This window comes from Sorex fumeus, unplaced genomic scaffold, assembly GCF_029834395.1.
Source record: "Sorex fumeus unplaced genomic scaffold, SorFum_2.1 ptg000081l, whole genome shotgun sequence".
Lineage (NCBI taxonomy): Eukaryota > Metazoa > Chordata > Mammalia > Eulipotyphla > Soricidae > Sorex > Sorex fumeus.
Genome location: NW_026606138.1, coordinates 11,153,925 through 11,226,013, shown reverse-complemented (window position 1 = coordinate 11,226,013; position 72,089 = coordinate 11,153,925). Strand labels below are relative to the sequence as shown.

General features: G+C 42.3%; 1 protein-coding gene across 1 annotated transcript; it reads left to right on the top strand.

Moving 5' to 3' along the window:
* Window positions 1-23,542: 23,542 nt before the first annotated feature.
* Window positions 23,543-41,338, top strand: RXYLT1 (ribitol xylosyltransferase 1). The gene is made up of 6 exons (XM_056130740.1): window positions 23,543-23,723; window positions 24,529-24,687; window positions 27,633-27,735; window positions 33,618-33,932; window positions 36,686-36,856; window positions 40,906-41,338. Exons 1-6 carry the CDS (start codon window positions 23,558-23,560, stop codon window positions 41,318-41,320), a joined length of 1,329 nt encoding a protein of 442 aa, XP_055986715.1. The 5' UTR covers window positions 23,543-23,557; the 3' UTR covers window positions 41,321-41,338.
* The last annotated feature ends 30,751 nt before the right edge of the window (window positions 41,339-72,089 follow it).

Below are 72,089 nucleotides of genomic sequence, written 5' to 3'. Positions count from 1 at the left end.
ACACAGTGGAATACTATGCAGCTGTCAGGAGAAATGAAGTCAAGAAATTTGCTTATAAGTGGATTGACATGGAGAGTATCATGCTAAGTGAAATGAGTCAGAAAGAGAGGGACAGACATAGAATGACTGCATTCATTTGTGGAATATAAAATAACATGAGACTAATACCAGGGCTCCAGCAGCCGAAGACCTCCAGAACCAGCCACCACCATGCTCAGACCACTCTCCGCACACCTGAAGGTACCGGCAGAGGAACAAAGGCAAGCGGGTCCCGGGGCTGAGATCTCCAAGCCTACTCGGATCGGGGCTGAGCATCCTCCACCCAGATCCTCCAAATTCCAGGCGCCGTGTAATCCCATCAATGGCCAAGACTCAGAGACTATAAAACCCAGCTCCCGGAAGTTTATTACATCTTATTATCTCATTCCTGCTTTGGACAAACTGGCAGGCTACCGAATGTAACCTGCCCAAACGGCAGAGTCTGGCAAACTCCCCGTGGCGTACCCAATATGCCAAATACCAGTAACAATGATGGGTCTCATTCTCCTAACTCTGAAAGAGCCTTGAATATGGCACTTTTTAAAAAATCTCAGGGCTAGGACGAAGGAGACGTTACTGGGGCCTGCTCGAGGCAATCAACGAATAACAGGATGGCTGTGATCGTCATCGGAATACCCAAGGACAGTAGAGACAAGTGCCAGGAAGATTGCTTCATGGTTGGAAGCCTGCCTCATGAGCTGGGGGAGAAGGCAGCTGGGATAGAGAGGGCATCACTAAGTCCATGATGGTTGAAGGGATCGCTCAGGATGGGAGATGTGTGCTGAAAGTAGATAAAGGACCAAAAATGATGGCCTCTCAGTATTTGTATTGCAAATCATAATACCCATAAGTATAGAGAGAGTATGGGGGAAATTGTCTGCCATAGAGGCAGAGTAGTGGACACTGGTGGTGGAAAATGTGCACTGGTGGAGGGATGGGTATTCGGTTGTTGTGTGACTGAAACTCAATCATAAAAGCTCTATAATTGTAGCTCATGGGTGAGTCAATAAAAAAAATTAAAAACAACAAAGATCGCCAAACAAAATAGTCTTTAAAAAAAAAAAAAAACAGTGCCGGAGCTGGAGTGATAGCACAGAGGGTAGGGCGTTTGCTTTGCACACAGCCAACATGACAGACCCGGGTTCGATTTCCAGCATCCCATATGGTCCCCCGAGCACCGCCAGGAGTAATTCCTGAGTGCATGAGCCAGGAGTAACCCCTGAGCATCGCCGGGTGTGACCCAAAAAGCAAAAAAAAAAAAAAACCCAAATAACCAGTGCCAAGACACACAGTAATTTTTTAAATCATGTATTACATTTTCCATTTTCCATTTTTTATTTTTATAAACTTGTTCATGATAAATAAACTTGTTACATTCAATATTCCAACACCAATTCCCCACCATTACACCTTCCCATCACCAATATTTAGAATTTTTCCATCACCACCCAAGCCTGCCACAAAAACAGGCCAAAATAATTTATTTTGTATTGCTTTTTATTAATAATCTGCTAAAATGATCCAAAAGAGTTTTCTTAGAGGAAAATGTGTGAATAAGACTTTTGTATCTCATCCTGGAGCCATTAAGTCTTTGTATAAAAGAATACTAACATGTTGTTACAGGTTGAGCCTTGTGTGCTAATATATTTTCTTTTTTGATTGAGATTGAATGCTTTCTACTTTACACTTATCAAATGTGGTATTCCACTCTTGGTACATCTGTGGCATAAAGTATGAGTATCTGAAATGAAACATTTGAGAGATTTAAAGGCATATTTGACATAGCAGAAAATAGTAAACTTAAAGATGGGTTAATAGAAATACAATCTGAAAAACAAAGTCTTCAAATATATGGACCCCCAAACATAATTGAGTACATCAATGTATGTAGACTAAGAGTTTCAGAGAGAAAACAGAAGAAATGTATTTGAAGAAAAAATGGTTGAAGTCTTACCAGAGATGAAATACTTGAATCTGTAAACTCAAAATTTGCACCTAGTAAAATAAAAATAAAGATAGACACTGTTAGATGTATTACATCAAACTGAAGGGGGGAAAATGGAGGATTCTGCTTCATGAAGAAGGGAACTACAATAGGATTAAACACTGAGTTCAAGTCAAAAACTTTGAACTGAAGGCAGTGGAATGACACATTCAAAGATTTAAAAGACTAAGTTCACCAACCAAGGCTTATATGTCTAGAAATCTGTCCAAAATGAAGGAGAATAATAGTATCTGATAAGACTAAATTAGCAGCTAGCAATAATCCTTTTTGAAAGAATAAAGGAAGACTTTCAATATGAAATACTGGACTCTTAGATGTGGAAACACTGAAGTGTGACATGAACACAGTGTTTTTGGTGGTTGAATATGTGTCTATTACAAAAGTTTTAAAAGATTTAAAGGTGCCAGAGCGATAGTATAGAGGGTAGGGCATTTGCCCTGCACGCAGCCTAGCCGGATTCAATCCCCCCTCATCCCATATGACCCCCCAAGCACTTCCAGGAGTAATTCCTGAGTGCAGAGCCAGGAGTAACCCCTGAGAATCTGGGTGTGACCCAAAAAGCAAAAAAAAAAAGTTTTAGCGATTTCGGGAACAAAATAAAAATTAGAAAAATCTATTCAAAATTTTTAGCAATTTCAATTTGCTTTATACTTATGATTTGTAAGTTTTAAATAATAATTTTATTTGCTTTTAATTTATTGAATCACCATGAGAAAAGTTACAAAGCTTTCAGCTTTAAGTCTCAGTCATACAATGATCAAACAACCATCCCTTCACCAGTGCATATTTTTCACCACTAAGAACCCCAATATACCCCCTTCCCACCTCTCCCGATACCTGTGAGGCAGATGATTTCTACTTAACTTTTGGTCACTGTTTTGAACTTTTGAAGTGCAGAAGCTTCCTAGTTTGATGTAGACCCCGTAATACCACTTCTGGGAATATATCCCGAGGACGCAAAAAAGCACAGTAAAAATGACATCTGTACCTATATGTTCATTGCAGCTCTGTTCACAATAGCCAAAATCTGGAAACAACCCAAGTGCCCTAGAACAGATGACTGGGTAAAAGAACTTTGGTACATCTACACAATGGAATCCTATGCAGCTGTCAGGAGAGATGGAAGTCATGAACTTTGCTTATAAATGGATAGACACGGAGAGTATCACGCTAAGTGAAATGAGTCAGAACGAGAGGGACAGACATAGAAGGACTGCACTCATTTGTGGAGTATAAAACAACATAACATGAGGCTGACACCTAAGGATAGTAGGTTAACGGGACAGGAAGATTGCTCCATAGCTGAAAGCTCATGAACAAAAGGGAAAAGGCAGCTGGAATAGAGAAGGGATCACTAAGAAAATGATGGCTTGAGGAACTGGTAAGACTGGGAGATGTGTGCTGAAAGTAGATAAAGGACCAAACATGGTAGCCTCTCAGTGTCTGAGTTGCAAACCATAATGCCCAAAAGTAGAAAGAGAGAGTATAGGGAATCATGTCTGCCATGGAGGCAGGGGGAGGGTGAGAAAAGGAGGGTATACCGGGGATATTGGTGGTAGGGAATGTGCACTGGTGGAGGGATGGGTGTTTGATCATTGTGTGATTATAACCCAAACATGAAAGCTTGTAACTATTTCACGGTGATTCAATAAAATTAAAAAAAAAAAAAGAAAAAAAGAAAGAGAATGAATGTGGAAGCAGTTGTTACTTGACAAGATACCCTCGTGATAAAAAGGCCAACACCAAGAGGTCATGTGGCCTTGGACACTGACACTGGGTCTCCAGAGTCAGATCCCACAAGTTCTCCCCTGCAGAGACATGTTAGGGGACGTCTTGGGAAGTCCCAGTCCTCCCTCCCCTCCTGTGACCCAGTCTCCGTATGTGCATTTTGCAGGGACTGTCTAAAAGAACTGGAAGAGGAAGAGGTTCGGGGCCTGCTTATTAACTCTGCAAAGGTAAAGAATCTTTCTCTGCAATCCTATGTGCTGTAAGAGTTTATGGGGAGGGGTTGGAAGGTCACAGGAACCCAGAGACAAGGGTGGCCTGCAGCTAACCTGAAGGGAGAGCCCTGGGGACAGGGTGGCTCAGAACTGGGGTGAGAACATCAGGTGCATTGTGAAGTTGTGAAGTGAGTGTGGGGCTTTAGAGGGCCGTGGGCTGCAGGTGCCTGCATAGCCTGCCCACACTCTGGAGTCCATGAGGCCCTGTCTGACACTGGTCCCTTCAATCTCCCACAGACACAGAAGGAAGCACGAAAAATGATAACTTCTCGGATCATGACCCGCCTGGCCAGACCCAGACTCTGACGGAGATGCTGCAACTATGGACTCTCCACTGTCTCCCCCTGCTCCTCCAGCCCAGTCTCACCACCTCTGACCTCCACCCTGTTCCCCAGCTCCACACCCTTCTCTACTTCAGTCCCTTTGCTCCAGAGCAACTCTAGGTCAACCTTTATCCAGAAATGCCTCTCGCCAACACTACCACCATCACCTCTTTCCTCTCCCTTCTCAGGACCCGGGGAATCGGACAGCCTCCCTTCTTCTCCCACAGCCTCCTCTGTCCACTTCATTCTCCACCATTTCCCAACGGAAATCTCAGCCCTCCTACTGACCAGCACCCCAGACTTCTCCTCCCATGGCTCATGTGTCCCCTGGCCAGCTTCTTCCATCAAAACCATCTCAGGCCTGGGCCAGTCAAACAGTCCTGGGCCAACTCTGTCCTGGAGGAAGATGAGGACCAAGACCATGAGTCTCCCATCTTCTTCACCATCTAAGTGCCAGGAGAAGCAGATTTCCTGTGTCTCACCAGGATTGCTGTTCTGCAGAGAGCCCATGAACCAACAAACTGAAGTTGCCCGCCTGTCTTTCATCAACCCTGACAATAGCTGGGAACACTCATCAACAAGAAAGTGGAGCTGAGAGTCTGAAAAGGGGAAGAAGTGGGGAGTTTTCCAATGGCCCCTTGAATTCTTTAGGAAAGGTGTTTGCATCACTGGGTGGAGAGCAGGACTCTACAGGTTTGTAGAATCCTGGAGCGTGAGATGCAGATCAGAGCATCTGTTGGATCCTGAGAAATCCCTACACCCTGATAACTGGAGAGTCCACTTAATGCAGAGAGTCAGGCAACTCTATGGAGGTCACCACATTCTGCACAGTGAATCCCTAGCGGCTCCTGTAAGATTTGCTGAGGCTATAGTAAGATATCCATCTACCATCTTTAGCCCACGCGTTCATGACACAGAAAAATGGATTCAAGAAGCAGAGCCTTCTCACTTGGCATTATCTCAGACCTTGCCGAGTGCTGCAGTCCCACCTCAGTCTATGACTGCAGTCAGATTCACATGGACACTAAAGTCCATCATATATTCACACCACCTTCCTCACCACTGGGTGAGTTACACAAGTCTTTCCCTAAATTTCCAACATCTCAACAGATTCTTCATCAAGATCCTCCTTACCTCCACAAGCACTCTAGCAACTCCAAGGCCCACTGGCCAATGTTTGTCCATCCTATGGTTTAGGTAAGTCAAGAGCTACAGGAGAAACCTGTTTAAGAAAAGACACATCACCAAAAATATAAGAATGGCCAACTAGTGCTAAAACTGATGCAACCTCGAAGTAAGGCACAGGACAGTCACAACTGAAGCAACCAACAAAAAAATATAGTGAGTTCAAGTAATCTTAGAAAATAAGCTGGGGCAGGATTTAGGGCACAAGGTGGGTCATATCCTAAGGGATGTCTTTACAGGCTCAGCCAATTTGCCAATAGAAAATGTGGATGCAAATAGGATCAATAGACCAACACAAGAAGGATCTAGAAAACTTTCTAACAGAAAACATGGGCAGGAAAAGCAAATAAAAAAAGGCAAGAGTGGTATCTCTAAAGATGTTCATAGCTCCAAACATGTTATCTGTCATCGTCAATCAAGCACTGGCAGAAAAACAGCAAATCTCCCTTGAAGGCTAGGTGCTCAACACAGACAAGACTCAGAGACTGTCAGAGCTCACCCCACACTTCCTGTAAAGCTTCAGGTGAGACACAGGTGGCTCTTATCACTCAAAGTCCTCAGGTCCATAAATATCTTGAAAATAAAAAAGCTTGACTGCTTGCCCAGGCCACAGTCTATCTGTGCCAGCCCACCCAGCCATTTAATGGGTCTGACTGGAAAGTGGAGTTAGCCAGAGTCTCTGAGAAACCTCTGGCCAGCTTGGGAGACAGGAAAGTAATGAAAGAGTCAGAGAATTCTCTCCCAACCCTGGCAGGGTCAAGATCTGGGTATACAAACATCCGGAATGTGAAGATATACCTCTGGAGATATGTCCAAGAGTTGGCAGAGCCTCAGAAGAAGCCCCAGAGCCTGGCAGTAACATCGTCCTTCAGGACTGCAAGACCGGGAAACTCTTCCAAGACTGTGTTACAGAGACACTTCCCCAAGACTGTCTGGCTAATGTGTATCTCGCTGCAGATGTTTTAGCATTAGAAGTATATAAGGCTGGCCTCCACAGTGTCCCCAGAGAGGATTTATCAGCTTCCCAGGTGCTGCATGACCTCACATCAAGCAGAGGGAGCAGCCAGGGACATCGGGAATCTCCCAAATAGGGGCAAGACCATATGTCTGTTCCCAAGCATGAGAAAAAGTATTGTAAGTGTCCCACAGCGGGACAACTAGAAAAGAGGTGTTCAGAAAGAGATTTCAGCAAGCCATCCAGATGAGCTTGAGTGACCTAGGTAAGAAAGTGGAGACCTCAGGGAAAGAGTCCTGTGATCTACAGGAGGAGAAACAGGAATATCCTGAAAATTACTTTAAAAATAAATGCAAGGTCCAGGTATTCAGGTGCCAGGACTAAATCTTCAGGCCTCATGGTGGCAGAGGATCCAGGCCACCCCTCCCCAGGTCATGGCCCACCCAGAAGACTGGCTGTCACACCCACAATTTGCCTCCAGGCAACATCTTAGCACACCAACAGCCCTGAGACAAGAGCCCCAAGACACAGCATCGAGTCCTGGAAGAAACCATAGCGCCAGAGATCTCTCTGGGCCCAATACCAGGCCAATATCACTGGAGCACCCCAGATGGAGCAGGTGCAGTCTCCTGCCTAATCCAGATGGAATCCTGGTGACCAAGAGCTTCCACAAGCAAGCCCCCTCCCCCATATGTGGGTTCCAGGACTAAATCTCCAGGCCACATGGCAGCAGATGACCCGGGCTGCCCCTCTCCGGGTCCCTGCCCACCCAACAGACTGGCTGTCATGCCCACAATTTGCCTCTGGGTGCCATCTTAGTGCACCAATAGCCCTGGCCTAAAGACTACCAATTGAATCCCAAAATGGATTTCTGCCATACAGAAATGTCTCTGGAACCCAACCACTTACAACCTAGAAATTCACATTTATGATCATGGCCATGCGAGCTCTCATGATATTCATACTGAGCAATGGAAAACAAACTAACGTCTTCCCCTGGCAGGTAGACTTGAATGGTGTTGGGAAATTTTGAGCAAAACATAATGCCCAAAATTAGAGAGAATTGGTGAAATTGTCTGCCATAGAGGCAGGGTGAGGACTGGGATGAGGGTGGTGGAAAATGTTCACTGGAGGGAATGGGTGTTCCATCATTCTATGGCTGAATCTCAAACAAGAAAGCTTTGTAACTATCTCACGGTGATACAATTTAAAAAAAAAAAAGTAATGTGGCATTCATGCCCAATCAGCTTAATCAATGGCTGAACAAATAGCAGTACTCCTACATTATTAAAAAAAATTAAAATAAAAAAAAAATGTAAAAAAAAATTGTGTAGTGGTTTTTCCCACAAAGGACTGTGAGGAACAGGCCCAAAATGGACCACCAGAATTAATTTAGCTTAGCTTAACAGGAACCCACATTGCAAAATAACTGGTTTTTCTGCCCCTGAGCAAGGAATTCAGATACAGGTGCCCCGAGTTGCAAGTCACGAGAAGAGGGGGGGAAGGGGTCAGACCAAATAACTAGATGTCTCTCACAAGACCCATGTCGCAAGACCCAGGACTGCCCTAAAAACCAGGACGTTCCTAAGCACTGACGCAAATGCTGATCTATAAACTATAGGCTAAGAAGTGATGTACCCTTAATTGGATTGGTTAGGAAAGTGTCTGTTGTTACAAATCGATTGGCTATGAAATGTGAGGTCTCTGCCATAACGGTCGGTGAAGGCCTATATAAGATCCCCTTTGGAGAAGCTCGGGGTCTTTACCCAACCTGCTGGACCTGCGTGTCTGTGTAGGCAGTTGGACCCTGGCTAGCCAGTCTTACGATAAACTACCTGCTTGCTGATTGCATTCCTGCATGGTCCTTGCTTGCAGTCGGAGATCCAGAGTCATGCCCTAACAAGAACAAAGGACTAGAACAGCCACAACATAAATGCAGCCCCACAACACCCCTTGCCCAGAAGCACAGGAGACAGATGAGAAGCAGGTCACTCGCAGCTGAAGTAGAGACAATTAAGGCTGCTAACACCATGCTGGAGGAGAAAACCCTGTTTCAGCAAGCACAGCCTGCCTATAAGTCAAGCTGGGGCACACATACACATAAAGATGGTAACCTCTGCTACAGGAGAATTGTCAATTGGCAAGAGCCAAAAGGAATGTTGTTGAACATCTACCCCAAAGACATCCATCATGTTGATAAAAACAAAAGTGAATGTTGCAGATACAGTCATTTGTCTCCCAGGATGGTGGGGACAGCAGCCAGACCCTCTTAGCACAATTCAATGAAGACAGGAGACTCCCGGACCACCACCCACATTCTGGAAGACACTCTCACCATAGAAGATCACCAGACTGCTGTCGGGCCCAGAAAAGCCCTCATTACGGAGAGTTCCACTGCTCACATCTCCTCCATCTACTAGAAGTTGACTTCTGCCACAGTGCTCATTACTGACCAAATAAACCTCATGGTGTCATGAGATATAGTGGCCTCTGTCTGTGCCACACATCTGGGGGAGCAGATGTGTGGGGTCCACACTTTCTCAGTGCCTGCAGTTACTCTGAAGGGATAAGGTCACAGGGAGATACTCTTAACCTCTGAAACTCTTAATTGCTTAAACCTCTGAACTGCTAATTGCACCTTAAAACTGTCCTTACAGAAACAGAGGAAGAAAGCAGCACTTGTCAAGGGAAGCAAAACCAAAAGGCCTCCCCACACTACCCAATCCCTCCCCTCCCCTCCTCCAATAACCCACCTCACATACACACATAAAGAAGCTGACTCCACTGTCCTCTTCTAAAACAGAACAGCTCTAGGGTTCGGCAACGGCTGAATTCCCTTTAGGCTCTGATACGCACATCACAGACTGGCGGTGGAGGGATGAAGTGACCTAAAGGTGTGAGAAATGTGAAGCCCACCCGTTCCGGGAATGGATGGCCGTAACTGAGAAGCTCCTTCTCACCCAGACAGAGGAATGGAGGACAACTATAATGGGGTGGGTAGATGCTGAGGGCCTTGTTTCTTAGAGGAAAGAGTGACCCTCTGGGGAATGGAGTTTGGGTAGGTCTGAGCTGTCCCCATCACGAGACATATGGGTCTGCATCAGAGGTGAATAAAGAAGGCAAAGTGAATCTGTTGTACTCAAAAATGGTGCAGCATCTAAGCAAGTGTCCTCAGCCCTCCTAACAGGCTTCCAGGCAGGGTGGCGACACTAGGGTCCCAGTGACCCAGTGTGTCCCACAAGGGTCTCCACTCTGTAGACACTGAATCCAACCCGAGAGGCTACTGACAGCAGCTCAGCGATGGTCAGATCCCCAGAGAAGGGACATCCTGGAAGAGGGGAGCGTGATGCCCATCACACACTTCTCTTAGATGTCCACATGGTACTGGAGTCCAAACAGGTGGCTCCCAGGAGGGAGGTGGGGTCTGGTAAGGGCTCAGGGAGCAAGCCTTCCCTGGCTTCCGATCTGTTACCCCTGAAGAGGAAGCCTCCTGCAAGCCAGGTGTGTCCCAGTGGGCCATAAGTGACCTATCCTGGTGAGCGTCAGGCCAACATGGCCCTCTGCATGTGACTGTCATACTTTTCTCCTACCTTACACAGTGCTGGGAGATGGGAGTGGCTTCAGGAGAGTTTCCAATCACACACACACACACACACATATATACACACACACACACACAGAGCAGCAGCAGCAGCAGTTGCCATCACTGCCTCCACAGGTCAAGTCCTGTTCCAGGAAGTGCCTAAGCCTAATGTCAGTGAAAGGTCTAGTCTTGGTGCCCCCCAGGCCAGTCTGTGGACTGAGACAGAGCAAAGTGGGCTGAGGTCAGGGCTGTCCCTGGGCCTTCCAGAGACCTCTGATGCTGAGGATAGCCAGGCTATGCCCCCTAGGAACCCTAAGTGTCTCTCAGTGCCTGACTCATGGAACCATCTCACTGGGGCAGAGCTCATGATTTTCCATCCTTCTGTCATACCTCGGCCCTTAAAACAGAGCCTATGTGTGAGCCAGAAAAGTTCTTTTCCACAGGTGTTCCTATCTTGAGCTCTGACCCACGGTCCAGAAAATCATAAATCTTAAACATGAGTAAACTGTCGCCAACCTCAGAGCAGAGAAAATATCTTATTCTAATTTCATTCGGTCATCTGGGGATGGTGGCATGTTTGTATTTCACTGGGGACAAGATCTGAATTGAGAAATAACATTTCACTCAAGCCTGACAGCACCTTTCCTTTTATTTCCAGGAAAGGGACCCTGGGGATGGAAGGCTGATGTCCTTGTCCGGGCTCTGTTTCGATCTTAATTAAAACAGGATAGCAATTATGTAAAGATTTTTACAAATGACTCATATCTGGCAATATTCCTACTTTATCCTCTGGCAACATTCAATTTCTTGATAACTTTAGTTCTTTAAAGTGTGGCAATGACCCCTAATAGTATGATATATGTTCCCAAGATATGAGAAAGTTAGTCTACTTAGCGACCTTTAAAAAATTTTTAGACCATTACAAAGCCATTTATGATTGAATTTCACTCATATAGTATTCCAACACCCATCCCTCCACCAGTGTACATTTCCCAGCACTAGTATCCCCAGGTTCCCTCCCATCACTCCCCACCACTTGCCTGCCTTTTTGGCAGGCGCTCTTCTTTCTTCTTGATTCCCAGAACCATATACGGCTCTTTGAGCACTGCCAGGAATGGCCCTGAGCACAGAACTAGGAATGAACTCTGAGCACAGCTGCATGTAGCTCTAAAAACTAAAGGTAAAACTAAAGGTAAAAGGTAAAGGCCCTCCCATTGACGGTCGATTTGCTCGAGCGGGCCCAGTAACGTCTCCATTGGAGACTTTGTTGTTACTGTGTCTGGCATATCGAATACTCTTGGTAGCTTGCCGGGCTCTCCGAGAGGGGCAGAGGAATCGAACTCGGGTCGGCCGCTTGTAAGGAAAACGCCCTACCCGCTGTGCTATCGCTCCAGCCCAAAAACTAACAACAACAACAAAAAGACATTAACTGTATAAATTCCCAGGGCAGACAGGGGGAGGGCCTGACGGCTCTTTCCCTAGCTGTCCATTCAGCTTGGGCCCCGGGCCGCTCCCCCAGCCAAGGCTGTCCGGGCCATGGGGCAGACGGTGGACGGTGGACGAAACGAGGGTCAGAGGGTCAAGTCGGTTGATTGATCAGGTGCTGTTTATTCCATTCTCCCCACTCGCCTGCCCCAGTCTCTTTGAGCCTCCCATTCTAGTCTCACACTCCCCTCATTCCCATCTCCTTCTGTCTCTCCCGCTCATCTCTCCGTGCTCCATATCGCAGCCTGGACTCTCTCTCCATGTGCCTGCTCCTGTATTAGGCTACATTCTTCTCCCTCTGTCCCCCTTGCTAGTTTCTCCGCACTCCATCTCACAGCCCTACTCTCTTTCTCTCCACTCCAACTCTCTCTTCTCTCCAACTCCCCAGCATGCTTGGCCCACTGCCCCCATCAGGTAGCAAAATCAACATAAGAAAGCCCTTCCTGAGAGCCCACTAGGTTCAAAGGGAAGACCACCTAAGAGGTATTCCAAAACCTTTCCTGACTGCCCAAGGGCAAAATACCTCCTAAGGTGTTTTTCTCCTTTCCTTAGTCCAGTAACTCTATCAACATCTTAATACTAGTTATTTTTATATGGACACAGAAGAGATACATTGAGGCTTGTACAGCAGCTCTCCTGGGAACATCTTGCCACAGACTCAGGCTACAGAGATCAGGCCAGATTAATCATTCCTAATTCTAGCAGGGTCCGAATCTAGTTATTCCTCTTCAGATCATGACAGCATTTGTCCATGATGAAGCTCTTAACTTATAGTTAAGCATTATGGCGCTTTTGCCAGGCCCATCTCGATGCCGAAGTAGCACATAGCTTGCCGCTTGCCCTGGCTCCATCCAGTCCCTCGTTGGGACCCTACTTTGGGGGGTGCTAGGAGTAAGGGCAGCTGAGACTTAGGTCTAGAGTACAGAGGCCCAGGAGGAAAATATTACTGAGAGTCACGTTACAAAAGTATACCATATAATGTCTTCTTGTGTCCATACAAAAAGGACATTACTCTGAATAAACTATGCAAAGGACTTAGGGAGAAGAGAAAAACAATATTTACAAGTCAACAGAACACAAAGAAAGAAGTTACAAATAAGCACAGAGGAATGGGAGTACTGTGATGGGAGCAACCCAAAAAACCTAAACTACCTGAGGTTATGCAGGAAGGACAAAACAGTTATCCAACAACTAACTACTTCTATCAAGCTAGAAAATTCCTGACAACCCCTTACATGTTTTCTGTCCGTATTTGATCTGTCCAAAATGTTTCATAGAGGTGAAAGAGAGGTCAGTAACAACACCAAAGGTGAGACATTTCTAGCAGGAATATCAACAAAGAAACAACTATCTCTTCAGAGTACATGGTAAGTAACAGGACCAGACTGGTGGAGAGCTACTGGTAAATTGGCGGTGGTTATGGTATGGTACCATTGTCACCCTAAAACAGACACACACTGAATATTGCCCAGGGAATCACATTCTGTACTGGGGATTGAACTTTGGGCCTTTTGCATCAAGGCAAATGCTCAAGCCTGGGCAAAAAAAAAAAAAAAAAAAAAAATCTCTTGGTCAATGAAAACAAAGCTTATAAGAATTATTGCAATAAGAGAACAAATTTAATAGGGTCTGAGTATCTCAGGAGAGAAAAATCAAATCTGGTTCTATCCGAAGTTGTATTATCTAGCCGAGGTTATTTAAAGATGAGACTTAGGGCTGGAGCAGTAGTACAGCGGTAGGTCATTTGCCTTGCTTGCGGCCCACCTGGGTTCAATCCCCAGCATCCGATATGGTCCCCTGAAAACCACCAGGGGTAATACCTGAGTGCAAAGCCAGGAGTAACCCCTGAGCATCCCTGGGTATGATGCAAATAAATAAATAAATATTTTTTTAAATAAAATAAAGATGAGTCTTAGAGGGCAGGGAACTCTGGTTTAGGGAGAATTTATGGTATAACTGTTTGGATAGATGAACATAACAAAAGAAAGTTGTAAATAAAAAAGTTGATTTGCAAACTTAACTCCAGGAGTATATCCTGAATCAAGCAGCTTTGCTAGATTTCATGTTCTATTATTGGTTAGATTAAAATAAGAAAGTATGAAATGAGTTAGTTCAGAAGTGATTAACACAAGGGAGAAAACCATGGTATTTGCAGTGATGTACACAGCTTTAAATCTAAAAGTGATATTTTCAAAATGGAAACGACAATAGTTAATACAGAAATATATGTTCAAAGTTAAAAATGACATGTATGTATTGCAAAATACAAAAGTATATTTTCAAAATTTAAAATCATAGCCTTAGATATTTTTAAATGATAGAATTCTTCAAAGCAATTTATAAATATAGTGGACAAATAAATTTTAATGTGTTGCTATTTATGTTAATTATTCACTTGATCATTTTAAGTAAAATGAAAAATTTTAAATAATATTCTATTTATTAAATAGGATATTTAATAAATATTAGGACAACTGTCCTCCCGTTGTTCATCAATTTGCTCGAGTGGGCATCTGTAACATCTCACAACCAATTGTGAGACTTGTTGTTACTATTTTTGGCATATCAAATATGTCAATGGGTAGCTTGCCAGGCTTTACTGTGAGGGCAATATACTCTAGGTAGCTTGTATATTAAATAAACTTAATTAAAATATTCAAGAACTGTATCATTTTATGGATACTAAACTATAATTTGTTTCTTTTCTGACTTACCTTTGCCTCCCTAATGTTTTATCCTAAAGAGATTAAAAGATTAGGATTCTAATTTGTTACTATAATCATTTCCAGTTCTGTCCTGTGAATAATTCCTTTTTTAGAGAGTCTTAGTACAGATTATTCTTGCAATATTTTGATCGATTATCTTTCATTCTTCCTTCTGAACAGGATTGTAGACAAGTAGAATTGTCTTTAATTGAGTATAAAACAGATTCCTCTCTTAAGAAATTCAACCCCTATGTTGAATTTCTGCCACACCTTGCTATTACAGAAAATGCAATAACAGAAAGTGCAGATTTTGATGAAGAAAATTATAGATCTTTGTTGAAAGACAATAACATAGGCCCACATGGTCTTTTAGTATCCATTTTCTCTGTGCTTCCTTTCTGTCACTAGGTATTATGGTTTTTTAAATCTTTCTGTTGAGACATAGATATCAGGAATTATGTTCTAGAGTACATGACACTCAGCCACATGATACTAGCACAAGGTTTTATACGACAGTGATCATAAGAAACTAAATTGGGAATGCTTACAAATGCCCACAAAAAAAAGTAAAAGGATTCAGTAAATAAAAAATCAATTATCATCAAATTCATATACAGATGCAATAATATTACAACCATAATTTAACTTTGTTTTTTGTTTTGAGGTAAAGACATTTTTGTTTGTTTTTCTTCTGGGGTACTATACCCAGGGTACTACAGTGCTCAGAGGCCACTCCCAGCTCTGTGCTTGGGGGTTACTCCTGGTAGTGCCTGGAGGACCATGAAAAGCTGGGGATTGAACCCGAGTCTCATGTATGCAAAGCATGTGTTCTAGCCTGTTGCATTCTTTCCAGTCAACAGGGGATTTTTAAAAAGTGAAGCCCTACAACCTAATTCTAAATGTGCAGAACAGAAAAACAAAGGGCCAAGAATTATCAAGACAGTTTTTGTTTATTGACTTGTGTGCTTGTCGTGCTAGGGACCAAACCTAGGGCCTCGCACAGGGGAGCCATATCCCCTGTCCTGCCAAAACTGTTTTTAAAAAGGAACTAAAAATTTTAAATGACAAGTTAAAGTAGGACTCTTCCTTATAAACATGAAGACTTTTAATAAAGCTATAGTATAGTTAGAAGAGGAAGAAGCATTTCAAGTAAGTTAATAAAAGATGATTCATGAGTAATTGTTACGGGGGTCCCAGGAGATAGCTCAGAACTAAAAAAAAAATCTTAGTTTTTTGCCAGTCTTACAAGTGTGAGTCCATGAGTTGTATCCCAAATGCCACCCACATACAACAAGCACAGCCCCCTGTAGTTTTAGGAAAAGATGTATAAGCACCAAAAGATGTATAAGCCAGATGTCCAGGTGTATCTGACCACAGTACACTTTTAACTAAGATTCCAACAGAGGGCCAGAGAGATAGTACAGGATGCAAGAAATATTTATTTCAAATATTTATTACTTGCCTTGCACCCTGTAGATGGTCAACCCTGGTTTTATCTCTGTCACCTCACTTACTCTCCAATGCATGGTCAGGAGTGGTCCCGGAGTGCAAAGCCAGGAGTATGTCCCTTTCACCACTGGATATGGCCATAAAAAGAAAACCCACCTTTCCAATAGAATTTTCCTGGGAAGTTTTTCTTAAAGAACACACCTGATCACTTGATCACTTGATATCCCGTTACTCATTGATTGTCTCGAGCGGGAGCCAGTAACATCTCCATTCATCCCTGTTTCGTGCTAGCGTAGCCCAACGGCATCTGCTCGTTCTAGGAACATGAAGAGCCTCAAACTGATCGTTCAGTATCTTGATGAAGAAGTCTGACCATCTTGTAGGTGCGCAGCCATGAGATCTTTTGACATTCCGTGGAATCCAGTCAGTAAAGCGGTCATCTCTAACTCACATTACGTGTCCAGCCCATCTGATTTTCGGTGCCTTGGCAAAAGAGACAGCGTCCCTGATTCTTGAGCGTTGATGGAGGTTGGAACTCCAGATTCTTTCTCTCATTTGAGTGAAGCGTGATACTCCAAGCATAGCTCTTTCGATTCCTCTTTGAGAGACCCGAATAGTGTTCTCATCCTGTTTTCGTAGGGTCCATGTCTCTGAGGCTTATGTTAATGCAGGAAGAACAGTGGAATCAAAGAGATGTGCTCAGAGCTGGAGGTTCTTCGTCCTCTTAGTTATTTCTTCGACGCTCTTGAAGGCGTTCCAAGCCGCTCTCTTCCTCCTGCACAACTCAGGTGCCAGGTCATTTGTCATGTTGAGTTCTCGACCTAGGTATACATAACTATTGCATTTGGAGATGGTTGTTGTGTTGAGAGTGAATGGAGCATCAGGAACAAGACTGTTTCTCATGAACATTGTCTTTGTGAGATTCAGCTGTAATCTGACCTTTCTACACTCACGGAAGTCGGTCAGCATTTGTGCCACTTGGCTGATGTTTGGTATTATCAGCAAAGCAGAGATGGTGTAGTTGTCGACCATCTATCTTCACTCCCATTCCTTCCCATTCCAGTCGTCGCATGATGTTCTCGAGGGTGGCACTGAAGAGTTTCGGTGAAATAGTATCACCCTGCCGAACCCCTCTCTTGACATGGATGATCACTTCTTTGTAAAAAGAACACACAACAAACTATAAAGGAAATGATCAACATATTGACTACATTATCACTTAGACTGTCTTCACAATAAAAGATAGTATAAATAAAAGTAATAGAAAAGCAAAAAGAAAAGATCAAAGGGCATATTTATTAAATAAGCAATAAAAGATTGCTATATGAAGTAAATGAAGTGATCCTAAAATCACAGGTAAAATGATGACTAGAAAAAATGTAGATAACTTACAGAATCACTGTCACTGTCACTGTCCTCCCGTTGTTCATCGATTTGCTCAAGCAGGCCCAGTAACATTGTGAGACTTGGCATATCATTGCCGAGCTGGCAAGACAAAAAACTTTTAACAACTATAATAAAAGATACTTAGACTTACTATTAGTGCCAGGGAAATGGACATTAAAACAATAACATATTAGTTTAACAATTACTTGGTAAGAGCAAAATAGAATCCTTATTACTGTGACTTCAAATGCCATACACGCTTATTCAGCTAGAATACTGCACTTTGGGTGTGATCAGTTTTCTGGAGGTAAATCAATGGATATTGGATTTCATTATTAAGAAATAATGATAAAACAAACTAAATCTACTTTATTACAGAAAATCCCAACAGGAACATAAATCGGAGAAAATAATCTTTTAAAATAATGCATGAGTGTGATGTACACTGGCTAGTCCAGGCTGCCCTCGAGGATCTTGGAGGCAGTTCTTTGTAGCAGACAGTTATCTGCCTAACCTTAGCCTCCAAACAGATATGCAGGGTGACTTTGGAAAGTCCTGGGGCATGGTGATCAGGGTCCACCTTGGCCAAATCATCTTCATCTACACCAGACTGAATAACAATGAACATATTGTTATTGAATATGTCACATTCAAGTTTCCTGGTCATTAGAAGATCCACATCTTCACAATGTGTGGTTTTACCAAGTTTAATGTGCATGAGTCTAAATACAAGAAGTTTATCCCAGAGAGCTGTGGGATCAAATATATCTTTAATTATGGCCTTTCTGTCATGGTGATAGACCTTAAAAATAATGTGACCTACATTCCTGAAAACGCAGAAGATACTCACCCGAGTCCCTTCTCCCCACCTCTTCTCACCCCAATAAACGCTGCTTCTATGCAAAAATTTCTTAATAATGAAATAAAATAAGAAACAATGCACTATCGGGGGTATGGTGCCACCAGCAGGTCAATCTGTACCTGTGAGGCGAGGGCATCAGCAGCCTGATGATGCCTTCAGGCTTCCAGATACCTCAAAATTGCTGCTGTGCCTTTGGCCAGACCCCAAAAACTTGGGGTAAAGTTTCCCAAGAAAGTAAACGGCCAAAAGTTAGGTATGTGGAAGACACACCCAAAAACCACCTCCGGCTCAGGTATATAATTGGAGGCATGGCCTTGCTGGTTCCTGATTGAACTGCTTAGTGGCCATGATCCCAGAGACTCAGAAATAAATCTCCAAACCCAACGGCTTTCAGCAGAAATGCATCTGGTCCCTACAGTAGGTTACTGGCGCTGGGCCACCCCAGGTGGGAATAGGTTTCGTGCCTTGGCCTTTTCCCCCTGGCGGCCCAGTGGCCACCATCCTCCAGAGGCCACTGGACAGTCAGGTTTGGGCCTGCAGTGACAAGACACGCGGGGCCTCACAGGATGGGGGTGGAGCCGGCCCTTTCCTCCCCCTCCCAATGTGACTCTAAGTCGCCTCCCACGAACGGCCTCTCTGGCTCCTGATCAAGCCGCTTAATGGCCATGATCCCAGAGACTGAGAAACAAATCTCGAAACCCAGTGGCTTTTGGCAGAAATGCGTCCGGACCCCACAGTAGATTACTGTTGCCGGGCTACCCCACAGGGAAAGGGTGCTGTCCCTCTGCCTGCTCCCCCTAGGCTGCTCGGTGGCCGCCATCCTCCAGAGGCCATTGGACAGTCAAGTTTGGGCCTGCAGTGATGAGACACATGGGTCAAGACCCTGAGTTACCGCCAACAAACAGCCTCTCTGGCTCCTGGTCAAGCTGCTTAATGGCCATGATCTCAGAGACTCAGGAACAATTCTCGGAACCCAGTAGATTTTGGTAGAAATCCCTCCAGATTTAAGTGTTAAAATTTCATAATTTCAAAATCACGTGGCCACTACTGCAGCCATGTGATATCATATGTTATTCATAGCCAGGAACAGAAAACAAATTGTCTACCGTTGTCTTTTCGGCAAATCTGAGTGTTGAGGTAAAGTCCCAAATAATAATGGTGGGTCTGGTGTCAAAATATTGAATGCAATCAAAGAAGAGAGAGAATAATGTGGAAATTATCTGCCCCACATATATGGGGAGGGTGTGGGATGGGGGTATACTGGGGTTTTTGGTGGTGGAGAATGGGCACTGGTGAAGGAATGGGTGTTTCACTGTATGACCGAGACTTAAACCTGAAGGCTTTGTAACTGCTCTCATGGTGATTCAATAAATAAAATTATAAAAAATGGAAAAAGAAAAGTAAGGTGGAGTTCATGCCCAATTCAATCAGCCTAATCAGTGGCTGAATAAATAGCAGTACTCCTACATAAAAAAAGAAAAAGAAAGAAACAATGCACTAGTTATGACCAAATAGAATAACAGAATTACAACTTAGTTCCATACTAAGTTCTTCCCCATACAGGGAGTTTCTTTTCCTTTCTTTTCTACTTTGCAATAAATATTTCAACATTTCAACTTTCTTTAAAAAACAACAACAACAACAACTTAAGGGACTGGAGCAATAGTACAGCGGGTAGGGCGTTTGCCTTGCACACGACTGACCCAGGTTCGATTCCCAGCATCCCATATGGTCCCCTGAGTACGGCCAGGAGTAACTCCTGAGTGACCCAAAAAGCAAAAAACAAAACAAAACAAAACAAAACAAAAAAAAGAACTAATAAGTATATTTAAAGATGGTTGGAAGGGTAAGGGAAGACAATCAAATAATTAAATAAAATCTGGAAAATCTAATATAAAAGTAAAAATGCCAAGTAAAAATGAGAATGAGATAAGGCCTATAAGTGACTATTTTTTGAAACTTTAAATCGTTCTCTTGAAAATTTTTATTTCCAAAAGAAACATAAAGCATCATAACTATGAATAAAACAGTGAAAAGTTAATTATACCCCAAAATAGTTCTAGGACCAATGAATATCACTGGAAAGTGCAGTCAAACTGTCAAGGACACATTTTTTGATTGCTACAATCTCAAATATATTTGAGACAGCAATAACATTGCTACAAAAACAAACAGCAGAGTTTATAAAAGCAAAAGTAAGTCTCACTGTGGAACATACAGTCTTAGGGTATGTATTCTGTTGGAAGAGAGAGAGAGAGAGAGAGAGAGAGAGAGAGAGAGAGAGAGAGAGAGAGAGAAAGAGAGATCTATGAGGGAATGATAGGAGAAATGTAAATGCCAGAAACAGATTGTTTGGAGGGGATATTTAAGCCTTCAAGACCTTGCAAGGAGAAGTCAAAATTAAGCAGGAAGCATACCATAAACGAAATGAGTCAGAAAGAGAGAGACAGACATAGAAAGATTGCATTCATTTGGGGAACACAAAGTAACAAAATAGGAGATAAACACCCAAGAATAGCCGAGATAAGTACCAGGAGGTTTACTCCATGGCTTGGAGGCCAGCCACACATGCTAGGGGGAAAGGGAGCTCAGACAGAAAAGGGAGCATCAAATAAAGGGTGTTGGGAGGATCCTCCCGGGATGGGAGATGCGTGCTGAAAGTAGACTATAGACAGAACAGGATTTCCACTCAATGCCTCTTTTGCAAACCACAGCACTCAAAAGGAGAGAGAGAACAAAAGGGAGGGAATGTCCTGCCACAGAGGCAGGGTGGGATGGGGGGATGGGGGGGTGGGAGGAATACTGGGATCCGTGGTGGTGGAGAATGGGCACTGGTGGAGGGATGGGTACTCGATCATTGTATAACTGAAACTCAAGCACAAAAATTTGTAAGTCTACAACTGTACCTCATGGTGTTTCACTAATAAAAATTAAAAAATAAATAAATAACATTTTAAATCTCATTTAAAAAAATTTAAAAAAGAAGGGAGCATACCAAATATTTACAGTTCTGCAAGCACAAAAATGAAGTAAGCAAAACAACACAGAAAGGTGTAACTAAATGGCACTGTGAACTTGAAACAAATCTGCATCATTCTTAGGCTATTCTAGCAGACTCTTCTCCAAACTAATGATCTTACTAGAAAAACAGCATGTGCAAATAAAGTCATCAGTAGATGAGAGGTATAATTACACTGACTATCTTGAATAAGTCTGACTATCTTGAATAAGTCTGTGTGGCTTTCACCCAGGAAGAAGTCCAACCAGAAGGCCTCTAGCAAAAGAACCCTCATCTATAGTGTTTGTAGATATGAAAGTAGTAATCTTAATAATTTTTGTATTTAAGGTATTTTATCGCTTGTGATGCATTAAAAGATTGTAATGAAATGTTAACGCAGTGATAACATGATGCTTTGGGCGCAATTGGCATTACTAGGATTGAAAGAGTAAGTAACAATTGCTCAAAAATTATTTCATCTGTTTGTTTCTGTGGTGCCACGGGTCAAACTCAGACTCTCATATTTGCAAACCCTCACATTTGCAAAGCAAGAGCTCTACCACAGACCTGTATCCCTGACCCTTGTTCAACTTAATTCCCCTCTAACTTTTGTTTTGTTTTTGTTGTTGCTGTTTGTTTGTTTGGGGGCCACACCCAGTTGTGCTCGGGGCTTGTTCCTGGGTTTGCTCTAAGGCAAGACTTGGGAACCATATGAGATGCCAGGGATCAAACCCAGGTCTGCCACGTGCAAGTCAAGCACCTCACACACTTTACTACTGTGCTGACTTTGTATTATGCTACATATATATATATCTCATATATGGTATATATGTATACCATATATACCATATATATGTATATATGGTATGTATATAATCTTTGTATTATGGTGGTTTTGCTCAGCTGTTTGTAGTTTGGTTGCTTATTTTTAAATAGTTACTATTTGCTAAGTATTTCTCATTGTCAATACATTTTTATAGAAGTTCTACATTTTTATAGAATCTCTTGTATTTTGTCACCATCATACTTACATGGTAAAGAGAAGTCTATTGGAATTTAGTCTTATAAATGTAATACAGCTATAGTTCACTTGATCACTTGACATCCCGTTACTCATCGATTTGCTTGAGCGGGAGCCAGTAACGTCTACCTTCGTCCCTGTCGCATTCTGTTGTTCCTAGAAGGAGCAGATGCCATTTGGCTACACAGCTATGGTTAATGACTATATAAGTCAAGTCATAATAGAAGTATCTTTCAAATGATTTTAATAAAAGACTTTTGGTCAAGCTGTGGGAAATCTTTTTAAATTAATACACTTGTGTTTCTTTTTATTTTTAAAATAAATATAATTGGTTTGTGTGGAAGGCCAGGAACCATTTCATTCCCCAAAAAACTGCCAGGAGTGACAATTGAGTACCAATGCAGAATATCAGCCTCCAGGCTTGTCTGGGTGTGCCCTTCAAACCACAAATACATAATAAGATAAATATACTTAACAATTAACAAAAAAAATTCAATACATGTAAGCATTGTTAAATAATTGTGTTTAGGTTTGTGTCTTTTGATCTTCCTAATCCACTTCATTCCCCATCCCCCTTCCATTTGGCTGTCACCAATCTTTCTCTCTCTGTGATCTCAGAAACCAGGAAATGCTAATTGAAGACTGTAACGCGGCCTTCTTGGCACTTGTATCCAAGAAGCTAGTTACCAAGACCACCAGATACATTGAACAGCAGTACCAAACACAGCCAACAGGGAAATGGTAACTCCACTTCAAGGATTATAACCCAACTACAGGGATTTTACATGCAAAGTGTATTGAAAACGATTTTAAGATGCTGATTTACAATAAACTGAATGCTCCTGTGCATCCAAGTCACAACTTAGTTTTTATTTTGGTAACATTACTCAGAAACATGCACTTTGACATTCTAATCATTTCTAAGGGTGATGTAACGCCACTCTCGACGCTTAAAGTTAAACTGAGCACTTTTTTTTTCATTCTTCTGTATTAAGACAGTCTGTATCAAAAATTGGCATAGCCCTTCCTTCTTGAGGTCTTCCGAACCACAACAAAGGAGGCCTTTGTTTTCCTTTTTTGTTTTCTTATAGTCAGATAATAACGAAGTATTTGGGTACAAGGAAAGAACTGCAGAATTGAAAATAGAATGAGGTGCATTAGGAAGTCAGGGACCTGCAAAACAGTGCGTGCCCTTCCGACGTCCAGAAGCTGGTAACGAGCAGGTTCTCTTGAGCCCCGCCCACAACGGGCGGCGTGGCCTATCGGGAGAGGGCTGAGGAACTTTGGGAGAGGTTGGGCGGTGCTAAGGGCGGGAACCAGCGAATCACGGGCACAGTGTAGGTAAAGTAGCCACAAGATAGGCGTGGGCGGGGCTGGAGGCGGGATCTCTGTGGGCCTGGGGCGGGGCCGTCGGCGGGGCGCCCTATGAGGAGCCGCCGCCGGGAGGGGCGGGGCCAGCTCGGCACCTCCCTCCGTCGGGGCTGGTCCCGCAGCGGTCGCCGCGGGCCTGCCCGGCTGCAGGGCGGCGGCGGCGGCGGCGGCTGGCGGCGGGCGCGGTGGGATGCGGCTGACGCGGAAGCGATTCTGCACGTGTCTCTTCGCGCTGTACTGCCTCTTCTCCCTCTACGCCGCCTACCGAGTGTTCCTCGGGCGCCGCCGCCAGGCGCCGGCCGCGTCTGTGCGGGGCCCGAGGAAGGGGCCGGCCCCGGCGCGGGAGCGGCGCCGAGGTAGGGCCAGGCCGCCGCGGCCCTCGAGCCGGGCTCGGGGCCGGGGTCGGCGCCCCCCGCGGCCGCGCTGTCGCTTCCCGAGCGGGTCCCCGGGCCGAGGGCGGGGGCCGCGCGCCCCTTCTAACACCCGCGCCTGTCCCCCGCCCGGCCCCGGCGTGGCACGGCCACCGTTCCTGCGTCCCTGGTTTGGTCCCCGGCTGGTGTTTCACGGCCGCATACTTCGCCTACAGAAGTCATTTTTTATGTTTAGGTTCCGTGTATGTAATCTGTAGCAAATTGCAAAAAGGAAAGTCGTGATTTGATACCTATGAACTTAGAAGGGTGCTTTGGGGAGAGAGGAATTTGTTGGGTCAGGTTGACACCCTTATTTCTGAGATCTTTCCAAGTCCATCAAGAAATATGGGGCTGAAGCGATGGTACAGCGGGTAGAGGGCTTGTGTTGGATGAGGCCGACACCCCCCCCCCCCCCCCCCCCCGGAATCCCACGTGCATCCCATATGGTACCCCTCGGAGCAAGGCCAGGAGTGATTCCTGAGTGCAGAGCCAGGAGTAACTCTCAGCATCGCGGGTGTGGCAGAGACCCGCCCTCCCCCTCCCCCACCAAATAAATAAATAACAACTAAAACCCACAGGCCACCAAGAATTAAATCTGACTTCCTCTGTGTGAGGGGGAAACCCGTCTGAATTTAGTTGCCTAACCTCTTTGAATTAATGAAATTGGAACTTTCTGACATAGCCTTTAAATGGCATCAATCTACAATTGCCGCTCAGCCTTACTGATAAACGGTTACTTTTTAAAACGCAGAAGACTCTCCTTTGGAAAGTGAAGAATGGAATCCTTGGGAAGGAGATGAAAAAGCTGAGCAACAGCACAGATTTAAAACGAGCCTTCAGATACTAAGCAAATCCTCAGAAGTGAAACCAGACCTCTTCCAGGTACAAATCTGGGGCAAAGCTGCCATTGGTAAGTTAATGCACAGCACTAAGCACGTTTTGGGAATCATTGGTAAAGGTAAGGTAAAGGTAAAGGCCCTCCCGTTGATCGTCGATTTGCTCGAGCGGGCCCAGTAACGTCTCCATTGGAGACTTTGTTGTTACTGGGAATCATTGAACTAAACAGAATCACTTTGTTGTAGGCCTTTCCCGTAGCCTTTAATACGTGGGTGTTCATTGCTAATACCCTAGAAGGGGGCTATCTCGTGTGGTTTAAATTTTGTTGCCCACAAAAGCACTTTTGTTGTATCATGAAGTTTTAGAATTTCAGAGATCATAGTCAGAGAATGGAGCCTTCAATGTGGATAATAAGTCAGAAAGAATTTAGTGTGACCCTGGGAAATGTCAGGAAGGGCTACAACACATGTGTTGTATGTTGGAGCCTCATGTGGGAGCCTCAAGTTCATTTCCCATCACCATAGTCTGCACCACCACTTCCCAGCAGAGGGAAATAGCTAGTGAATTAGAATGAAGCTCGTTTGGTCTTTAAACATGAATTAGAGTTATGTACAGGGAGGATTTGAATTGGAAATACTAGTTGGAAGAAAACCAATAATGCTTGGTCTCTGGTAATATATTCTTGCACACTTTCGTGTAAAATATATGTCCTTGAAGATTACTACTGATCTATAATTCTTAAATGCACTGACCTAATCATTAATCATCATGTTCTACCCATCTTTATAAAATGTTAGCATTAATTTCTCCCTTTAAATTCCTGCTTCTCCAGTCTAGTTTTAATTAAATATACATATTAACAGGTTTTCATCTTTCTAGGTGTTTCTTTTAAATCCAGTAAACAAAGTAGCTAGAAGGGTTTTATCAAGAACTACTTTTAGGGACCAGAGAAGTAGTACAGTGGGTAGGACACTTGCCTTGTGTGCAGCTGACCCTGGTTCAATCCATGGTATGGCATATGCGCACCCCATTCCCCCATATGACCAGAATGATCATATGATCATATGATCAATGCTCATATGATCCCTGAGCACAGAACCAGGAGTAAGCCCTGGACAGTGCTGGGTGTAGCCCAAAAACAGCAGGTGGGGGTACCCTATTTTCATCAGCCTGTTCCCTAAGCATCATCACCGTCCTCCCGTTGTTCATCAATTTGCTCGAGCGGGCCCAGTAACGTCTCCATTTTGAGACTTGTTGTTACTGTGTTTGGCATATTGAATACGTCACGGGTAGCTCACCAGTGATAAACATTCCTATTCAATAGGGAAGAGATTTTAAGAACACTTAATCACTGATCCAGGGAATTTTGAGTGCAACCAGGCAAACTCCATTGGGTTGCAAAGTCTGGGAAGACTTGACTTAAAACTTTCCTCCTCATGTTTTTAGCTCCACCTTTAGAGTCATCCTTGCTTCTTTGTGATGGGTGGTATGTGCTCACAGTGGTTTTCTCAAACTGTTTCCTGCTGGTAGCACTTTGAGAATCTAGTAACCTTTTGTTTCAAATTCTCCCTATCTCTTTTAGACCAGGCTAGCAGTATTCTACTCCTGTAATAGTCTCAAGACCCTTGTGGGTCTCCTATGTATGTCACACGGAGCTCTTCCACAGTTACTGGATAAGCTCATCTCGATTTTTATTCTTAAATTATGCACCTAACATCTTCAAAGGAACCTCTATGTGAGTGGGCAACCTGCTATCCTTACAGTGAATCTCATTTTGTTAACCTCTTTTGCATTCCAAGAGGTTAACAAATTCCAGGTTCGCAGATTCCTAGATGATCAGTTCCTGATTCCTTTGGTGTAACTATTCTTCCCTCAATGTCTATATTTCTTCTCATGTCTTCCTATATCACCAAGAGGAAACCAGGTCATAACTTCTACATTCTAACTAAACATCTCTAGCTACATGTTTCAGGTAGCTTCTGCTTTCTACCTTGGTGCAAGGCACAGTTCAGCTTAGTTCATTGCTGTTACATAGACTATTAATTCCTTCTCTCACTACTAACATGCCTCTCATTTCCTTCTGAGCCCTTCTCAGCATCACCGTTCGTGTTCATATTTCTACCAATCTCTTTATGAGGATTGTTTATTCTTTAAGATAATATAGATTTCTTTTTCTAATGCGTCCCTAACTTCTTGCTGAGTTCATAAAAACTGAGTTATTAGCATATGAGTTTTATCTGCAGTCTGTTTAAGTCAGTCTAAACTTTTTTTAATAATGTTCAAAATTCTTTCAATTTCTCCCCATTATCCAGTTTAGTCTTTTTAAGATTTTTAAAATTTGTTGCACAACATGCTATTTTCAGAAATCTTAATCTATAACTGCATAATCTATACTTTCCTGTAATACCCTTAATCCATTACCAAAAAGTTAGTGGCTCAGGGGCCCAACTGATAGTACAGTGGGTAGGGCATTGCCTTACACATGGCTAACCTGGACTCAATCCCTGGCACTTCAAAGGGTCCCCCAAGTCCATCAGGAGTGAACCCTGAGTACAGAGCCAGGAGTATACCCTGAGCATAGCTGGGTGTAGCCCTAAAACAAAAATCAAATTTACCATTTTATACATGAGCTCCTCTGGTTGTGTTGGGCACAAAACAGATCTCTGTGCACCCTACTCCCAGTAAATTATAATATAATATAGAAAAATGTCCAACCACATAGCAACTGGTAATGTAACATTACAAATAAAATCAATGGAAAGAGGTTCAGAGATAATAGAGGTTCTCAGATTTAGACTAAGAGGTTATTGTCTTTAATGTAACCCATATTAGACACAGAGAGTCCCTGAGTTTTGACTCTTAACACTGTCTACCACGTTGATGGTTTTGCAGTGTTACTTGGTAGCACCGCCAGTCACGGAACCAAAAGGAATTGTACCAAAACCCAAAAGTGAGATTGCTGGATCATATTCAGTTTCCTAGGAAATAATTTTTTGTTTTGTTTTGTTTAATTACCAGGTTTGTATCTCTGGGAGCACATTTTTGAAGGCTTACTTACGCCCAATGATGTCAACGCTCAGTGGAGAGAAGGATATTCAGTTGTAGGAAGAATACATTACAGGTATTAATTGTGCAACATTAACCTTTGCTACATTGCTGTACAATGTTTTGTGTAAGACTAGGGGAAAATAAGAAATTTTATACTTATAGAAGATATCTCTACTCCATTCTGTTGTACAGGATGGAGAAATAGGGCTAGAGGATAGCTCACTGGGCTGGTGTGTGTGTTTTGCTGTTGGGAGACTTGGGAGCAGCCTCTAGCACCACATGGCCCCCCCAAGCACTGAGCCTGGAGTAGCCCCCAAGCACTTCCAGGTATTACCCAAAACTCTAGGGGAAAAAATTAAGAATGGAGAAATACCCCTCATAAATATATATTCAAAGTTAAAGCTTGCTTTGAACATTTTCTTCTAAGTTTGGGTAGCAATGCACTGTAGCACTATCCTTCTATTGTTTATCAATTTGCGCGAGCGGGCCCAGTAACGTCTCCATTGTGAGACTTGTTGTAACTGTGTTCGGTATATCCAATATATCATGGGTAGCTTGACAGGATTTGCCTGGAGGTGAGATACTCTTGGTAACTTGCCAGGCTCTCTGAAAAGGGTGGAGGAATTGAACCTGGGACAGCCCGGTCAGCTGTGTGCAAGGCAAATGCCCTACCAGCTGTGCTATCACTCCAGCCCTAAAAATTCTCCCTTTTTAAAAATCATGTGCCTTAAATGTTTCAACTGGTGTATCAGTCATCAAAAGTGATTGGTCTCATTGGTTTGAAGACGGTAAACCATACTACTTTCGAGGTCTCGACTACTGCCCTGCAGTGAACATAGATGTGTATGTATATTTTCAGATTGGTGTTTTGAGGTCTTAGGATGGATACCTAGAAGTGGTTTTGCTGGATCTTATTCTGTTTTATTATTGTTGTTTGTTTTGGAGTCACACCTGGCTATGCTCAGGGCTTACTACTGACTCTGTACTAAGGAATCACTCCTTATAGGTCAGTAGGGACCATATGTGGTGCTGGGGTCAAACCCAGGTCTGCTACCTACAGTGTTCTTAATTTTTTTAAGAAATGTCTATATATGTCTATATACCATTTTTAATAAAGTTTGCTCGAGCGGGCCCAGTAACGTCTCCATTGGAGACTTTGTTGTTACTGTGTCTGGCATATCGAATACTCTCGTTAGCTTGCCGGGCTCTCCGAGAGGGGCGGAGGAATCGAACTCGGGTCGGCCATGTTGGCCGCTTGTAAGGCGAACGCCCTACCCGCTGTGCTATAATAAAGTTTGCATTCCTACCAGTTGTAATATTTATTTTTTTTATTTTCCACATTTTTGCCAGCTTTCTTCCTTGGCATTCTTCCTTGGATATTTCAATATCTTTGAAATAGGCCATAAATAGTAGTACAAGGTGATATAGCTAATTGTCAAGGTGATTTGCATTTCGCAGATAATCAGTGATGATAAGCATTTTTCCATTTACGTTTTTGCCATCTGAATGTCTTTGGAAAAGTATTCTATAGTTTGCCTTTTTGAATGAATTTGTTTGTTCCACTTGTTTGCTTTTTTGTTTTGGAGAGGTACCACCTGGTGTTTTGTTTATTTTTGCTTTTGTTTTCCTTGTCAATGGAGTCAAATTACTTAAAATACTTAGGAAAGGCCAGAGAAATAATATAGAGGGTAAGGCGCTTGCCATGCATGCAGTCAACTCTGACTCAGTCCCAGGTACCATATATGGTCCCTGGGTACATCCAGGAGTGATCCCTGAGCACAAAGTTGGGTATAAACTTAGAACAGAACAAACCAAAGATACCACTGAAGTCAATATTCATGGCTGTGTTATATTTTCTTTTTATATATTTTATGAATTAAGATCTAACACCTAAATATTTAATCCATTTTGAATTAATTTTTGTGCTTAGTGTGAGGTAAAGGCCCATTCTTTCACATATGACTGTCCAGTTTTCCCAACACCTTTTGTTGAAAAACATCTCCTCTTTCTATTGTATGCTCCATTGGACTACTTTGTTGTAAATTAACTTTCCATTTACGTGAGTATTTATTTCTGGGCTCTGATTTTATTCCGTGGTCTGAGTTTCTGCTCTTTTCCCCCAGTAGTGCACTGTTTTGATTGTTGTAATTTTGTAGTATAGTTTAAAGTTGGAGTATGAATTGTCCCTTTAATTTTTCTCAGAATTGCTTTGGCTGTTAGTGGGAGTTGTGGGTAACACAAATTTTAATAGTGATTGTTCTACACTTTTTAAGCATATCATTGGAACTTTAATAGAAATACATTGGGTTTGTATAATGCTTAGATAGAATGATCATTTTAGCAGTGTTGATTTTTTTATTCTGAGAACATATGCTCTTTTTCCATTTCCTTATAGATCCTTCTGTTTGTTTTAATAATTACTTACAGTCTTTCGCCTCCTTTGTTAATTTGATTCCTAGGTACTTGATTCTTTTGCCTGGCATTGTAATGGTTTTTTTCCTCCTTAATTCTTTCTCTTCTCATTTGTCACTTATGTTGTTTCCATGTAGATATAGAACGGGTTTTTGCATATTGACTTTGTAGACTGCCCTTTGCTGAAGTGGTTAATTGTTTCTAATAGTTTTGCTGGAATCTTTAGGTTTTCTTTGTATATTATATCATCTGCAAATAGTGGTAGCTTAACTTTTTCCTTTTCAATTTGGATCCCCTTTTTATCTTTCCAATTTGGGGCAAGTTGCCCTTCCTTCCTTCCTTCCTTCCTTCCTTCCTTCCTTCCTTCCTTCCTTCCTTCCTTCCTTCCTTCTTTCCTTTTCTGTTCGAGGTAGGATGGTTGGGCCACATCACATGGTGCAGCGACCTATTCCCAGCTGTTTGCTCAAGATTCACTTCTGGTTGTGCTGTAGGGGGCAATATGCAGTGTAAGGGACTCAAACTAGTCTGAACAGGTCATCCACATGCAAGGCAAGCACCTTTTCCCATGTATTATCTCTCTGTCTCTAGATGCATTCTTTTCACATTTAAAGAATATTTCTGAGAATAGCTCAATATACTGTTTTAGTATATGAGTTGAAACCAACTATAAAACTTTTATTATAGCTCTCAAATGGATAGTATTCATGCAAAAGTTTTGCATTGTCCAGCTAAGGTAATACTATGCAGAGATTTCCTTGTCGGTTTTTTCCTATGCAAATGTAGCATCTTTTTTTAGTTACTGGGAGACTTTGTCAAAAAAGGCTCAAGATATTCTGAGTCTTGAAATTGTTGAATGATAGAAGAAAAATGTAGTTTAACATTTTCAACTAAATTACTATATCTTCTTCCATTTAGAATTTAACATATACATGTTTTATGTTTTTTAAAGTTCTAAATAATGGCAAGGTATTTCATTATGTGTTTGTTATACAAAACTAATAAATTATTAATTAATTTAAATTGTGTCATTTGCAAAACCTTAATGTCTCAAAGTCATACCATATAAACTTTAAACAGTTCTGTCAAAGATAAGCAATGGATTGGAGCCAGAGTGATGGTACAATGGATCAAGCATCTTGCACACAGCCAACCTGTGTTCCATCAGAAGCATCCCATATGGTCCCCTGAGCCCACCAGGAGTGAGCCCTGATTGTATAGTCAAGAGTGAGCCCTGAGCAGTGCCAGCTGTGGCCGCAACCCTCTCCCCACCAAAAACAAGATAAGCAACAGATAAGCAACAGCAGATATAATTCAGGGGGAAAAGATTCATGGTATCATTAGATGCTCTTATTATAAGTTTTAGTACTGAAAACATTTTTAGATAATCTTATAATAATCTGATTATAAATTTAAATAAAATATTATTAGATATTTTTTCAGTGTTACCCAAAAGAAAATATTGTGCCTTTAAAATGTTTACACATAGGGAGGGGGACTGGGAGAAAGTGCAGCCTCTGCATGCAGTGTACTCTGATTCCGTCCCCAGCTCTGCAGTGTCGTAGCACACACCAGACTTGGGTTCCATTCCATATACCACGTGGCCCTCCAAGCATTACTAGGTCAAACCTTGGAGGCCCTGCCACCAGCATTGCTGCGTTTGCCGGGCATCCTCAGCACAGCAGAGCAGAGAAGCACAGCATCCTCATGCAGTTGCGCAGAACCAGTGGCCCACCTGGCCGAGAAGCTCTGTCCTGACCCCCTGAACACCTCTTGGCAGGACAGGAAATTCAGAACCATGGTGACTGATGTTATGATTTGAAAGTACGATTGCATTAACCTTTGAATGTTTTTAATTTTATGTTTAATCATTCCTGAGGCACTGTTTTCATTACCACTGTTAATGATGGTTTCATACAAACATCCTCCAGCGCCACACCCACCACCCGTGAGCCCGCCTCCCTCCACCGAAGTTGACTGTATCGCTTTTTATATTTCATCTATGTTTCGTTTAAAATGTTTCACCGGCGTTGTGTTTTCAAAGTAGTGTCAAATATGAAAATCAGAGTCATAAAGGTTGTCTGTTTACTTTATGACAGTCTGGGGGAGACACACCTGATGGTGCTCAGAGGCCCATGCAGCACTAGGGATCAAACCCAGGCTTCCTGCACAGGAAGCGTGAGCTCAGCTCTTGGAGCTGTCACTCCGGCCCCCGATTCTATGATGATTGTTGGCAGGGCAGTGGGTGGAGTCCTCCCAAGTGGTGTTTAGCAGAGCCTGGCAGTTCTCTGATACCCATGCTAGCAATTCAATGCTGTGGCCCAAGACTGAAGTGAAAATTGGGGCCTTCAGGTAGTCAGCCAGTGACTACCAGGTACTCTAGGGCTGCACCAAGGGGCTCAGGGGACCATATGTGGTGCTAGAGATTAAGCCTGGGTCAGCCACATGTACCTTAGCCCCTGAACTATCTCTCCAGCCCCTATGACAATTTTCTAAATACAATGAAGAACAGAGAGTAATGAAACAGTTCCCCATCATCCCGCCACCCAGAACACATTTTCAACCAACTCTGTCATATTTGCTTCAGATATTTGACTTTCTTCTTAAAAGAAATAGTCCAACAAAAACCACGAAGCTTTCATTGTATTATTGCCCAAGTCCTTTCGTCTTCTTTTCTAGCCAGAGATAATCCTTATTATGAAGTTGGTATGCACATCCCCATTCAAGATTTTTTTGGTAACAGGATCAAACCCAGGGTGTTATACATACAAAGCATGTGCCTTAAACACAGAACTACATGCCTAATCCCAATTTTAAGTATTAATCACAGATAATTGTATGCAGGAACTTTCAGGCTGAAGTATAATTAAGATATAAATGTTCTGTGACTCACTTTTTCCCTAAATATTATATTTTTGAGCCTTAACCTGCATGAAATGTTTTTGATGCCATCCTCCAGTGCGTCTGTACTTTCTTAAGGTGCAAAAGCAGCTAACACCATAAACTTTTTGAGGCCTACTACTTTAAACCACCTTTTCAGTATGAACTGCATAGCTTCATGCCATTCAACTCCTTTTCTTTGCTTAATAGCTTAAATCCTGCCTCTTATTTTGAATATAAGTTTAAAAAAAAGCTTCTATATTTCTGACGACCAAAGTTTCCCATTAAGCAATACTCCATCATTCAAACTTGTTCAAAAGAGCTTGTGTTGTAAGTAATTATATTTTGATAAAATATGGATTGAATCTCATTGTAGATTTTATATGAAGTAATGTAAAGCTTGCTAGAGAAATTGCGTACAGTGGGTAAGTCTCTTGTCTTGCATATGGCTTTGCCTATTTCGCTTCTTGGTACCACATATGGTTCCCTAAGCTCTGCCAGGCGTGATCCCTGAGAAAAGAATCAGGGATAATCCCTGAGGACAACTTGGTGTAACCTAAAGCAAACTAGAAGGAGAAAAATAAACCTTGTGGTACCAGATACCTGTGTTGTGTTTAGTGCTTTTATTTGTCACTTGTTCTTATTTTGCTGTTTTGTTTTTTACAGTTTCATCACTGGTCCAACTGTCACTCCCGGGTACTTCTCTGTTAATGCTGACAATGTGGTTCTTGTTTTAAATGGGAGAGAAAAAGCAAAAGTCTTTTATGCCACCCAGTGGTTACTCTATGTACAAAATTTATTGAAAACTGAAAAACTCAAGCATCTTGCTGTTGTTTTGCTTGGAAATGAACATTGTAATAATGACTGGATCCTTCAGTTCCTCAAAAGAAATGGAGGGTTTGTGGAGCTGCTCTTCATAGTGTATGACAGCCCATGGATCAATAATGTGGATATATTCCAGTGGCCCTTAGGAGTAGCAACGTAAGTACAAAATGCTATTACACATTTCTAGCTCAGTGTTTCAATGAGGAAAATTATGTTGTAAAATTTGATCAAAATAAAAGTATGATTTGGTCTCATGATTTGGCAACAATAAGGATGTTTCAGCTGAGTTGGTTTTGGGGTTGGTGTTGTGAGTGTGTGTGTGTGTGTGTGTGTGTGTGTGTGTGTGTGTGTGTAAAACCTCCAAAAAACCTCCAAAGATGAACTTTCAAGTTTGGTCTCATGATTCGGCAACAATAAGGATGTTTCAGCTGAGTTAGTTTTTGGGTTGGTGTTGTGAGTGAGTGTGTGTGTGTGTGTGTGTGTGTGTGTGTGTGTAAAACCTCCAAAAAACCTCCAAAGATGAACTTTCAAGTTTGGTCTCATGATTCAGCAACAATAAGGATGTTTCAGCTGCGTTGTTTTTTGGGTTGGTGTTGTGAGTGTGTGTGTGTGTGTGTGTGTGTGTGTGTGTGTGTGTGTGTAACCTCCAAAGATGAATTTTCGAATTTACTATGAGTACCCTAAAGTGCTTTCAAGTTTAGGAGTCACCTAAAAAAGATGTTTAGCTAAGACTGAAAGAAGGAACAGTTTTAGTTCTATATAATTTGTAGCAAAAACAAATCCAGGAACTTTAAGGCAATATAAATCACTGTACTCTTAGGTTTGAAGGCATCTCTTTTATTTTAAAAGAACTTAATAGCTAAGGCCTCTTAGTATGTCACTTATGTATGTCTTCTCTAAGAGAGAAAACTTGTATTATTGCCTGTTAATAGGAGGTTTTTCATTAATTAGTTGAGGGAGATAATTTGGCAGGCTGAGTGTATATGTGCATACTGGGGCCCAGGTTTCATCCCCAGCACCACCTGATCCTTTGAGCACAGGGCTGAGAATAGCACTTGAGCATTGCTGGGAATAGTCCCAAACTGTTGACTTACAGATAAGTTGTCCATACTACATAACCTTCCAGAAGGAGGAAGTTTTTTTCCTTGATGTTCATCACATTATTTGCAGAGCTTATAACCTGCAGCCTAAAGCTGTAGCCACTCAGGGGTGGAGCGATAGCACAGCGGGTAGGGCATTTGCCTTGCATGTGTCCAACCTGGGTTCGATTCCCAGCATCCCATATGGTCCCCTGAGCACCGCCAGGAGTAATTCCTGAGTGCAGAGCCAGGAGTAACCCCTGTGCATTGCCAGGTTTGACCCAAAAAGAAAAAACAAAACAAATGAAGCTGTAGCCACTCAGAGAAGGCACTCAGTAAGTACTTGTTGAATTGATAATTTACAAAAAATATCACTGTTGACTTTTGGATCTGATATTCCTGATTTATTTCTCTATCGCTGGTTACCAGCTGAGGCACTAGTCTGCTACCTGGTTGGTTATTCAAACACCACCAAGGCCATAGCATTCCTGCCTTGCTTCTACAATTTTCTCACTCAGGACTTGAGGTAGTGTCAACAAAAACATTTATATTGAGTATAAGTCTAAAACTGAAAAATCTGTCATTTCAGCAGTAAGTACCTGTACTTGTGAGATGTTTTGGGACAGAATTAATACTTTTGTCCAGGTTATGGTTCAGCCTTAGAGCATTTGCCTTTTATAGTACTTAGCACCACAAAAGTAAATTTTTTTAATTTACATTGTTCTGGCCAGAGAGATAGCACAGAAGGTAAGTTACTTGCCTTGCAAGCAGCAACCCTAGTTTGATCTCTAGCACCACGTTTGTCCCCCCACATACACCCTCAACTCAGAGCCAGGAATAAGCCCTGAGTACAGCCGGGTAAGGCCCCAAACCCCACCCCCATTTTTAGGAATTTTTTTTTAATTTAATCAATCCATATAGTTTAGGATGAAAAGTCTATAATTCTGATTTTGTGATGTAAGCCAGTATCTTTCTTAGAAACCAGTGATTATCAACTAGAGGCACTCCCCCATCTCCCCAAGATACTTGGCACTATTGGAGGTCTTTTGGGTTGTTTTCAAGTGGAAAGAGAAGCTGATGATGATTTGGAGAGGCTAGAGATGCCGCTAAAAACCAAACATGAACACCTGTAACTATCTCACGGTGATTCAATAAAATTTAAAACAACAACAACAAAAACCCTACGGTGTGAATACAGCTCCCACAACACAAAAGTGATCTCATCCCAAATACAGGAACAAGCCTGACAGCCTACTTTAGACTGTTCAGTAAAACTTAGCTCTTTCATAAAGACTGTCAGATACCTTGTTGGACGCTATTATTTCTAAGTACTTCTAAGAGAGCTAGTTGCAATCAGCCTCTCCTATATAATATGCAAGGCTTTTTTGTTATTATTTTATTCTTTTTGATAAGCCTTTGGAATTAGAGTTCTTTGCTATAGCAATCTGTATCCTTTAATCTTTCTGTTGCCATGGGTAAAATCACGATCTGTATGAATACAGATTGTTTATACGTTTGAGGATGTTGAATTCAACCTGCTTTACACCTGTAGGTTTATATGGTAGTTGGCAGATACATAAATGAAGCACCTTAGAAGCATAATCTCCTCTGTGATAATTTTTAAAAAGATTTCAATGTGAAGTTTTTATAAATAAAATTAATAGATGCAGAGGTTTTCAATAAGGAAGCATGGAAATTGTATTTGGAATTTAGAAAATCTTTTTAAGTATCTTTCCCTTATGTTTTCATGCTAGCTAAGATGTTGGGTTATGGAAGTTATACCAGTCCTATTGCCATATGTTGTTTATTCATATATGCTTGTTTTTACAGATACAGAAATTTTCCTGTGGTGGAGACAAGTTGGTCTATGCTATATAATGAAAGGCCATACATATGTAATTTCTTGGGAACCATTTATGAAAACTCATCCAGACAAGCACTAATGAGCATTTTGAAACAATATGGGGATGATAAGCTTTGTTGGGTTTCACCAAGAGATAAGTAAGTTCAATGTTTACTCAGTGCAGCTGTTTTGATGTCTGATTTATGTGGCAAAACAATGTCCCAAGAGATATAATTGTTAACTTTATTGTACCAATATTTCCTCCAGAAGATATACTGGTCACTAAAACTGGGAAGAATCTGAACTGCATACAACTAAAATAGGGAGACTTTCCCATAATTCTAGTAAACCAGAGTCTAGTAATGTCGATTAACAATATTTGTTAAACTTTACATATAAGAGATTATAAATGCCAATTCCTGAGATATTTAGGAAACCATATCAGTACCTAAGACTGGCCTTTACTCTCTGTACTATCTCTCTAGGTCAACAAGTTTTATATCATTTCATATAAAATCTACAATGAGATTCAATCCATATTTTTTCAAAACATAATTACTTATTACACAAGCTCGTCTGAACAAGCTGAATGATGGGGCATAGCTTAATGGGAAACTTTGGTTGAAGACAGATCTATTTGCTTGGGATAATGGGAAATGTGGTAGCTTTTTTTTTTAATTTTAGAAGATGGAATTTCAGCATGATGCTATGCTGGAAAGATGGTTTCAAGTAGTAAGTCTCACACCGCTTATGTTGTGAGCTGCTTTTGCACTTTATATGAATAAAGTGTCTGTTGATGGGTGAGAAACTACAGATGAGCTAAAATGGAGGAGGGCATCATAAACATTTCATGCAGGCTAAGCCTCAAAATTAATATTTGTGAAAGTAGCTACATAAGATTATTTGTGATTAATAATTAAAATTGGGATTGGACATGCAGTTCTGTGGTAGAGCTTTGAATATATGAAACACTGGGTTTGATCCTGGCACCAAAAATTTGAATGAGGAAATAAACACCAACTTCATAACGAGGATTGTTTCTGACAAGGAAGGAATATTAGAGGACATGGAGAACAATACAATGAAAGCTTAATTTTTCTTGGAAATAATTAAATTAGAATTCTTTTAGGAAGAAAGTCAAACATCTGGAGCAAATATGACAGTTAGCTGAAAACATGTTTGTTCTGAGTTGCGCATAAATGGAATTTGTTTTTAAGTAAGTGAATAAAATGTTATTTTATCTAAACAAGGTCATTAAAGAAATAAGGCTTTGGGGCTGGAGAGATAGCACAGCGGGTAGGGTGTTTGCCTTGCATGCGGCCGACCCGGGTTCGATTCCCAGCATCCCATATTGTCCCCTGAGGGAGTCCCAGGAGTATTTCCTGAGTGCAGAGCCAGAAGTAATCCCTGAGCATCGCCAGGTGTGGCCCAAAAAGCAAAAAAAAAAGAAAGAAAGAAAGAAGTAAGGCTTTAAAATGTCCCAAATCTAGAAATTTTATGTGTTTAATTGGGGCATATACTCTCTTCAAATAAGCAGAACTCCCAGATCTGTTGTTTGTGAGTCATATGATATTTAGTTGACAAAATATTTATCAAGGAAATTGCTGCTTGCCCAAAACTGTTTGATATGAGGGGTACAGCAATGAACAAAACAGTCACAAGTCCATGCCTCTTGGGATTTAAATGCTTGTTAATGGAGATCAATGAGTAAAACATACTGTGTCAGAAGATTATAAATGCCACGTGAAAAAATGAGCAGGGGAGAGAGAAGTACAAGGGCTTGTGGGTGAAACATTTGCTGTTTCAAAGTGGCCAATTAAAGAATAAGTAAGAATACATTTAAACCCCAGCTTAGTGGGGCAGTACTGGGACTTGCACCTATTTGGGAGACGTCTCTATTAAGAGAGCAAGTATAAAGGACCTAATGTAGGAGTGTGTATGTGATGGTTGGGACAGTGTTCTACACTGGACTGAATGGCTATGTAAAATAATGGTTTTCTGTGGGAATAGAATTGTTCCACAATTTCTCTCTTACTATTGGAACATGAGGTAAAGTAAATTACCTCCTTGCTTCTCCAGACCATTTTGCCTTTTCCCTCTCACTGAGTAATACCACCCATTACTTTTCCTCTTTGAAATCATATATGCTATCCCCTGTGCTTGTCCCTTTAACTTTTTAAGAGTTGCATTCCTGGAAGAATCATTCACTTTCACATTACTCCAAGTTATTTTTTGTTGATTCCCAAATCTAACATGTTTCTATCACCTAGGTATGCCGTCTTTACCTCCTCATTGGTAGTGGTCTGCTCCTTCACTTGACCTTAGCTACTTACCATCACTTCCTAGCCATTGTCATGACATACACTGTTGCTTCTGCATGATCTCAGGTCAGCATCTCTCTCTACCCAATATGTCTTATCATTCTCATAGTCTGACTGACAATTTAACTAGCTCCTATTACCTTTCATTATCCCTTGCTTACCTCATCTTATTAGTTCTTTGCTCTGCAGGCTTCTTAGTCAATCATGACTGCATACACATTTAGTTCCTTAGTTTTCTAATTTAGCAAATCCTAATTCTGGTTAAATCCTCTTACCTGCTGTATATCTGCACCTATGTACTCAAACATACTTAGAGAAAGCTGCTGGACAACCTTCCTTTAAATACACCATCATCAGGGGTTGGAATTAACCACAAGTGTGTGTGGGGCTGAGGGTAGGTAAGATAGAGAAGAGACTGCTATGACAGTAATAGCTGGGAATTATCATGCTGGACAAGATCTGAGGGTTAAAAGTAAGTAAGGGATATTCTTGATAGCCTTTCAGTATAAATATTGCAAACCATGATGCCCAAAAGTTGGAGAGAGAGGGATGAGAGAGAGACAGAGATAGAGAAAGAGAAAGAGAGAGAGACAGAAGAAAAGCACCTGCCAAAGAGGCAGGTGGGGGTCAGGGTGATGGGAGGGAACCTGGGGACACTGGTGCTGGGAAATGTACACTGATGGAAGGATGGGTGTTGGAATACCGTATGAATGAAATCCAATCATGAACAGCTTTGTAATGCTCTAAAATAATAAATAAAAAACAAAAAGAAAACAGAAAAAAGTACATGTCCATGACCACCCAGTGCCAAGCAATCATATGTTTCCATTGTCCGTATATTCTCCCCCTGTCCTAGAAGACTCATATCTCTTCTCTCTTCACAACTTCTCTTAGCCTTATCATTCTCTTGCTTATTTCACTGAGCAAATAGGATGAGTGAAATAAAGTAGAGTGCCTAGCTTTCTAACTGGCTTTACCACTTCTGTCATTGTCCCTGTGCTGTCTTCTCAACAGGCAGCCAGGATGATTGTGGCACAGCGGGTAGGGTGTTCGCCTTACAAGCAGCCAACATGGCCGACCCGAGTTCGATTCCTCCGCCCCTCTCGGAGAGCCCGGCAAGCTACCGAGAGTATTCGATATGCCAAACACAGTAACAACAAAGTCTCCAATGCAGACGTTACTGGGCCCGCTCGAGTGGTAATATATAGGTCACATCAATTATTGCTTTTAGCAACTCCCTGCTCCATGGGATGCTCTTATTACTTCCTTTACACCTTTCCCAGTCAGTGTGTCTGCTTCAGCCACCCTGGTTCCCTTGCTCTTCCTTGGATGTTCCAGGAACATGCTATTTTGTCATCTTTCTGCTTGCTCTGCTCTGTCCTCCCAGATATCTGGAGGGTTTCTCCTCACCTCTGGCTTCATCCAGCAACCCCTGCAGTGAGCTATTCCCTGATAACCTCTTTACAGCACTCCCCCTTGGAAAATTCCTCCTCCATTCTCTGCGTAATTTTTCTCAGAGCATTTAGCACCTTCCAAATGCTTTCCTGACTTGTTCACTATTCATCTCCATCACTAGGCTAGAATATCAACTTCATGAGGGCAGGGATTTGGATGGTGGAGAGTGAAGATCCACCACTTAAGAAAACATTAGTTGAATAAACTTTCAGAATTCGTAGGTAACCACTAGGTTTTTTAAATGTGTATCTGTAAAGTTTTCCAGTTCTTACATATGTCCAAGAAACCTTGTTTGGGCATGATTTTACTTCTCTGCCTGTCATCTCTGCATTTACCATTTCTTATAACTGGTGTTAAAATAAAAACTTTTTCTTTCCCAAATGTCATGCTTAGTAAAGTGGAAGCTACAGTTGTTTTTCTGTTTTTTCTAGATGGCAGCCTCAGGAAACAAATGAAAGCCTCAAGAATTATCAAGATGCTTTGCTTCAGAGTGATCTCACATTGTGCCCGGCAGGAGTAAACACAGAATGCTATAGAATATATGAAGCTTGTTCCTTCGGCTCTGTTCCTGTGGTGGAAGATGTCATGACCGCTGGCAGCTGTGGAAATACTTCTGCTTATCACAGTCCTCTGCAGTTGCTCAAATCCATGAACGCTCCCTTTATCTTTATTAAGAACTGGAAAGAACTTCCTGCTATTTTAGAAAAAGAGAAAACTCTAATTTTACAAGACAAGATTCAGAGAAGAAAAATGTTACTTCAGTGGTACAAACAATTCAAAAAAGAACTAAGATTGAGATTTACTGATGTTTTAGAAAGTTCATTTTTCAAGAACAATAAAGATTAATTGTTAATTATCTTTTTAGCTAGGAGCTGATTTTTAAAAAGAATTTGCCTAATGTTGGTGTGTGTATATGTGGTGTGTGTTTATAAATACTATTGAAAGTACCTTCTTAGACCCTAGATTATGTTCTATCATGCTGACCAAGTGCAACACTAATGTGGTCTCCTGAGCACTGCTAGGAGTGACCCCTGAATACAGACCCAAGAATAAGCCCTGACTGTTGCTGGGTGTGGCCCCAAATAAATAAATGAATAAAATCTTACCTCTACGTCTACTCTCTAGGGATCTTGATCCAGCTTCCTGATACTTGAGTTTAGGTTACTTTCAGTGTAAGGTAAAAGGTAAAGGTAAAGGCCCTCCCGTTGATCGTCGATTTGCTCGAGCGGGCCCAGTAACGTCTCCATTGGAGACTTTGTTGTTACTGTGTCTGGCATATCGCATACTCTCGGTAGCTTGCCGGGCTCTCCGAGAGGGGCGGAGGAATCGAACTCGGGTCGGCCATGTTGGCCGCTTGTAAGGCGAACGCCCTACCGCTGTGCTATCGCTCCAGCCCAGTGTAAAATAAAAATAAAAATGATACCTCATAAGAGCTAGTTATATATGAAATGATATATAAAGCACCTATAATCCTATAATATCAGCCATAAATTTTAAATAGTAATTAGTACTTTATTCTTCAGTCATCACAAGTTAATAATGAGTCAAAATTTAAATATCTTAACATATACTCACTTGCCATGTAATCATAAACCATGTTATAAAGGTCCTGGCAAAATCTTAAAGAGTTAGACTTTTAAAGTATTAGACTTTTAGATTACTAAAATTTTTTAAAAGCAAAATTTGGTCAATTTATGCAAAAAATAAGCTGGGCAATACAAGCCAGAATAGTTATCTCTGAGAAGTTGTTTTTGAAGTGCTAAGACTAGCCAGGGCCAGGGAGATAACTCAAAGAATTGGCATCGTCAAATAATCTAAAGATCTAGCAGTCTGAATATAGAGGACCTTTCCTTTGCTTCATAATGGAGAATCATGGTGCCTGCCACACCCCACCCAACTCTAAGGAGGCTGACCACCAACACCCTGCTCATAGGTAGCTGTTGTATCCCTTATGTTTCTCTCCTTAGTCCCACATGCTAGATAATAGCTAGGGGTGCTTTATTTAGGAACACTGTATTGACAGACTTCCTGACTATCTAGGACATTGGTACGAAGATTGAGTGATGCAGCCCTTTCTGGGAGTATTATGGCTGCATGCAAATTTCAGAAATATTTGTTTCAGAAATATTTGTTGCCTATCCTTAAAGAATGCCAGGAGCATTTTGTTGGGGATTGCATTGGATCTGTATAGAGTTTGGGGTAAGATAGATATTTTAATAATATTAATTCTCCCAATCCTGAACAAGTAATATATTTCCATTTCCTTGTATATACTTTTATTTATTTAAGTAATGATTTGCAGTTCTTATTAAATAAGTCAACTCCTTTGTTAATTCCAAGATACTTGATTTTTTTTTACAAAATAGAAATTTTAATTTGCATTCTACATCATTGCACATGAAATGCAACATTTTTGTGCATTTTTTTATCCTGCTACTTTATAGGTTTATTACTTGAGATTATTAGTGTATTCCATAGTTTTCTATATACAATATGTCATTTACAAATAATGATAGTGTCGCTTGCCAATTCGAATCCCTTTAATTTTCCTTTCTTTCCTGATTGCTATGTCTAGGACTTATACTGAACAGACACGAAGCAGAAATCCTTGTCTTGTGCCTGATATTAGAGAAAAGTTTTTAGATTTTTGCCCTGGAGTATGATATTAGCTATAGGTTTTTAATATATATCATTCACCTTATTGAGGTAAGTTCATTTATCCTTATTTTGTTGAAGAATATTCTCATAAATGGGTGTTGTATCCTATTAAATGCTTTCTCTACATCTATTGGTATAATCATGGGTTTATCCTTTTTATTGATGTAGTGTACCACATTGATTGGTTTGCATATATTGAACCATCCTTTTCATCCATGAAATAAATCCCACAAGATCATGATGTATTGTCTATTTAATATATTGTTTAATTCAGTCTACTAAAATCTTATTGGGGATCTTTTTGAAGACAGACATATAGATAGTACAGCCTTAAGGAAGAAAATGGAAATTCTTCTGTAAGAATGTCTCCTTACTAATATTTGGTCTAGTTTATCTGTCCAATGGTGAGAAATATGTATTAAAATTACCTGCTACTATTATAGTACTATTGATATCTTTCATTCGGTTTGTTAGTCATTGCTTTATGTATTTTGATGCTCCTTTGTTTTATATATATATGTATACACACATATATGTCCCTTGATCATTATATAATTCCCCCTCTACAAGTTTTTCATTCTTCCTGTTTTTAATTAGGGATGTTCATATACAATGATGCTAATAGAGTTTCAGGCATACAGCATCTCAGCTGCGCACACTTCAGTGCCTGTTCCTCCATCAGTGTTTCAAGGTCCCCTCTGACCTCCCCACTGTACCACCTTGGAAATTTTTAAAATCTTAGTTATAGTTTTATCCTTTTTCATTTTGAAGTCTATTTTGCCTAAGTGTGATATCTGTTTGTTTGTTTGGCTGTTACTTATCTGCATGATTGTTATCATGACAACTCAGATGTCTTTCTTAGAAGCAAAAGAAGGTTGGGTTCATTTTCCTGATCCATCCAATCACTGCACTTTTGATAAGTGAGTTCATGCCATTAATGATAAGCAAAATTATTGAAGTAAGTTGTCCGGCTTTTGTATGGCCTTGTGGTATTTCTACAGTCTTTGTTTCTTCCGTCTTCTACCTGCTTCCCCTGTACTTTAATACTTATCTTTTGTGTTGTAGTCAGGTTCCATTAGCCTCTTTTTGTTATAGTTATTTTGACAATATCATGCTCTTTGCCTCTGAACTTCTAAGTTGATATTCCCTCATATGTTCATGAATCTAGAGCCCAGTATACTGGCTTCTTTGTTACTTTCCTCCTTTCCCACATTTTGGTTTATATTTTACTACTTTTGAGTATGTTTTATTTGACTTTTATTTTAAAATATTTTAAAGTTTGATGTATCTTGTAGTGCTGGTTCAGTGGAAATGAACTTCCTGTATTGTGTTTGTCTGTGAAGCTTTGTGTAATTCCTTTTAATTTGAATAACTTACCTGGAATAGAGTATCCTTGTTTAAATGCCTGCTGGATTCATTATGGTGTCTGCATTGTACGATTGCCTTCTAGCCTGCAGGATTTTGTTCAGTATGTTCAAGTTCCCATCTATGTAACTTTTGCTTTGCTCTTAGGACTCTTTCTCTTTGGGTTTTGCCATTTTAGTACGTCTCATGTTATGTTTGGATTTATTTTATTTAAGAGTCATTGAGCTTCTTGGCTCTGAGAACATGACTCAGTCCTATTGGAAGAGATTTCAGCTAAAATTGTTTCCACTAATTATTTCTCCCCATTTTCTTTCTTCTTCTTTGGTCACTTATTATTTCAAATATATTCCTGTTGAGGCTATCCCAAACATCTGTGATGTTATCTTCATGTTTGGAAGTTTTATTTTTCTGTATTCTGTCCTTTGTGGGTGATTTAGTGCTTTTTGCCTGGAATGCACTGATTCAGTCCTCAGCTTCTATTGATGTATTGATGAGTCCCTTTGTTGTACATTTTTTGCTCACCTACTATGCTTCTCAGTTTGGTTGTTTCTGATCAAAGTTTTTTCATGCTTTCTCATTCTTTGTTGAAGCTCTCATTCCAGTGATTATCTAAGGGAAGGGCGAGGGGGTCATACCCAGAAGCGCTCAGGGGCTATTCCGTCTCTTGTACTCAAGGGTCAGTGGGGTCGACCACATGCAGCTCAGGGTCTTTAACCCTTATAGTATCTCTCCAGCCCAAAGTGAATATCTTAACAATAAATACCTTTTTGGGTTCTTTCAGTATGGGAAAAGGGACATTGAGGATGCATTTTTTCCCCCTTCAAAGATCAATTAGGCCTGAGGACCTTCCAAGTGCATTTGTATAGGAAGATACTTGGGTTTCTAGGATGGTTATAGATTATTCAAGTTAATTGCCTCTAGGTGTATAGAACCACTGATCTGTGAAGGTGAGTGGTTTCTGTCAGCTCCTTCCATCCAGATGAATTCACACAGAGAGAATTACTGGAAACTGGTTCACTAGATAGTAGTTCTGAGAATTCCCAGAAGTAATTAGGTTTCCACTTGCTGTGAGTAGTCTGGGCTGTGTCCTAATATCACTGGCCCTTAAAAAAAAAAAAAAAACACCTTTTTACTCCTTTTTCAGATCTCTGTGTTTCTCAAACTACATAACTAAAATTGTATTCACTATATTACTCTTTCAAAACAAGTACACACAGACACACACACACACCCTATTTCTTCTCAAACCTTCTTAATCTCAGTAGATGGTGTCATTATGCTATTTCTCAGAGTATTTTCTATACATTCCTATTTATTCTTCCCTATCTCTTCAGTTAATTACCATGTTCTGTATTTTTACTGCTTTTCAAATACCTAGTTTGTTTAGGCAAAAACTTTTTAATCAAATAATCCTCAAGTAGCAAATTTTTACTGCAGAAATAATATGATGTTATTGAGATACATTTAAAAATGAGGATGGAATAAAATGCCTGGGGTCAGAGAGATAGTACAGCAGATAGGGCACTTACATTGCATGTAATCAACCCAGGCTTTATCTGGCACCACATATAGTCCCCTGAGCTCTGCCAGGAATGATTCCTGGGCACAGACCCAGGAATAAGTCCTGAGCACTTCAGTGTATGCCCTCCATCCCCTAAAAAATCAAGAATGGAGTATCCTTACTTATTATATATATATATAATATGTGGATTATGTATATAATATGTATTATTATTAGGTCTATAAAATAGTTTGAGATTGAAACCATAGTTATGGAAAGCAAAACTTCCAAAATATAGAGCTTCATATGGCCAATTCTAAACTAAGTCCTCTGTAAATACAGAATGACTTAAGTATCTAATGAAAATTAGTTTTCAAACTGCCAATTTGATATTTTATCAATTTGTTTTCAGACTCTGGCTATTGTGAACAGTGCTGCAATGAACATATAGGTAGCACTGCATTGTCCTCCCGTTGTTCATCAATTTATTGGAGCGGGCCCAGTAACATCTTCATTGTGAGACCTGTTGCTACTGTGTTTGGCATATCATATATGTCAATAAATAAGTATATTTTTACCAAGACAACTATAATTAAATGTTGTTAAGAATCATAGTTATTTTAGTAAGTCAGTGTAGCAAAAATGTGTTTGAGCTTAAATTCCAGGTTTTGGTTGTTTTGTTTTTTAATCCCCCACTGCAGCAGAATTTCTTTTATTACCAGTTTGAAAAGAAACTATGTTCCTTCGTTTTGATTTGTGATCTCAGTCCTTTGTAGCCCTTCATTTGTGCTCGAGGCAAAGTTCCTGCTATGGCAGCTACCATAGGGGAAATTAAGGGTTTGAGTGTTCAACTTTTAGTTTATACTTTTGTTGAAATTGTTGCAGTGATTCTTATGTGTCTTTTTTACCCCAGGCCTCCTACATGCCAGGCATGTCTGTCACTGAACCACATTTCTGGCCTTTTACATGTCTTTCTTAACTGTTAAAATAGGTTTTTTGAAATGGGTATAAATTGCAGACTATATAATTATATAAATTATACATACAGACTTTTATGATCTGGTGTGGCAAAAACAAACATTGATGGGTATTCAACACTGAATATCAACTATGCTGCTCAGCAGTGGACCCCAGGTTCTCTGACCCAATCTCACTGCTGACCTTCTCATTTTACAGACACTATAAAACTTCTGTTGTTGTTATTTTGTTTGTTTGTTTTTTAAATGTGGTAGATTAAGGATCTGGTTCCAAGAGCTAGAGCACATGCTTTGATTAAGGTTGTCCTGGATATGATCCCCATTCTTAACCCCTCCTATCTCCCTAACAGCACAGGGAAGAGCCCCAGAGAAACACCCAGTTTTGCTGTCTACAAAAAAATGTTGCACATTAAGCTCTTGAAAAATATTCTTACATATTTTTGTCTCTTTCACTATGATAATATAATTTTATTAATTCTGGTGCATGTGACAGATTTTCTGTTTATTGAAAGAATTTACCCAATTAGCTACAATTTTACACTTGGCCAAAATACCTAAATGTTTAAACTTACCTAATGTTCAACCATGGATTCTATTGTCTTGATTTGAATTGCATTTTAAAAAATTTCTGCAAGAATCAAACGCAGTGCCTCCCATATGTGACACATGCTCCAAGTTACATTTCTTTTTTTTTTTTTAATTTATTTATTGAATCACCGTGGGAAAGGTTACAAAGCTTTCAGGTTTAGGTCTCAGTCATGCAAATATCAAACACATTTCCCTTTACCAATACTTATTTTTTACCATGAAGAACCCCAATAAAACCCCACCCCCAACCCCTCCCAGTCCCTGTGGGACAGATGAATTCTAGTTAACACTCTATCTGCTTTGATTAGATTCATTGTTTCAATAAAAGATTCACCACTATTATTTAGAGTTTACCCCCCCCCCCCCCACCAAATCAGACATGCTGAAAAAGCATTGTGAAGTGATTTGCTTTCTACAGCTGGGTTCAAGAATTAAATGTTGGTTTTGGATTTCTGCTATTTTACTTATTGACCCTGGAAGTATTTCTACTGAAAGTCAGATAGTTAAGAAATTGGTTTCTGTGCTCTGGAGTCGTGGCCATGCTGGAGAGCCGCTAGTGGGGGGCAAATGGTGGCCTCGGTAGGGCGTGAAGGGCAGACCGAAACGCCCCCCTTCCCATGAGGTTTTAGTCGCCCCCACTCCCCCGGCTCATACCTGCTGTCCACAAGGCTCCCATGCGGCCGCCATCTTTCTTTCCAGAGAGGAGAAGGCGACTGGGGCAACACCCTTTCCCCTCCGGACAGACCTGATGGCCTGGATTAACGCATAGTCCGTTCACTTTTCTGCTCCAAGCTGCCGGGTTCTGCATTAAGTCCCTGTGCTTCTGGGGCTGTGGCCGTGCTGGAGAGCCGCTCGCGGGGGGCAACTGGTGACCTAGGTAGGGCGTGAAGGACGGACCGGAACGCCCCCCTTCCCATGAGGTTTTAGTCGCCCCCACACCCCCGGCTCATACCTGCTGTCCACAAGACTCCCATGTGGCCGCCACCTTTCTTTCCAGAGGGAGGAGGGCAGAAGGGACCAACACCCTTTCCCCTCCGGGCAGACATGATGGCCTGGATTAACGCATAGTCCTTTCACTTCTATGCTCCAAGCTGCTGGGTTCTGCATTAAGTCCTTGTGCTTCTGGGGCTGTGGCCGTGCTGGAGAGCCGCTCGTGGGGGGAAACTGGTGACCTCAGTAGGGCATGAAGAACGGACCGGAATGCCCCCCTTCCCATGAGGTTTTAGTCGCCCCCACTCCCCCGGCTCATGCCTGCTGTCCACAAGGCTCCCATGTGGCCGCCATCTTTCTTTCCAGAGAGGAGAGGGCAAATGGGGCAACACCCTTTCCCCTCCAGCAGATTTGATGGCCTGGATTAACGCATAGTCCGTTCACTTTTCTGCTCCAAGCTGTTGGGTTCTGCATTAAATCCTTGTGTTTCTGGGGCTGTGGCCGTGCTGGAGAGCCGCTCGTGGGGGGCAACTGGTGGCCTCGATAGGGCGTGTAGGACGGACCAGAACACCCCCCTTCCCAAGAGGTTTTAGTCGCCCCCATACCCCCGGCTCATACCTGCTGTCCGCAAGGCTCCCATGTGGCCGCCATCTTTCTTTCCAGAGGGATGAGGGCGGAAGGGACCAACACTCTTTCCCCTCTGGCAGACTTGATGGCCTGGATTAACACATAGCCCGTTCACTTTTCTGCTCCAAGCTGCTGAGTTCTGCATTAAGTCCTTGTGTTTCTGGGGCTGTGACCGTGCTCCAAACTTAACTATGATTTTCAGAGAGAAACGTTAGGTGGTTTACTTCCCATGGATCACTTTGTATATAGAGAGATGTTTTTAGAAAAAGTCCTAGTTCCCGCATACTCGAGCTGTGCTTGTAGAGGTTTCTGGTCACTGGGGTTCCATCTGGGGGACGCGGGATGCGGTACCTACCCCATCTTGGACTTCCCGATGATCTCGGCTCTTTTTGGAAACTGTTTATTTTTTTTTCCCCCTTCGGGATCTGTGGATCCCGCCCTCCATGTAGTCCTTCTCTTCAGCTGAATGCTGTCAAGATCCAAGTTACATTTCTAGCCACAGAATTGCCTCTTTTTATTTTTATTTATTTGTTTATTTATTTATTGCTTTTTGGGTCACACCTGGCGATGCACAGGGGTTACTCCTGGCTCTGCACTCAGGAGTTACTCCTGGCGGTGCTCAGGGGACCATATGGGATGCTGGGATCGAACCTGGGTCGGCTATGTGCAAGGCAAGCGCCCTACCTGCTGTGCTATCTCTCCAGCCCCTTGCCTCTTTTTATAAATAACTGTTCACTGAGGTAACATTAGTTTATGACATTGCCCAAGTTTCACACTACAGTATTACAACTGAACATTTGTATACATTATGTCATGATCACCACCAACAACTAGTTTTCATCTGTCACCATGCAATTTACTAAGTTGCTTTATTATACATTTATTTTTGATCTGTATATCAAATATAGGCCTTCACACATGCAAAGTAAGTGCTGCTTACCTAGATCCCAAGCTTTACTGAATTGCTCTGACTATAGTATTAATCTTCCTGAAATGAAGATGGAAAACATGATATTTGCCACTTAACTTCCTGGGTGGGCTGGAGAGATAGCACAGTGGTAAGGCGTTTGCCTTGCACGCAGCCAACATGGCCAACCCGAGTTCGATTCCTCCGCCCCTCTCAGAGAGCCCGGCAAGCTACCGAGACTATCTCGCCCACACGGCAGAGCCTCGCAAGCTACCCGTGACGTATTTGATATGCCAAACACAGTAACAACAAAATCTCCAATGGAGACATTACTGGGCCCACTCGAGCAAATCGATGAACAACAGGAGGGCCTTTACCTTTTTTTATCTTTTAACTTCCTAGGTACACTTACAATACAGACTAGTTTTTTAAAATCAACTAAATGCCTTGTCAAGCTAGAGGGCCCTCCTTAAACCATCATTCTCTCCAATTTGTTTCTAATTCTTTCCAGAAAAGAACAGTTTAGTGCTTACATTTTTCAATTGTCTACTTGCTTTCTCTGTTTGATTTACTCTGTTACAATCTGTTATTTGTTTTTTGTTTATTCATTTTTGGTTTTGGGGCCACCTGTCTGTGCTCAGGGCTCATCCTGTTTCTGCACTCAGGGATCACTCCTGGTGGGCTCAGGGACCATATAGGATGCCGGGGTTGCAACATGCTGACCTGGATTGCACTTGGACAATCTTTCCAGTCCCTGCAATGTATTGTTTGGAATGCCTTTCAAGCTCACTAAAAACAAAGCAGGATCTGGGTGAAATACAACAATCTTCACACACTTTCCTTTAAGAAATCTTTTTTGAATCATTTTTAGCAGATTATTCGTAAAAGAAATACAGAATAAATTATTTCAATTGTGCTTTAGAGGTAGGGGTTGGGATTATTCAGGATGGAAACATTTGAAATATGGTGGTGGGGTTGGTGTTTGAATATTAAATGTAATCAAATATTGTGAAGAACTTATTAAAAATAAATAAAATAATAAAAACAAAGCAGGAAATGCAATGATGGATCATTAATGTAGAAATAGACTTGTAACTGATACTGACATTTTATTCATTATTTCCTACCTACCTGGTTTCTCTTCTTTGCCTTTTGCTAAAATACTATCTAGTATTAGTTTTAGCTTAATCAAGACTTTTTTTTTTCCAGTGAGCTGTTGGTAGGTTTCACATTCATCATGACTTGGGGGTTAGGGGGCAGGGAAAGAAGGGATACCACACTCAGGGGTGCCCAGGAGCTATTCCTTGTACAATGCTCATTGGATACCGTGCTCATGGGATGACTCCCAGTGGTATTTGGCGGCCCATGGAGTTTCCAGGGATAGCTACATGATCCTGATAGAAAAGCATCCCTCCAGTGCTGTGAACAGTCTCCTCAGTCTCCCGTCTTGTCTTTATTAAAACATTGATATTTTGTTTATAGTGTATTATTTAGCCTTAATGCCAACATTTTAAAAAATTGCATGAAGGGTTAGAGGTACTGTACAGAGTTAAGGTGATTGCCTTGGAAGTAGCTTAGCTGAGTTCAATACCCAGCACCTGTGGTCATCTGAGCAGCACAAGAAGCAACTCCTGAACTTAGCTCCTGGGCAACACCAGGTGTCACCTAACCGCCACAGAAATCATATGAAAACAGTACAGTTTGCCTTGTAATCAGCCAACTCCAGTTTGATCCACAACACTGCTAATGGTCCCGAGAGTACTGCCAGAAGTGATCCCTGAGCATAGAGCAGGGATAAGTTCTGAACACAAGTGTGGCCCAAAAACCAAAATGAAGACGAGAAAAGAAAATGCCTCTCCTCTTGATTACTGAGTTGTTTGAAAACCTATGCGTATTATTTTTTCATAAGAATGTTGTCTCAATTCTGTCACCCTGGTACTGGCCTTGATAACATCTAAAATTGATATCTCAGTGACTTACAAAAATATGTATTTGGGACATAGAGGAATATTAGCTCAGGGGCTTGGAACACCTGCCCTTAAGCTTGAAGCTATGAGTTCAGTCTGTGGCATTACCACACAAGGCTGAACCAGGTCCCAACAGCTCTGCACACCATGATGCCCCGTGTCTCTCAGGACTGCAGTCACCACAGTCAGTTGGAAGCACCACAGCAAAGGTCCCCATAAGTACCACAACTAAAGAGTGTGTGTGCAACCGCTGGAGAGAAACTGTGAGCACCATGGAGAACTGCCCAGCGAGCAGTACAACCAGAGTGTACATGTGTAGCACAAACAAAAAAAAAGAGTGAGGCTTACCCTTCCTCCCTCATCAGACCAAGACTAAGACTGAAGGACTGGGACCCTTGTTAAGCACTGTAACGGAGTGTGTGACCCCCACTGAGCACAAACTGGTGATCACCACCACACAAAGCCAGTTGTGTGTGACCCAGTCATCAAAACAGCAATTTCAACCGCAATGGAAGGAAGAGAAAGAGATAGAGTGAACAAAGGAAGGAAAGAAGGAGATAGAGTGAACAAATACAAACGCGTTTCTTCTTTCGCATTTTTATTGGGGTGACAGGTCAGTTGCAACTGTGATAGACTCAGTTGGCTTCTATTTAGCTTGCCTCTGTGTCCTCTTCCCAAAGCTCAGCATAAGGAACACTCCTCTGGAATATGTTTTTTGCTCATGGTAAATGATGTTATGAGTCAGCTTAAGTTCTCGAAACAAAAAGCCACAGACTGGATGAGTTGAGAAAAAAAAGATTTTCATAACTTGAGAGAACATCTCATAAAATACTTTTTAAAGGGGAAAGTAAGTTTTAATCGAAAAAATCTTAATAGGCATCAACTTAACTAATCAAATTTACTTTATCAGTAATGAAAAAATAGATATCAAGTGCCACCTGCAAATATATATTAAAAAGATGTATTACTTCTGTGCCGGGCTGGAGCGATAGCACAGCGGTAGGGAGTTTGCCTTGCATGCAGCCAATATGGTCCACCTGAGTTCGATTCCTCCGCCCCTCTCGGAGAGCCCAGCAAGCTACCCAGAGTATCTCGCCCGCACGGCAGAGCCTGGCAAGCTACCCGTGACATATTCAATATGCCAAACACAGTAACAACAAGTCTCAAGTCTTACTGGACCCATTCGAGCAAATCAATGAACAACGGGAGGACCGTGACTTCTGTGCTATTCCTAAGAAAAATTCTATTTAAATCTAAAACTTTGATTTAAAAAAAAAACTAAATTGGTAGGGTGCAGAGAGGAAGAGATAGCTCAATGACTTGGGTGCCTGTCTGCCTTGCGAGCATGAGGTCATGAGTTCAATCCCTTGTGTCACCTACATGCACCGAGCTTGTTCCTGGCAGATCTGCTGTCAGAGATCCCTTATGCTGCAAACAATTTCTAGCTGCTCTGAATCCTGGTGTTTGCAAGCACCGACAGTAAAGGGTTCCACCCAGGTGAGTGTTTCAGAGGAGTGTGCAAGCAGGCATCTCAACCGATCCCTTCCCAAGGAGCACTCCAGCTGAAGGTGCGCAAGCACCACAAACAAGCAGGTGTGCAATTTACAGTCACCAGAAACAACATCAACACGGGGAAGGGCCATTGTTCACAATAACTTAAGAGGAACCAAGATATGGATGAGTAAGGGGTGGAGGAATTGAACTCGAGTTGGCCAGGTCAGCCACGTGCAAGACAAATGCCCTACCTGCTGTGCTATCACTCCAGTGTGAGTAAAAGTATGATATGGAAACTTGTATTATGCTAGGAAATAAGATATTCTTAGAAACAATGTGTTTTTCAGTAAGCAGTTTTAGGATAACTTATCCACATGAGGGAAAGTTAAATTCATGTTGTTTTGGGGGCCACTGTGTTCAAGGCTTTCTCCTGGCTCTGCACTCAGAGATTACTCTTGATGGGCTCAGGGAACTGTATAGGGTACTGGGGATCAAACGTGGATCAAACACATACAAGGCAAGCGCCTTCATCACTGTACTATCTCTTTGGCCCTGGAAAACAAAACTTAAGCCAGCCTCCAGGACAGACAAAAATAAACTCTAGGTGGATTAATACTGTGAAAATTAAAATGATTAACTATACGCTTTAGAAAAAAGTATAGGGAAAATATTTTAACTTTGGAGGAGAAGGACTCTAAAACATATACAAAAAAATATTTTTTAAAGTTGATAAATTATAAGTATGCATATTTATAAAATACAAAGAAGTTGATAAGTATCTAAAGGCCTCAGAAGGATAAGGTGAAAGACAATCTATTAAAAATAGAATACATATGTAGTAAATATAACTTTAAGAGAATTGGAATCCAGAACACATGAATAACTGTGATTCAAAAATTCTGGGGCTGGAGAGATAGTACAGCGAGGAGGTGCTCACCTTGCACATTGTCAACCCAGATTCATTCCCCGGCATCCCATATGGTCTCCTGAACCCACCAACAAATGATCTCTGAGCAGAGAATCCAAAGAGTAAGCCCTCAGCACTGCTGGGTGTGGCTCCCCAAAAAACAACGACAAAAATAAAATTCAAAAGATAAACTAATAGAAAAAAATGGTCTAAAGAAATAGATGCAGGGGCCAGAGCAATAGTACAGCAGGTAGGGCGTTTGCTTTGCATGTGGCTGACCCGGGTTCAATCCCTGGCATCCCGTATGGTCCCCCAAGCACCGCCAGAAGGAATTCCTGAGTGCAGAGTCAGGAGTGACTTCTAATATCGCTGGGTGTGACCCCAAAAAGCCAACAAAGAAAAAATAGATCAAGTAGCTCAGAAGAAAAAAAGATAATGACCTAAAAATCTCATCAGTAATAGAGAGATCTTCTGTTGTTTGGCCTTGTGCCCGACTCCCCTGACCTGGCTCCTTTGCTTCTCATCTGTCTTCTCTCCCCCTTCCCGCCACTCTTCCTTTCCTTCCCCTATACTCTGGGGCCAAGGTTTACTGAAATTGACACCATCTGTGGTTATTTCTGAGCATGAAGAATAGGTTTCTCTAAGATGTTCAAAGCTGGACTCCTTCATGCCACTTTAACCTGTGAATTATTTGAGCTAAGCTCATTCAAAGACCCGAGAGCCCAGGAGACATTTTTAGTGTTCCCCGAAGTGTTTAATTCTTCTACAAGAATGAAAATCAGGGGCTGGAGCAATAGCACGGCGGGTAGGGCGTTTGCCTTGCACACAGCCAACTTGGGTTCGATTCCCAGCATCCCATATGGTCCCCATATAGCACCGCCAGGACTGATTCCTGAGTGCAGAGCCAGGAGTAACCCCTGAGCATCACTGGGTGTGACCCAAAAGCAAAAAAAAAAAAAAAAAGAAGAAGAAGAAGAATGAAAATGAAATGAAAATCAGTGGTGTTGCCCAGAATTAGTTGTCTCCCCCGCCCCCCAGAAATTACCTATTAGAGAAACCTGTCTGTATAAGACAAACATCTAACTGCTAAGCATCTGATCTCTGTTCCTCTGAGTCACCCTGTCCTCCAAGAGGGAGTTACCCTCGTCCCTCCTTAACCCCAGATCCCTATCCTCTTCTTAACTCGGGATATGTATGCCCTATTTTTGCCTCATTATCTTTGGAACCCGAACCTGGACCTCCAGAGCCAGCCACGGCCATGCTGGGACACTCTCCACATGTCCGGACGGGCCTCATGCATAAAAGAACTGGCAGAAGAACCCAGGCATGCGAGTCCCGGGACTGAGGTCTCCAAGCCTACTTGGATTGGGACTGGGCCTTCACCCAGACCCCCCCATCTTCCAGTAGGTAGGCGTCACACCCACCAGCTGCCGCCAGCACCAGGTTGGTCCCATCAACAGCCAAGACGCAGAGACTATAAAACCCAGCTCCCGGAAGTGCGTGGCTGCATTTGCAGCCTCGTGACAACTTATTATCTCATTTTTACTTTGGAGAACCCGGCAGGCTACCAAAAGTATCCTGCCCGCATGGCAGAGTCTGGCAAACTTCCCGTGTCGTACTCAATATGCCAAATACCACTAACAGTGATGAGTCTCATTCTCCTAATCCTGAAAGAGCATTGAAATGGCTCTTTTAAAATCTCAGGGCTAGGAAGAAGGAGACGTTACTGGTGCCTGCTCGAGGCAATCAACGAACAACAGGATGGTCGTGATCGTGATCTTTGGAACCCATATGTTGATGTAGATTCCCAGTCACTATCACTGCCACTGTCCTCCTGTAGTTCATCAATTTGCTCGAACAGGCACCAGTAACATCTCCATTGTGAGACTTGTTACTGTTTTTGGCATATCGAATACGCCATGGGGAGCTTGCCAGGCTTTTCCGTGTGGGCAGAATACTCTTGGTAGCTTGCCGGGCTCTCCGAGAGGGGCGGAGGAATCGAACCCAGGCCGGCCACGTGCAAGGCAAACGCTCTACCCGCTAGGCTATGTGCATAATTACATTTTGTTTTTTTCTCCTACTAACATGTCTGATGCTAATTTGATTATTCAAACAACCCAAAGGGCTAGAGGGAACTTTCCCTTCCTCTCCAGCACAGGAATCTCTCAGAAATGCCACTAGTTAGGGATTAAAAATAACTCAACAAGAGTACTAAACATTGGATGTTATAGTTATCTTAAGACCGTAAGTGACATCTTTTCAGATGCTTTGTTCTTTGCTTTCCCCATTGTTTAATTCACTAATTGATTACAGCTGAATAGTTGCAGCTTTTCCTTCTGCGATAAAAGGTTGAACTCTTACCCATTGGATGCAGGAGAAGGGCATACTTTTATTCATTCACTCTATATACTGGAAATTATTTTTCCCTTTCTGGGTCACACCCAGCACTGCTCAGGGGTTACTCCTGTCTCTGCACTCAGGAATTACTCCTGGCAGTGCTCAGCGGACCATACGGGATGCCAGGGATCGAACCCAGATCGGCCTTGTGCAAGGCAAACGCCCTACCCGCTGTGCTATGTACTGAGGTTTATCATTCACGTATATACCCAGTACCTCTTAGAAACTGAAGGTTGAAGGATAGCAAAACAGAAAATACTCCGACCAGGAACTCCAAGTACATTGGTTTCAAGATCTGACCCCAGGAAATACTGACTTTTCTGAAACAAGTATCTCAATCTTTCCACCTCAGTTTTTGTACCATAAAATGCAAGAAATGGGCACATACAGAGGGAACAGAATAGAAAAGCAGAGAAGCAGAAACTATGGAGGTGGTATTGCAACTACGGAAATGGGGACGTGGTTTGGTTAGGCCAACCCGGATTGTTTTGTTTTGTTTTGGATCATGCTTAGTGGTGCTTGGGGGCTACTCGTAACTCAGAGTTGCTAGGGGCCGTATGTGCGGGGGAGTGTAACCGGCTGCAGTACTGCAGATGGTCCTGTAGTTCGGTTCTCAGCCCAAGTTCTTAATGCTACCTGCACATTAGGATCATCTAAGGAAAATTTTAACCACCTTCACTCCATCTTTGAGACTCTGTTTATTGGTCTGGTGTGACTTTTTTAAAATGTAGCTTTTGGATTTTTTTTGTTGTTGATGATAGTATTTAGATACATTAAAACATTAATATGCTAGTACCCTGATTCTCAAACTTTAGTAAACGTCAAACTCACAAAACTTGTGAAAACCCAGATTACTGGGCCACCACTTTGGACAAACGATGAATGGATGGATAGAAGAATGGGTGAACGAATGAAATGTATTTTATTATAATCTTTAAGTCTTTTGTATACTTTTTGACAGATTTAGTTTGCAAAGTAATTTAAAATAGAATTTTAAATTATGATATGCAAGAGAAAATTCATAATATCCAAGAGAAAATTGTAGTTGTAAGTTCAGAGTTTTCCACTAGAGGGGGCTGTGATACCACATATAATAACTTCTTTTCTGAGGCGTCACAAGAGAATGGGCTGTTGGGGAAGGAAGTCTATTAACTCTTGTGGGCTCATAAGTCACTGGACTTGGTGGCTGTCCCCCACCTTCAGCTTTGATATCACTGTTCAGAACCAACCAGATCAGATTTTCTGTTAAGAGATTTTTAAATACTACCTAAGAATAAATCACTTGTATCACTTGTCATCCCCTTGTTCATGGATTTGCTCGAGCGCGCACCAGTAACATCTACATTTGTCTCTGTCACGTGCTAGTCTAGCCCAACAGCGTCTGCTCGCTCCAGGAACACAAGTCTCAAACCATTCGTTCAGGGTCTTCAGGAAGAAGTTTGACCATCTCGTAAGTGGGCGGCCAGGTGTTCTTTTGATGTCCCGTGGAATCCAGTCAGTAACAGCTTTAGTCTAGCGGTCATCTCCAAAATGAATTACATGTCCGGCCCATCTGATTTTCGACACTTGGCAAACGAGACAGTGTCCCTGATTCTTGACCATCGATGGAGGTCAGAACTCTGGATTCCTTCTCTCACTTGGGTGAAACGTGATATTCCAAGCATAGCTCTTTTAATTCCAATTTGGGAGACCCGAATAGAATAAATACTGCATCGTTAATGTTAGAAGCATTTCATTCTTCTTGTTAGCAGTGGTTAGAATTCAGAATGCTTTCCAAAAAATGATGCTGTATTTGAAGTACAATTGCATAATCAAAAACAAAGAAGGTAGGAAATGTTTGTCAAGGATAAAAGTGCTCAAATTTCTCAGAACTTCAGCAGTTTTTAGTGTTTCTAAATATGAAAAAGACAAATGTGATTACTTTTATTGAGTAATCAGAGTTATTAGTTCCTTGTGTGGATTCACTTAGAGTTACTGAAATTGAATAAATCCTACTTAAATCACCATGAAAGTCGCTAGGGGATCCAGTTGTGTTTTTACATTTGCATGTCCTGTGCCAGTGAGATCTGTCTCCCATGTTGCGTCAGATCACTCAGACAATTGAAGGAAAGGAAAAGACAAACAGCCAATAAATCTACGTAAACATGTTCATCCTTGCCAGTAACCGGGGAAATACAAATTGAAGTAAAAAAGGAGGTTCCGTTTTAGACTCAGCATACTAACAAAAATTTAAAAGTCAGATTTGAGTTTGTAGGATAATGGACACCTTCATGCACCGCTGGAGGAATTTAAACTGGTGCAACCACATTGGAAAGCAATTTAGCACATATAATAAAGTTAACGATGCATGTGCCAGGCAATTCAGTAGTTCCACTCCTTTCAAATTGAAAACCTGGTTTCACATCAGACTCATTATCCCAGTGGGTTACCAGCACACCAGCCACCCTGTGAGAAACTCGTGCATGTGGGCGTAAGGAAACAAATTCAAAAATAGACACGGCAACATTGTTTACAACGGCAAAAAATGTTGGAAATAACACAAATCCCTATCATCTGAAGTACAGAGAAATAAAATGTGGCATAGTCATTCAGTAGGAAAACTAGTAACTGTACAGACTATGGGTACATGATTGAATCTCCCAAATATAATTTTGAGAAACGTTTGATAATGTATGCATGTATTGTATAGAATGGAACTCTACAGCCATTAAAATCAATGCCGTGCGCTGATATATAAACCTTCTATTAATTTTCCATGGCTACTATTTTTTTTTCTTTTTGGGTCACACCAGCGATGATCAGGGGTTCCTCCTGGCTCATGCACTCAGGAATTACTCCTGCCGGTGCTCAGTGGAACCATATGGGATGCTGGGGATCGAACCCGGGTTGGCCGCATGCCAGGCAAAAGCCCTCCCCGCTGCGCTATCGCTCCAGCCCCATGGCTACTATTTTTAAAAAATTCATCAGTGTCTTGCATGTGGCCCATCCAGCTTTGATCCCCAACACCACGTATGGTCCCTCAAGCACTACCAGGACTGACCCCTGAGCTCACAGCCAGGAATAAATTCTGTGCACTGCTGGATGTAGCCCCAAACAACAGACAGTAACAACAAATCACCAGGGCCAGTCAGAGGTATAGCACAGAGATTAAGGCACTTATCTTGCACGAAGCCAACTCCTGTACAAATCCCCAATATCACATATGGTCCCTTGCATCCCGTGGGTCAATCCTGAGCAAAGAGCCAGGAGTAGTCCCTGAGCAACTGCTGAGTGTAGCCCCCAAGCAAAACAAACAAAAATAAACATTCAATCCATTTTGAATTTTTTGTTTCAAAGGGAGAGCCAATAGGTAGCAGAAACATCAAACCATTGCTGTCTGTGCTGTGCCTGCAAATCTGTGAAGAGTCCTCTTAAGTATTAGACTTTGTAGCTGGACTGCCCGTTCTGCTTTCAGCTTTGTGGCTGACCCAATCTAGGACCATGTCTCAATCCCTGTCTTAGTAGCCTCACCTAGAGCAAAGCGATGTGTGTGTCTCAGGGTTGAGCACCTGCCTTACATGCATGAGCCAAGAGTTCAGTCACTGGCACTGCTCCCAGCATGAGTCCTTCTCTGGAGGACTCATGGGAGCGGCACTGCCACTGGGATCTCTGTGTCCCCCCACAACGCCCCTGTGTGCCATAGCTAGAGCAATGCTTGCAGTCATATGTGCAACATTGCAACCACCACCTCAACGGGGAATATATCCTCACATCTGCACAGAGATATAGTACAAGGGATAAGGTATTTGCTTTGCATTCGGCTGACCACGTTCAACCCTCAGTACCACATACAGTCCCCTGAACATCTCCTGGTGCAATCCTAGAGCCCTGAACATTACCAGAGTGGAACAGGAAATGCCTGTCCCACTTGGGAAATGCCCTACACTGTAGAGCCTGACTAGCAATACATTCTCCGTACTCACTAGGACCGCGGCTGGGTTGGCTGAGAATCACCGGAAGGGCGTCCTCTCCCATCCTCCTCCCCCCAGCAAAAAAATCCAAACCAAACAAAATACCCTTATCTATGAAATGAGGGCGATAATGAAGATAGTGTCAAAGGAGTGAATGCATACCAACAACTTAGACTTGCACTAGGGCTCAGGGATTTTGTTGTTCTGGGAAAGAAAGCCGATTTGGGGGAATTTTAGTTTAAAATAAGAGACTAAATTCACAGCTTTCTTATTTCAAATAGGACGTCAGCCCCCAGCAAAGAGATTGGGTCATAAAGGAAGTCCAAGCTATGGGGAAAAGACTAGAAAGAAGTCATTTTGGCCAAAGAAGGCCAAAGGCCCAGGGGCCCCCAGGTTGGGCAATTACTTGCCCTACCAGTTTGGATTCCACTGGTGACCTCTGGCTCCAAACCAAAACTAGATGCCGGACCTGGGATGCAATTCAGCATTTGAGCACTTACTTTACATGTGCGTGTCTGTTCAATCCATGACAACACACACACACACACACACACACGCACACACGCACGCACACACACACATGTTTAGGGCTGTGCTCATACCAGTGAATACTTTTTGAAAGCTCCAAATCATCCAGAGAGCCTTTCCTGGGTTTGTGCATTCAGCTGGAACTTTCAGCAAATATGTGAGTCCAGTAGAAACTTGAGGAGTTTCCCTGCCCAAGTGGACTGCTGAAGGTCTGGGGTCCTCTTAAGTGCCCTCACTGGAGATGCATCTTTAGAAACTGGAATTTCTGCTTCTGATGAAACCAGCTCTCCTCAGTGGCCCTAACAGATCACGGCAGAGTGGTATAGAGCACTGTTTGCAATGCATTCTCTTTCTTCCTCTCTCTCTCTCTTCCTCTCTCACTCTTTCTCCCTTTCTTCAGCTTCTTGTTATTTAACCTTTTTCCTTTCGCAGGCAAGAAAACAAAGGGTCAAAGAGGCAATGCACCAGAATAGATAGGAATCCAAGGCCAGCTGCTTTGCCTCTAAACCCAGGGCTTTAATCACATCACGCCTTAGTGACATCCAACTGGATAGATCTTATGCTGAGAAACATCCTCTAAAGCTCTCAGTTAAAATGTAATCTATCTTACTTCCATACTGTCATAGCTCAGCATCTTACTTTCATTCATCTGTCTTCATTTTGATGATTTAGCCTTGCCAAAATTAATTAAGCGAGATTAGAATATATAGGGTATGTCCTCTGGAGAGCAATACCATTTTCATATTAGTTTGTCAAACAGTGTCTACATCCATTCATGCCATCAAGAGACATTTGTTGAGCATCTCCTTCACACCAGGAACAGCCTTGGATATGCTCTGTCTTGGGTATGAAGACTAGAGAGTCTTAATAGTCTGAACAGTAATAACAGCATCCATAACAAGTGCTCTGATAGGAGCAGAGCTTGGGGTGTGGAAGGGAGTCACGAGAAAGCATAATCTGTGTTCTGGGAAGGTAAGGTAAGGTAAAGGCCCTCCCGTTGATCGTCGATTTGCTCAAGCAGGCCCAGTAACGTCTCCACTGGAGACTTTGTTGTTACTGTGTCTGGCATATCGAATACGTCACGGGGAGCTTGCCAGGCTCTGCTGTGCGGGCGAGATACTCTCGGTAGCTTGCCGGCCTCTCTGGGAAGGTAAGTTCCCTTATTCAGAATCCTGTGATAGCTCGATTACAAACATTGAGATGTTAGCCAGGCAAAGGATAGGAATGAGGGAGGTACACTGTGTGTGTGTGTGTGTGTGTGTGTGTGTGTGTGTGCATGTGAGCGCGCACGCACATGCATGCATTCTTGTGCATGTGCATGTATTTGTGAGAGAACCACACATTGATCAGAGGATTATTTTAAGCTGCAGACATTTAGGATGTAACAGATGCAGAAACAAGCCTTCTTGGAACTTCGTTTATCTGCCTGGAAGCAGCTCCTCTGAGAGAGGAGACTCTCAGGAAACTTCACCCTCTTCATGGGCATTTGGAAGAGAGACTCAATCCCTGGTGCATTTTCTGGGATGTGCCTGGCAGTGCTGGGGATCAAACCCTCCAATCACTGGGCTATCTTCCTCAGCCAACCACAAACTTTCTTTTTGTTGGTTTGGCTTTGTGTATTTGGATGACCCCTGGAAGTGCACAGAGGCTACCCCGGCTCTGTGTTCAGGAGTCACTCTGCAAGGTGCTGTGGGTGGCAGAGCTCAGACATTCTGCAGGACATCCTGCTGAGGGCTCTCCAAAACATTCCCTGCAAGGTGCGGTCACCAGTTTCCATCAGCTAGCTGGAGTCCCTCCCTCCTGCTGCCCACAAAGTCCCTAATCTCCTGTCCCTTCCTCCGCAGACCTTTTGTCTCCACTTTAACTTTGCTTTCAGAGGGAACATCCCATCATCTATCTGAGTCAATAGACTATAAATTCTCAGTTTTGTCTTTGTTTGGGGCCCAGACCAAAAGAGATTAAGCTCTGAGTCCTATGTCCCTAAATCCTGTGCCGAAGGCTTTGCACATGAGTGTTCAGTCTTTCCCACTTGTTTGGTCAAAATCCTACAGCAGAGAGACAATGTGGTTCCAAGGATCCTTGCTGTGCCTCCCACCAGCAAAGCGTGAGCTCAGTTCAAATCTTACAGTATATGAAGGAAGTCTATGTGCTTTCTGCCATCTAAAAATGTGAAAACTTTCCAAAAAGCAAATCAAACAATTCAGAGTTGTTAAAGGCATCATTGGTTCTGATTTGGTGGAGAGTCACTACTTTTAAAGAACTAGGATGGAGAAGATGGTCTAAGGTCCTGGAGCACAGGCTTTGCACACAGAACCCTGGGTCTCTCCCCAGCACTGCACAGTCCCCTAAGAGTGGCTTCCAAAGACTGCCAGGTGTGTCCTCCTGGCTCCTCCCAAGGAAACCTAGAGCAAGGCTGGGGCATAGTTCACAGGGCAGGAACGCATGCCTGCCATGCATAAGACCCCAAGTTTGATGCCCAGCACAGCATTGAATGGTCCCCTGCAGTCCTGGGGGTGACCTGCGTGGTCCACAACACCTCCAGACCTGAGCAGCACCACCAGGCTATCCGTTACAAGAAAAAAATAAAATCTTGCCTTCTGCTACAAGAATGGAACAAGACAGGGGACTGATAGGTGAGTAAGCTAGAGGGAAAAAGACAAATACAGCCAGAGAATAGACACTCTAATAATCACTGTGTTTAGCTATGGAGACCCCAAGCCCCCAGGGATCTCCCAACTAACCTCTAGCCCTTTAGATCTGAGCATCACAGATTCTCTGACCCTTGCATTGAACTTGGCATGGTTGAACAAGAATCACAGAGAACGGTCCCCTAAACCCCCCTTGGAAGTCTTTATAAAATTGCTGTTTTCTTTACAAAGACTATGATGTGATTTCAGACTTCTTTGTTTTAGTTTTTATTTATTTTTATTTTAGAATGAGATCTAGGTTGTGTTTATTTTGTTTTTATTTTTTAATTTTTATTAGTGAAACACCATGAGGTACAGTTGTAGACTTATAAATTTTTGTGCTTGGATTTCAGTTATAGAATGATCAAGTACCCATCCCTCCACCAGTGCCCATTTTCTACCACCACGGATCCCAGTATCCCTCCCATCCCTCATCTCCCCCATCCCACCCTGCCTCTGTGGCAGGGCATTCCCTTTTGTTCTCTCTCTCCTTTTGGGTGCTGTGGTTTGCAAAAGAGGCATTGAGTAGCAATCATGTTTGGTCTATAGTCTATTTTCAGCATGCTTCTCCCATCCTGGGAGGATCCTCCCAACACCCTTTATTTGGTGCTCCCTTCTCTATCTGAGCCTGGCAGGGGAGATACCATGATCACAAACTTCTTTGTTTTAAATAACAAACATCTCCATTGTATTTAAGTTGGTCTCGTTTCACTAACACCCAGGTCCCCTGGTGCACTCAACAGTTGCACATAAGTGCTTAAAATGAGGAGTCGCTGTATGCAGACTTGTTTCTCTGTAGAAGAAGTGACAAAATAAGAGTTAACCTTAAGATATCTATCGCCAGAAACTGGGGATGTGAGTCAATGGCCAAGTACATGCCATGCATGCATAAGACCTGGTTCAATCTCCAGCAATGCAAATAATATCAATAATAATAGCACTAATAATGATATGCCTGTTTCCAAAGTATAATGACAAGAAGGGGTAAAAAAACAGCCATTCATTCCCTGAAATATAAGCACTAGGGATAAATGTGTCTCTTGGAATAATAAATCTTTTGTTAGTGTTTGCGCTGTGATACTAATCCATCTCTGAATTTGACAACCGAATTGCAGCTGCCATTTCTTGCCTAACTTTGGCTGTTTTCCTCTGAGTAATAATGCCATCTTTCTTTCTCCCCCTCCCCTCCCCACCATCAGTGATGGGATTTAATACTTTCATCAGGATAGCTCATTGAATATTCATATTCTGCTTGTTTGTGCAGCAGCCACATGGGAAGTTGTAGTAGGATTTCAAAGCAGAAAATAGAAACTCTGGTGAGAAGACTATTTTGTGTGGGTGTTTGGAAGTTATGAATATGAGATTAAACAAAACCAATTCTATTTCAACATTGCATTGTTCAATGTGGAAGCAGGTGATTTTGAGTGGGTGGCTAAAAATATTAATCCATTTTAGGGAGAATAACACCCAAGAGTAGTAGAGATAAGGACCAGGAGGTCTGCTTCACGGTTTGGAGGCCAGCCTCACATGCTGGGGGAGAGGGCAGCTCAGATGGAGGGGGGAGCACCAAGTGAAGGATGTTGGGAGGACCCATTTGGGCGTGCCGAAAGTAGACTATGGACCAAACATGATGGCCGCTCAATACCTCTATTGAGAACCACAACACCCAGAAGGAGAGAGAGACCAAAAGGGAATGCCCTGCCACAGAGGTGGGGAGGGGCGGAGGGAAAGGGGTGGGGGTGGTGGGAGGGATGCTGGAGCCATTGGTGGTGGAAAATGGGCTCTGGTGGAGGGATGGGTACTCAATTGTTGTATGACTGAAACGCAAGCACGAAAGTTTGTAGGTCTGTAACTGTACCTCACGGTGATTCGCTAATAATAAACTAATAATAAAATAACAGCAACAAGGTGAAAAATAAAGAATAAATTAAAATAAAAATATTAATCCATTTTAGTCAAAGAAAATTAAAAATATTTAAAGAAAAAGTTTGCTTTAGCTTTGGAAGTCAGAGATGATTTTTTTTTTGGGGGGGAAGGGTAAGAGGAATCTAAATTATAGAACTGAAAATTTAGAAGAATCATTGTGTTGTTCTCTCTTGTTTTTTTTTTTTTGCACCATAACCATTCTTTTATTTCTTCTTTTGTTTTCGTGTGTTGGCAGTATTTGGGGGTTACACCCAACTCAATCCTAAATTGATTTATAGCCCAGGATGCACACCTGCAAAGAATGTGCTCCTGCCTTTTGAGCTATCCCCAGCCCAAGCTTTTGTTACTGTTTCTCTTTCTTTTCTGTATTTCTCCCTTCTCCTGTCTCTTACTTGCATCGATCCTTCCAGAACCGTATCAAAACACACTGTCATTGTTTTATTCTACTTCTCCCCTGCCAGGGAAAGCACATCAGAATGAAATAGGCAAGTTCTTTTGACAGATTGTCTTTACGACTCTGCTGCCAGAATATGGGAAATTGCTATTTATACAGTCCATTGCCACAAGCTGCTCTTAAACTGTGGGCCAAATTTCTCTTGAAACGATGATTAATATTCCTTGATTGACGATCTGGCAAACTACACGGGACAGACCTGGCCTGTGAGCAAACAGTTTATTAGGAAGGGTTCAGTGGAGCCTCACTTGGGTATTTGGAAGAGAGTTTCATTGCTGGATGATACTGACTGCAGAGTGTGGGACACACAGTTTTGGGTAGATTCCAGACATTGTAATTTTTATGTCCAATGGCAGCAATATCATATGGGTCAACATAATGGATGGTGAAGAAGAACTTGTTGATTGGAATTGAACTGCCTATAGAAATCATGCTATGAGATATTTGTGGCAGTCGGACAGAAGGTGTGGCTTAGGGGTAGAACACGTACCTGGCACCTGTGAGTCTTGGTAAAACCATGCCTGAGCACCATCACATCCATGCTGCCACTATGGATATCACAATGACGGCCAACACCCCCCCACCCCCCAAGACCCCAAGCTCCCAGGGTTTCCAGGCCTTCAGTATGCAGGGTCTGACCACTACTCTAGGGTATTATCACTACCACAAGAAGGAAATGTTTAAGGGGCCAGAGGGACAGTACAGAATTAAGGTGATTAACTTGTAGTCAACACAGTTTTGATTCCTAGCACCATATAGGATCCTCTGAGACCTGCCAGGAATGATCCTTGAGCAATGTCAGACCTGGCCTAAAATTAAACAAACAAACAAAAAGAATATTACCTGAGGGACTAAGTCTTTTGCCATGCACACAATTATATTGGGGTCAATCCCTGGCACTACATTGTGAACCTGAGCCCCCACCAAGAGTAATCCCCGCATGCAGAGCCAGGAGTAAACCCTGAGTACTCCCAGGTGTGGCCCCAGACCAAACCAAATCAAACAGTAACAACAATAAACTAAAAAAATATATTTGAGGTAGTATACAGGACTGGAGCGATAACATAGGGAGAAGGGCATTTGCCATGCACATGGCTGACCTGGCTGACCCGAGTTCAATTCCTCTGTCCCTCTCGGAGAGCCCGGCAAGCTACCGAGAGTATCCCACCTGCATGGCAAAGCCTGGCAAGCTACCCATGACCTATTCGATATGCCAAACACAGTAACAAGTCTCACAATGGAGACGTTACTGGGCCCGCTCGAGCAAATCGATGAACAACGGGAGGACAGTGCTACAGTGCTACAGTATACAAGGAACACAGCAACACAATAAACCAATGAGCTATAAAATAAATCTATTAAAATAAAAGAAATTATCAGTCCACATAAGAACTTAAATAAAAAGGTAAGTAAAAAAATAAAAGCACCATAAGTTCCTCTTTCACCATTGCATTAAATTTGTTAAAAACTTGGAAGTTCTTTTTCTGGGCCAAGAATACAATGACAGATAAGAACACTCAGCATTTATGTATGTGACTGGCTTGATACTAACTGTTAAACATCCACCTGGCATTTAATCTACCACGATCAATTAGGGTAGTTACTATACCAATTTTACAGATGGAAAAGCTAAAACAGGTGCCAGGAGATAGTTCAAAGAAAAAAAAATTACATGTTTTGCGTGTGATCCAAGATGTTCCACTTTCAATGGAGTACCTTGGAGCATGGAACCAAGAGTAGCGCCCTAGCACCATCAAGCGTGGCCCACAAACAAAAGCAAACAAAAAGTTAAAACAAAACTTAACATTTTAGGGAAGAATATCCATTTATTTAAAATGCAGCAAAATGAGGCAGAGCTATAGCTCAGCAGGTAGGATGTTTGCCTTTCATGTAACTGACCCAGGTTTGATCTCCAGCACCCTATATGGTGATCTGAGCACAGAGCCAGAAGTAAGCCCTGAGCATGGCTGGGTGTGACCCCCAAACAAACAAAACATGCAACCAATTGAGGTCCCAAAGATACTACAAGGGGTGAAGCATTTAACTTGCATGCAGCCCATCCCAGTTTGATCCCTGGTGATACGTGGCCTCCAGAAGTTCTGGGTGGAGGCCGCTGAGCGTCACATGAAGGCCCCTGAGCATCACTGGGGTGATCCAGGTAATCCTGGAAACTGCAGGACCCAAGCACCACCACATCCTCAGGCCCTAACACTGAACTGCCTCCCCGGATGGTGGGAAATACTGGGAGGGATCCTCAGGCCTCCTGAGCACTGCTTGGGAGATTTCCTCTCCTCCGATGCAGTAAATTGAAAAAATATGTCTCAAAATGTTGTCAATTGTCCTTGAATAAATCTATTAGATATTTATAGCGATACTTGTTTTATATCCCTTGGGCAAGAATTATCACACATACTCCCCTGTGCCCCAAATTTAGACTCTGGACCCTTGCTCCTTGAAAAATGATCTTCACAAACACTTTACTAAAATGAAGCTGGGAGCATATTAGAAGTGCAAGAATGGTCAAAGCTTGCCTTGTGCATGACCAACCTGAGTTTGATCCCTGACACCTTATATGGTCTGGAGAGTCCTTCTAGGAGTGCCCACTGAGCACAGAGCCAGGAGTTTAGCCCTGAGCACCATGGAGTATGATTCAAATAAAAACAAAACCAAAATATGCAGTATCTCATTTCTGATTCCAAAAGGCATTAAAAGTGCAAGTTAATGTCCCACTCCTTTGTGGGACACTAAAAAAAAAAAAACATAATATGAGACAAACGAATCTCAGAACAGAGCAGCACATTGCAGAGATGTCTCCCCACCCCATGCCAGGCTGATTTCACCGGGACACCTCGAAGGAGGGCAAATGTGTCCCTCAACCTGCCCCAAAAGAACCCTGGCAGCCGCAAACCTCCAGAACCCAATTGCCACCACACTCATGGCCAACCTTCACAGGCTTGTCCTGAGTCCCCAAGGCATGAGATTGAATCTGCTGAAAAACCCGGCATGTGGGACTTGTAACTGAAAACTCCAGGATTCACGGACTCAAGGACTGGAAACCTCCCCCAATCTCCCTGTGCTTTGGGGTTCCTGGCAGTCACACCCACGAAGTGTCTCTGGGCACCATTGATGAGCATTAACAGCCATGATCCAGACTCACAAACGAATCTTGAAAGAGAGCAGCAGGCCGCAGAGATGCCCCTGGTCCCCTAAATCACCATCCAGTTAAAAAGAATTTTAACTCCAGTTCTAGCTCCCTATGAAAACATTTTAGAATTCTAGGAGCAGAGTGACTGCTTTTGTGGCCACGCAACATCTCATACAATTATGCTACTGATATACCAACAGTAGCACACCACATTTGATGGAATGTAAGGTAGAAGACAACAAATTTTGATAAAAAAATATTATGTATGTACATACATACATATATATGATCACGGTCCCGGTCCTCACGTTGTTCATCGATTTGCTTGAGTGGGCCCAGTAACGTCTCTATCATGAGACTTGTTGTTACTGTGTTTGGCATAACGAATACATCACGGGTAGCTTGCCAGGCTCTGCCGTGGGGATGAGATACTCTCAGTAGCTTGCCGGGCTCTCCGAGAGGGGCCGAGGAATCGAACTCGGGTCGGCCATGTTAGCCGCTTGTAAGACAGATGCCCTACCGCTGTGCTATCTCTCAGAGAGCCTAGCCAGCTACCAAGAGTATCTCCATATTCCAAACACAGTAACATACATATATACAAATATGCATATGCACATAAGACCCAAACTCTAACAATATGTTAGTGATCTCTCATACAGGGGTTTAATGGCTTCAAGATGAGATACAATAATTTTCACATACTTTCCACCAAGAAAACATTTTTGGATAATTTTTAGTTGATTATTTGTAACAAGCAATCACTTTCACTGTCCTCCCATTGTTCATCGATTTGCTCGAGCGGGCCCAGTAACGTCTCCATTGGAGACTTTGTTGTTACTGTGTTTGGCATATCGAGTACGTCACTGGGAGCTTGCCAGGCTCTGCCGTGTGGGCGAGATACTCTCGGTAGCTTTCCGGGCTCTCCGAGAGGGGTGGAGGAATCGAACTCGGGTCGGCCATGTTGGCTGCGTGCAAGGCAAATGCCCTACCCGCTGTGCTATCACTCCAGCCCAACAAGCAATACAAAATAAATTATTTAGCATCTGCCTTGGGGCACACTTGGGTGTAGTGGGAAAACTTGAAATAATGGTGGTGGGAAGGTTTAATGCTGATGAGATTGGTGTTGAAAGATTGAATGTAATCAATTACTGTGAACAACTCTTTGAAAATAAAATTAAAAAAACACATAGTATGAGACTAATACTCAAGGAGGTAGAAATACACAGGAGAATTGGTGCATGGTTGGAGGCCTGCCTCAGGTGCTGGGGGAGAAGGCAGTTGGGATAGAGAAGGAACCACTATGGCAATGATAGTTGGAAATGATCACTCTGCTAAGAACGGAGTGCTGAAAGTAGGTAAAGGAACAAACATGAGTATGTGTTGCAAACCATAATGCCCAAAAGGAAAGAGAGAGGGGCTGGAGCAATAGCACAGCAGATAGGGTATTTGCCTTGCACGCTGCCTACCAGGGTTCGATTCCCAGCATCCCATATGGTCCCCTGAGCAGCACCAGGGGTAATTCCTGAGTGCAGAGCCAAGTGTAATCCTTGTGCATTGCCAGGTGTGACCCAAAAAGCAAAAAACAAAACAAAACAAAACAAAAACCCCAAAAACTAAAGGAGAGAGAGAAAGAGAGAGAGACAGAGACAGAGACAGAGACAGAGACAGAGACAGAGAAAGGAAAAGTGGCTACCATAGAGACAAGAGGGGGAAGATGGCAGGGAAACTGGGATATTGGTGGTGGGAAATGTACACTGGTGGAAGGATGGGTGTTGGAACATTGTATGACTGATACCTGTTCATGAACAGCTTTGTAATTGTGTATCTCACGGTGATTCAATTTTTTAAAAAAGTGCAAGTTAAGAAGATTCCCAATTGGTATTTATGTACATAAAAGCTGAGTCCTAAGTACTGAAGAAAGAGGAAGGGGGTTAAGGCACTTGCCTTGCATATATCCAACTCGTTCCAACTCCCAGCACCACATGGTCCCTCAGGCACCTGTGGGTATGACTCTCAAGCACAGAACTGGGAATAGCAGCCCCTACGGCAGCATAGCACCATGTATGACCCAACATCCCCTTGCCCCCTGCCAAAAGTTGAGACCTGGGTCAAGAGATAATTCAATGGGCTAGTGTATAGTCTTTGGTTTGTAGGAGGCCCAGATTAGTTCCCTGATACCAACTGGTTTCCCAAGTACCAAGCCAGGAGAACCTGCTGCTGAAAGTGACCACAAAACAGAAGGAAATGCATAAACAAGACCTGTGGTTTCAAGTATATATGTCTAGACATAGTAGGCAGACTCTCAAGGTAATGTGAAGATCATACTTCATAAAACCCTTCCCCAGAACATGGCACCAAAAAATGCAATCCACTGAAAGCACGATTATCAGCAATTTGAAAAGTTAAGAATCACAGAATTAAGACAAAACAAGAAATGGATAAACAACAGCAAGTGTTTTAACGCTTTGGTTGGGTCTAAGAATAAAAACCAAGTGTATGGTCAGATTCCAATTAATTTATACTTCTGGAAATTTAAAAGTGGTTTTGAAAGAAAAGTGCTAAATAACATGATGGATTACTATGTAGTAGGGGGTCTCACTATCAGGT

Excerpts from the sequence above, each read along its gene's own strand:
- RXYLT1 (XM_056130740.1), top strand. The coding sequence starts at position 23,558 with ATGCGGCTGACGCGGAAGCGATTCTGCACGTGTCTCTTCGCGCTGTAC. Across the intron at positions 24,688-27,632 it reads CTGGGGCAAAGCTGCCATTG|GTTTGTATCTCTGGGAGCAC; the intron begins GTAAGTTAATGC and ends TTTAATTACCAG. Across the intron at positions 36,857-40,905 it reads TGGGTTTCACCAAGAGATAA|ATGGCAGCCTCAGGAAACAA; the intron begins GTAAGTTCAATG and ends TGTTTTTTCTAG.